This window comes from Brachypodium distachyon, chromosome 3, assembly GCF_000005505.3.
Source record: "Brachypodium distachyon strain Bd21 chromosome 3, Brachypodium_distachyon_v3.0, whole genome shotgun sequence".
Taxonomy (NCBI): domain Eukaryota; kingdom Viridiplantae; phylum Streptophyta; class Magnoliopsida; order Poales; family Poaceae; genus Brachypodium; species Brachypodium distachyon.
In genome coordinates this window covers 45,607,436-45,672,217 of record NC_016133.3, presented here as the reverse complement: position 1 = coordinate 45,672,217, position 64,782 = coordinate 45,607,436, and the positions used below count along the sequence as shown (strand labels likewise).

Below are 64,782 nucleotides of genomic sequence, written 5' to 3'. Positions count from 1 at the left end.
AGCGAAGTTAGTTAAACTATCTTGCTGAAGCTCAGGAGTATCTGTAGGGCAGCCAAGCTTCTCTGTATTTACATGATCATGGCTGGCATTGCACAATGACCGGTCATTGCCTAGTTCGTTGTTGCCATTCTGCTGCACTGGGAATGGTGGGACCATAGATAGGATCTCTGGGTCCACTTCTCTGAGCTGAACATAAAACAAGTAGCTTAATGATATGTGAAGAGGAGTCCTTTCCATTTTTAGTTTGAAATAACTTCTTAACATACCAACTCAAAAGAAGTTTTTGGTAATGCTGGTATCTTGATACATATAAACTTTTGGATATCTTGACTAAAAGGTGCAAGCATACCATTCTCCAAGCTTCCTGAGCTACCAACCTGCAAATGTAACATTCATGTAAAGCAAACCTCAATAATATCTGGGCATCAGGAAAGGCCTTATCATAACTAATTTGCAGCATGTATTAGCTTGAAAAAGTTTAACTAAAATGGATGATGGTTCTTCAACCAAGTTATAAGGAGAACCTAACAACAAAGAACTAAAGAAGCACCAAAAGGGTGAAAACCATTACAAATATGACATCACTGCTGTGAAGTGATGCTGACATCGCATCATAGATATATAACTTGCTGAAATATATACATTGACAAGGTAATGTCCTTTGGCAAGCTTTGAGTTGAGACAAAATTGATATATCAAGTTTCCTATCACACAAATGCATGAGCTCAAATAACAAAATGGTCTATCCAAGAGACAACAAAAAACTACAACGTTGGATCCATTAACGACTCATCAAGTAGAAGCCGATTTAAGCAGAAGGTCTCCACAGAGATCACAACAGATTAAAAGGTGGCATGCTTGGCTGCGAACAAAAGCCCACAACTATTTGATCGAATACCAGCAATGGTTTGCATGGTAGAATTTAGGCTGTCCCCATATATTTTAAGCCCTTAATAAACACATGTTATTACATACAACAAACAATATGCAAAGTCTCGCTAGACACAAGCACTTAACTGAATAAATGAAAACAAAATTCCACAGCCAATAAAAAACATAAATAAATAAAAAGAACCATCAATGGGATCATTTGCTGTGTAGTGGAGCCTGTCATCTCCAAAATTTAACTGCAATGGCTACACTTTGGGCATTGGAAGAATCAAACCTGAACAAGAGTATGATTTTGCGTTCTTAAAGTAATGAATTAAGATTATGCCACCATCTGCTCAACAAGACAACAACTAAACCTAACTAGCGAAATACTGGGAAGCAAAGGCAGAAAGGGCTGTTCTATATTGCACTGCTTGTGTTTCATGCTCAGCTCGCAGAAAGATGACTGTGTATTTTAGCACATAAGGTATCACAAAGGAATTACACTGATACTACAACATTTGAAAGTGTATTATTCTTATGGAAAGGTGTGAACGAGGTAGTAATTTCAAATTCAATCATGATTCACAGTTATAATGCAATCTGAACGTATCACGGCAAAATTCTAAGTTTCGTTCTTCATTAAAGGGACATGTCTAGTTAACATGAGCATAAAGGTTACAGTTTCTATCTCGGAATGCAAATTGTATAAACTTTCCTAATTTGTTTTTCTCTGTCTTCTTTCAACTCATAGTGATAAAGACATTATGTGGCAAGACAAGCTTGCAATGGCCTACCCTATCTAGATTCCATGAATAGGAGGAGAACTTTGATCCAAAGAGTCGACCCCCAAAATTAATACCTCGGAGTTTAAGCATGTCGTTTTACTGTCTCACCGATGGTTCTACAGATTTGATGGTTCTAAAAGTTACTAACCGTCTAAACCAGTAAGCCTACAGGCTACAGAAATTCATTTGCATCCAACATGGAAACCAGATATAGCTACTGGTGACAGGTATACTTTTCTACGTGAACAAAACCTCCGGTACACCGGTACACAAATACTATTTCAGTGACCAAAGGCAAATCAGAAATCTGAAGTTCTGAACAATCAGAATGTACGTAGTACCTGTCCAATTAACTCAAGCAGCAATTCCTCGCAAGAGCGGGTGTCATCCACCCTAAGTATCCTCCTCGCCACCGCCACCGCGACCTCGCCCTCGCCCTCGCCCTCGGTGGCGACGGATACGACCTCCTGCAGGCACCGGAGTGAAACCCGCTCCCGCGTGACCTCCGGTGCGCCCGCAAGGGACTCCGGCGAGACGCCCACCAGCGCTGCGGAGGACAAATAACCCTAGGTGAGATAAGATGGTGTCGAGGCGAGCGGAATACGCAAAGGATCCGCTTAGGGTGTGATATTTACCTTTGATGACAGAGAAGTCGAGGGCCTCGTCGCCGGCGAGGGCGTCGGCGACCCAGTGGGCCGCGAAGCGGGAGGCGGAGGCGGAGGGGGGCGGCATTGAGAGACCCTGAGGAGTTCGAGGGGGAAACTGCAGAAATGCTCGCGGGAGACGCTTCGTATCGTATGGGAGAGGGGGGAGGGCTCCGTGCAGGAGAAGATTCAGGGATGCCCACGTCCATCGGGCCCCCACGTCCATCAGGCCTGGGCCCAACGAAAGCCCGACAGCCCGGCGGGCCAGGCCCGTCACATTCTTAAATCGGGCAGGACCGGCCCGTGGCCCAGCCGGTGCTGCACCTGGGACTCATCATCAAGATGGCACAGCCCGGTTATCTTTTTTTTTTTAAAGATTTCTTCATTTGGTTCATCAACTCTCCAAATCTGGCCTAAGCCCGTCCCCTTTATAACCAGGTCAGAGATCGAGATGTTGACTAGATGGGGTGAATAGATAACTACAAATTTTTCAATTAATTTTGCAATTTAGGTGGAGTGTAAATCTAGGGTTCCTCTCGCTTTGTCCTCAAAGAATCGGGGTGATTTGAGCAAGGGAAGTGGAGGGATTTGAGCTTCTGGAACAATGGCTATGGTGAGAGAAAGGCTCATCTCAATGTGGACGAAGTGGGTGAACCGTTGGGGAAAAAGGTTGCTATCTCTAAATTCCATTTTCATGATTCTCGCCATAACCGCATAGGTATGGATCCAAAAAAATATTGAAAACATGTTGCTATCCCTAAATTCCATTTTCATGATTAGTTTTCTTTCCGGATTTTTCTACCCATGGTGTGGATTTTCCTCTCTTTTTTGAACGAAAACTGTAAGGAAGACCCATATAGTATAAACAAGAGCATCTCCACTCGCTTCCCCCATAAATCGTCCGGCATATGACTATATGGGGGGACGCCGGCGCACACTCTTTGTTTGAGGCCCAGCCGCGACCCAGCCGCACACCCCAAACGTTGGCCCCCAAAATTTGGTTTGTCTCACCGACAGTGGTGGCCCGCACTGCTTTTCAGCTTCAACCGGCGCCCCCGCTAGCCCTCCTGTGAGTAGGGAGCGTCCTTGGGGCGCCGGCTATTTTTTGGATTTAGGAGAGTGTGCTGGGTGGGGTTTTTAGAGCCGGCGCCCCCATTTTGTGTTTGGGGGGCCTTTAGGGTGGCCGGCTGGAGATGATCTAAGAACCTAAATTCGCAACCGCGAGAACATAAACCCAAGTGTTGGATTGTACATCCACTTCCCCAACGAAGCTCACTTCCTGGTGTCAATTTTCCTTGCTAGACATTGCCGCCCAAGTCACGGGGCAATGCTAATTGTACTGGCCACACGAGTTTTTTCTAGAATGCAACCTAACGGGTGCATCATCGATTGAAGAAGAAGAGCCAGAAGGCTAGTACAACGCCGCAACGGCAAGAACAACGCTAACAAGTGGCAAAAAAGAAACCAAACCACACCACCGAGCCTAGCTAATTTGAACCAAAACCTAGTCGCAACCACTGCAGGAGCCCTGCACAACAACAAGCCTACGAGACTACGAAGGCACATAGGACCTCAACAACCGCTTCCCGCCCGCCGCCAAACTTCTCGAAGAAAGACCGCCACATCAGGACCGCCCTCGACAAACTCACCATCACGCCAAGAGAGAGATTGGCAAGTGGGGTAGCAGCAGGCCGGAACTGAGGCTCTAAAGAGAGGAAACGACGTTGAGGGTCGACAATGCCAGGTCTGTCGACTAGACCAAGGGTTTTCCGCGGTGCCAAAGGAGGAGGAAGTCGCGATCAAGCCACAACGACGCCTCCAAGAAGGTTACAGCGGCCGCAACCGTCATCGTCGTTGGCAAAGCCAGTGTAACGCCCCAGCGTCACTCATGGCAGCTATCTAGGCTTCAAGACTGGCCCCACAGACTAACACATGTCTTTCCAGCACACTTTGTGCTCACTCATGTGCTCCCGGGAGAAACTTCCCGGTCGGTCACCCATCCTCAAATTGCTCTCAGCCAAGAACGCTTAACTTTGAGGTTCTTTTCGGATGGGCTCTCGAAAAAAAGGTATACCTTGTTGATATGAGTATTCTATCCATCCTATTAAGCCGTAGGCCAGTGTGTCACAGCTAGGCAGAGATTTCTCCCTGGCCAATGACCCCGAACTTTGAGCCCATCAACGAGCTGCCAAGGGGATTACGCTGGCGAGTCCATTGCCGGAGGGAGGGCAAACCATCGAGCTCCGACATCGGTTCCGGCCCGTGTCAGCCCGATCCGAACCACCGTGACCACACAACAGCGCCCAAGATAGCACAAATCGGCCGCAAGGGAAAGCTGCCGCCTTTGCACGCCTCCAATGCAGCCAAGGCCTGCCAACACAACGCAGGGCCACCGCGAAGCCGCATGGCGCCGCTCGCCCCGGGCCCGGCGCCACCGCCGGCAGATCTGGCCCCGCCGGCCGCTGAGCTGCCACAACGCCGCAGCACCCCACGCCGGTGCAAGCCAATAGGGCCACCACGCCCGCCGAGGAGTGAGAGGAGCAGCCGAGCGCGCCGCCACCACGCCATGCCGCCAATGCGTCGCTCCCACGTGCCGCCGCCACTCCAGGTCGCCACCACGCGAGATCCACACGAGCTTCGCTCGGCCGCAGCCAAGAAGGCCCCGCCGCCACCGATGCCACCCGAGCTTCGCCCGGTGGCGCCCACTGGCGGCGGCGGGGGGAGGAGGAGAGGATTGGGGCGGCTGGGTTGGGTCGCTAGGGTTCCGCCCGTGTCGCCCCTTGGGAGCGACGCGGGGGGCTCCTACTGGCCACACGAGTAACTTGTTGACCACAACCATGTGGAGTCGGTGTCGCACCGTTCTGCTGCACCGCCAGTCATGCCCCAAACTGTCCCAAGGTACCGTTCAGAGCCGACGAGGGCATGTCAGTATGTCACCATGGGTGAGCCCACGTCGCTGCCATGCACGAACCGCCATGGGCATGCCGCCGGGTAGATATCGAGATATAAATTTCGCTTGCACCCCACAGGTGATTTGGTCGTGCCTCGATCGACAGAATATGTCTTCCTTGGAAAAGAACTGTCAAACATTTACTTCATGTTAGATTTCTTGGGTATATTTGTTTTCGTTATCTTGATTGGGACATGAATGCTTGCGTGGGTGCGTGTTTGCGATGAGCGTGTCGGGTTGTGGTTGCGCCGCGGATACATACTTACGTTTTAAGCTTTGGATTGGATTCCAAAGTTTATTTTCAATTCTAGAATGATCTACACGCACGCAGCAAGTTTACCTGCACGTTTGCATACGCCGCTAGCTAGACGCTAAGCTATCAACTCTGGAACAGATGAACCTCTGTTCTCGGTGGCATGCATGCATGCATTTCGCCGTGCTTCTTCGGATCGATCGAGTTGTCCACACGGCCCCGGCCGTATGAGCCTCCCCGGGCAGAAGACACACTGCGCCCGAATACGTACTCCCCGACTATAGGAGTATACTACTCTACATACAACGTGCCTTCCCTTGCCACGAACCACTCTTCTACGGGGTACCAAGTCATGCGCGTGCTTATCTTCGTCGGTCCACGCTCGCGTCACTTAAAAATGGACACACCCGGCCCGTGCAGGTGCACCTAGCTAGCGCTTACGTACGTACGTCCTTCTCCTCATTCCCGCCGCTTATATTTAGTCACAAGAAGAGAAGAAGAAGCTCCCAACGCAGCCCTCTCCCTCGTTTTGCGCATGCGCATCCTTGGTTTCCTTCGATCTTGGTCCATCCATCTCCGGCCGCGCGCGAGAGACCAGGACCAGCTGAGGCGCTCGCTCAACTTCCCCGGCCCCCTTTTAAATCTGAACCTCTGACCTCTCGTGTGTTCCTTGATTCTCCTTCCTCTCGTTCGATCGATCGGCCACCTGCCGATGCCTCCGCCTTCGCCTATTGCCGTCCACCAAGAGCCATGAACTGCAACAACACCAGGAGCGCCCACTCTCTCTTCGCCCCAAAAGCCACCAAGGACATGTCTCGCCTCCACCAAGGCTACGACCGCGGCTAGATCTCTCTTCTGCCAAGCTTACAGCTTCCTTCTTGCGCTAGCTTGCCGTCTTTCAGTTGTAGTTTCAGTCGTCTCTGATCATCAGCCATGAAGGAAGCTGCAGCTGGAGGGGAGAGGAAGAGCAGCAGCAGCAACATCCTGGCCAAGACGCTCCAGAAGTGCCGCTCCCTGGGGGGCGGCGGCCACCACCGGCGGCATCATCCGTCGTCAAGCTCTGGCACTGGCAGCAGCGCCCCGCCATCGCCGTCGCCTCACCATCGCCCTATGGCGTGCTCGGTGCCGGCGGGGTGCTTCGCGGTGCTGGTGGGCCCGGAGAAGGAGCGGTTCGCGGTGCGGGCCCGGTGCGCCAACCACCCGTTGTTCCGGGCGCTGCTGGATGAGGCCGAGACGGAGTACGGCTTCGCGGGATGCGACGGGCCCCTGGAGCTGCCCTGCGCCGTCGACGACTTCATGGAGGTCATGTGGGAGATGGAGCAGCAGGGGGGCCACGGCGGATCCGCATCCCCCAGCTGCGCGCGCTTCGCCGGCGCCAGGCACCACCACCACCACCAGCACCACCAGCAGCAGGGGTACCACATGATGAGCCCCGGCTCGTCGTTCCTCGTCGCCGGCCGCTCCTGAAGAATGATGTTTATCCATGCGTGTACTGCTTCTTCTCCGATCTTCTTCGCCGACGACGATCTAAGTCGAACGCCGGCCTTTTATCAGTTTCCTGTGTTGTAATCTTTTTTTCCCCCTTCTTCTTAGTGGGCGCTTATTATGTTGTTGTTGGAGCATGCAGAGGTTAATTTGTTCCCGGCCCGCATGCATCCTTGCTTGATTGTTAGTAGCTTTAAGTCCGCGGGTACGTTGATCGATGTCAAGTTGCAACTGTTTCCTGCCGTTTCCCATGGTTTGTGGATGGCCTATTTTGTTCTCACATATGCATGTCTCCGTGTTAATCAAGACATGTATACGGTGTTCACTGTTATCTGTGAATAAGAAGATGCATGGTGCTCCCTCCCTTTCATAAAGGTTGGCACGATAGTACAAAGTAATTTTCAAATGCATATTTTGTTCATGAGTAGGAATTTCGTTTCCATTGGAACTCAAATTCATCGTGGTGTCAATAACCCGGCAGTGAAGTTTCTAGGTTCGTGTATGAACGCATGCTAGAAGGAGAAGGAATTTCAAAGGATTTTTAGAGCATTTCAAACCTTGTCATTTTTATTTTTACTTTCATTTGAAGTTAGAATGCATAGCAAATTTCTGCAGATTCCTTAACACTAGTAGATCTACATATAGGATCTAACCTTTTGGAAATATTACTTCATTTTTCATACAAACAACTAAAACATTATTCTGAATTATATGTTTTGTGCTATCGAAGAGTTCCTTAAAGGTTTGTTTCCGCATCTTCTTCCGGTAACTGTCTGGTGAACCTACCGTAGGCTAAGGTTAATTTGGACTCGACGGCACATTGCTTTTCTTTAGTCCAAACGCACGAACTCTCAAAGCGAAGATAATTTCTTCAGCCGTTTGCGCCAACAAGCAACAGTAATAGGCCATTCATGAACAGGTCAAAACCACGCCAAATGTGATCTACGGCAACTTGATTACATGCCCAAACAACCACCCGTCGAGGCAATTGAGCTTTCGCTCGTTGGGCAAACAATTTTCTGACCTGCCACTTGCAGGCCAACAGGTGCTCTGAACTTGTGATGTCAACACACAATTATTGTCACTATAGTAATACAATACCGATATAAACAAGACCATAGGCCTTCTCTATCCTTTCAAAATGTCAGAAATATCGTCATCCCACCTATAGCAAACAGTCGTCACAGAGGAAGGACAAGTTTGACAAAGCTTCTATAAAATTACAATAATGGCAGGTATCTAGGGCTCGCAGAAGTAGCCAAACATTCAGAATAAGCCTCGGGGCAAGCTGCTGCTGAGGTAGGATTGCGCACCAACTTGAACAAATCCAAACCCCACCAGCCCACCGCTCGAATTTCCAAGTCTACAACAATGATAACAAACAAATACAGTATGACATCTGCGTGCCGGCTCTTAACACGTGTGCCGGTGCTCCTGTTATCTGTAGGCCATAATGAACACCAAAATTTAAATTAAGATAAACAGACATATCATTCTCATTGTATATAAGACTACAAGGATTGCAAGCCTGCATAACGTGGAAGGCAGCAAAACATGCATATACTAGTTCTATCGATGCAGCTATTCCTGTACATTCTTTGCGCCTCTAATCAATGTAAGTTGGTGCTATAAACCAGGGATTAACTATACTATGTTAAGTTGCTAACTGGGTTAGCTACAGGTATCACCTGACTTCCAGAATCCATTGGACACAATCCTGAAGCAGCTCGAACTTTTGACTGACTGCAACTTTTAGGAAAACCCGCATCTTGCTAAGGAAATATGACGACTCTTCCTTGCACCGGAATGAGCCTCCACAGGAGCACTGCTCGGATACATGGGCTGCTTTCACTTGCCTGCAGCGGAGGCACACTAAATCCTGCAAGTGGTAAAGCCTCTCCCGCTGCCGGACAACCTGCAGAAGTGCATTTTCCATCTGCTCACGGTGGTACGGCTGTCCACATTGCGGTACCGCGCACCTCCACTCATGACCTTGGAGTGCTGAATCACGGCAGAGATCAAGATCCCGGCAATCATTGCAATAGCTGCCAACATGATCTTACTTTGTGAGACTTGGTAACACTAACATTAAGGGGAAATAAACGTACGTGCATGGTTTGGACACCTAATTTCCAAAAGTCAGCTTTAGACAGCTTACTGCCAAAGGTTTTCTACAATTAAGTTTGAAGGTAGAATACCTGCAGATCACGTTTGGGAGAGTGAACGAGGCACAGGGATCTTGGAATTGTGCTTCTGGAGCAAATTCCTTCACACGGACCAACTTTAACAAGTTCTTCCTCATTCTCTGTCATAGATATATTGGACATGATGAGAGGAATAATAACACAATTATGAGTGAGACAAAAGCTAACTCCATAATATAATATTTGAAATAAAAGGGGTTGATTTTCATGTCAGGAAGCAGAACAATACTCTTGAATTTGTAATGAGTAATTCAAAATCAGGACAGGACAAGTATTATATTTAAGAGGTTGAACTGAATTATTCAGGAAACATGTCAATCCAAAAAGAAAGACATGCCATGCAATTAGAATGCCTTTCACTTTATAATTAATCTGTGATAAGCAACAGAACAAGTAGAACACAGAGCCTCATTTACCAAGTTAATGAAATAACAAATAATCTCCTGATTTAAGTTGCTACAGAAAAAAAAATGTAACTATTGGTTCAGTATGGGTTCAATAGGAGATTTACCAGAATATCATGCTGAACGTTCTGATCGAGAGCAAGAACAGCGCATATATGTTTAATGAACTCCAATGCAGCATCGCCTTTTTGTGTGTGAGGATCAGGTTCTCTACTTGCAGATTCAACTGATTCAGATTTGCCTTTTCCTTTGAAATGGTGAAGTATATCATCCACAATTGTAAGAAGCTTGCTTGCAAAGTAACCGCTGACCTGCCAAATCAAATACAAGATTCAGATTAGAGGAGGTTGTGTTTGGGACATGTCAGTTCCAGCAAGGGATAAAAGAATGGTGATAAATGTCCGGTTACCTGCCCACGGAGGTAAGCTATGACCTGGCCCTCAAGATTCTCAGCGGCCATGATTGTTATAGATGGAGTGCATGAAGTATCATCCCTTGTAGCTGCTCGTTTAGCTACTTCTTCTTTCATGTATTTCCATGGAATATATAGGAACTCCGATACGATCAAGACAAAGTGATCCTGGATTTTTAGAAAAGGTTATGTCAAATATTCTACTAAACAATTGCAGAATAGTTACTGAACATTTGGTGCACAGTGGAGAACGTCCCAGTCATCAAAGAGAGAAAACAAATTTAGGTGGCTTTGACTTGATAAAATGCCTGACCTGTGTAGCTTTGGGTAAGTATTCTGCTATGTTCCAGCTTGACACAATGTCGATATCATTATCACCATCTGATTCGTCCTCAGATGTTAGATTTTGTGTTTTAGCCTGAATCCCACCATAGTTATACTGAACCATAGAACAAAACATGAAACATTAAAGGTCAAATCATGTTTGAAGAAACACAATTAACTAATTAACAAATTCATCTTGGGTAACACAATGGAAAGTACAAACCTGGTCCATGAACAGTAAGGAATGCCAATAGTGCAAAGGTTCCAGCTCTATCCACTCAAAAAGATCCCTAAACACAGATGCTCTTAGTTTCACTTAAGTCATAACCCTCTCATATTTGCAGTGGGATGTTAAATAGTACCTTGTCTGTAAGGTTTTCAGCAGGCTATCACAGTATGCACGTGCTGACGGCAAGTCTGCTTTTCCAGTATCTATGATTATCTTAGAAAAGTTTGCAAAGATAACATTAGCTCCAAGCTTTCGAAATTCAGCCACTAATAGAGCAAAGACCTTCTTCATGACCTGAGAAGGTATAACCATCCATAAGAAAGACAGGGTAAGTAAGTTACAGGCAGAGAAACAAATGTCCAGAGGGTATCAAGTGACACATTTGAAAGGAACACTCACCATCAGGAAATAAATTATTAAAATCGCAAATGTACTGGCAAATAACAGGGGACTTGTAACTCTGCTAGCAATAAAAGAAGTCCCAAATATCTGTCGTGTGAAATAAAAAGAGCGACAGAAATGTTGAGTAATTTAGCTTACATTATGAAGGAGACGGTGGAGAGCTGGATCATGAAGTTTCGACCGTGGGCTGAAAAATATAGACATGACAATGTGGGAAGAGCACATTACAATTAGAAGGGAAACAAAATACTAGAGGTTCAAGTGGAAACATATCAATTAGTACCTGCAAAGCCAACGGTAGAGATGTTGCAAAATTGCATCAGCAAATACATTTCCAGAAGATACTGCGTCTGAGATGCATCTTTGAATGAGTTGCTTCAGCACTTGGAAAGCAGGTAGACATAAGCTAGCGTCATTACAGTCAGTTTCAGTGGCATGTAGACCAGGAGGAATGTCATTTTCAAAGCTGCCGATGGATCCTCCTTCCATTTCATCCACTTGACTGCTCTTAAGGAGAGAATTTACTGCCAAGTGATGAATCTGAAGAAGAAATATGTGTAAATGCAAATAAATTACCAGCTGAAATGAAATGAGCATATTACGTTTATGACGTCAAAGCAAATGCCTTTGAGGCCCTACCTTAAGCTCAACGGCAACTCTTCTATATGCACCAGGATAAGTTAGCGAAGGCTGAATGACCTGTAAAATGAAGTTTATACTTAATTCAAGCAGAGGAAATAGTGCAAATGGTAAAACACGAGGCAGTCTTAAGAGAACAAAAGAAGGCTACTCACTTCATCAGCAAAACATGTATCTCCTTCATATGTGCCTCCTAAATCAGGAATGCCATCATCAGATATCCAGAGTACCTAGCAAATACAACAAGTCAGGGATTGCATGTTCAACACACACCATACTAGATTTAGAGAAAGAACAAATGCAAGAGCCAAATAACTTTAGCACATAAGAAATCAGTCCGACCAAGATAGTGTGATAAAAAATCAGAGACTGATGACGTTCCAGCTTCATTCACCAAGGCAGAATGTCTTCAACAAGTACAAGATGGTTTTCCCTTAAGTCCACACACAGAAACTATCACAAAAGTGTGGATAAGCCTCATGACTACAAAATTGCTCAATTTAAATTATTCCTGCTGCATTGACCACGTGCCCTGCATCTGATGCTACCAGCACAACACCGGCCTTGTTGGCCACCACCATGCCCATGTGGAGCTCGATGTGCCAGGTGCGATGTCCACATCAGAGCTGCAGAGGAAGAGGGAAATAATACAGGGAAGTTGATGGGGAGCCAGTTGAAGGATCACTTCAGTAAGAGTAGCATTGTCAAGTGGGATTTGGGGTCTGAAAATTGGGCAAGACAGGGGTTTGCCCTTACCAGATGTGGACAAGACGATGAAGAGAGGAATTTTATTTTTTTGCTAAATCATATCCATATCAACTAGAATCAAGTGACGAGGCAAAGAAAGTGGCAAAATCATGCTGATCTGTATCAACATAACCAAAACCACCCTTAGAAACTGCCTCAAGGGGTAGTGGGAATGAGTTTTCCCGAACGAAGATGAACTTGCCAGAAAGCAGTTGGTTCCATGCAAAATGGTCCAACCATCCAAGTTGCTGAGTTCATGATGGCCAGTCTATTCCTGATTGTTTTATCCTCCATGGGCAAATCATATGCCGTTTACATTATCTCAGGCCAAATAAAAATCAAGGAACAATTTTGACTATGATGAAGCTGGCTAATATTCCTAGTTTTGCTATAAAGCTGCATGTCATTTACTAAGCTGGAAATATTCTGGTGCAAAAGTCGACATAACATCAATATGAGGAGCTCACCACATTTATAACAAACAGCCTAATTTTTTTTTTTGAAAGAAACTGTACGAGAGGCTCCGACAGTAATATATTAAAAAAGAAATATATATATACAGTATAACAAGGGGGAAGAGCCCCAAGACACAATACACAAGACACAGCACAACAAACAAACAGCCTAATTGCATCAACTCAAGACAAAACAAACCTGCTGTTGATCATGCAATGCCCTTGAAAAGAACACATCGGCAGTAAAAAGAAGCCAATCAAGTTCAAAGTTTCCCAATGGCACCTGTTTTAATAAGAATTAATGTTCAACTCAATTTCACACGAACTGGAATAATTCACTGGAATACAGACAGCCCTTACATGTGCATATCTAGCGAGTGCAATTCTTTCATTGAACCATTGAGTTGATGCAGCACAACGCTGCATGCTTGTTCTACCAGCTGTAGCTTGCCAACCAAGAGCCTGGAAAGATAGGCGTAAAGAAAATAACAAGAGAAAGAACCAAAAATAAAAGGACAATGAAACTACTGTTGCATCAGTACATACCTGGTAGTTGTTGTCCCGTGCATTGCAAGGAATGGTTACACATGGGAAATCATCAAGTGCCCGTACAGCTTCCCTTATAACTCTGAGTTTAGGGCATTCTATGATGCATATGACAGGTCCAGGATGTTGTTGTCTACAAAATAAGTCACTTAGTTTATCACAAGAAAACATCTGAAACAGCAGTCATTTATTTGCTAGTTTTCTGTTGTTGAGAGCTTCTTAGCGAGTAATGCTGCCAAGCACACACGCTGTAGAGAAAAATATTTCTCAACTTAATACCATTTGATTAATGCCCCCTTCACTCCTAAAAATGTAAGAAGTCCTAAGCTTGTCCTAAGTCAAAAAATTTAAACTTTGACCAATCTTATAAAAAAAAAAACCAACATCTACGACTCTAAATAGTTTATTAAATCCATCATGATATATATTTTCATAGTATACTTATTTGATATTCTAGATGTTGATATATTTTTCTATAAACTTGGTCAAACTTTAAGAAGTTTGACTTAGGACAAAACTAGGACTTTTTACATTTAGGAACGGATGTAGTATAAGGTTGAACTCCATTCTTGACATGTGTACACATTTACAATTGGCATTATGCATCAAGTGCGCGTACAGCTTGCCTTATAACTGAGTTTAGGGCATTCTATGATGCATATGCCAAGAATGACAGGTCCAGGATGTTGTTGTCTACAAAATATGTAACTTAGCTTATCACAAGAAAACATAAGAAACAACAGCCATTTATTGGCTAGTTTTTTTGTTGAAAGCTTCTTGGCTAGTACTACTGCCAAGCACACAAGCTGTTGAGAAAAATATTCCTCAACTTAATACCATTTGAGTAATATAAGAATTGAACTCCATTATTGATATGTATACATACTTACAATGACACGATGCATCACACTTTTACCCCAGATTTGTTTTAAGAAAAAACAATATTAAATACACAGAGTTATTTTTAATTCAGAATTTCAGATAATTTGCTTAAACATGATTGGTCAGTCTGGTAATCAGTAAGTTGCCACCAAAACTAGGGTAATTTAAATATGCATGCTTGTACTTGTAGGGCTTCAGCTTTCTGAAGAAGTTACTTAGTGTGCGCATCTCACTCGAATGAACCAGTGAAATACAATTGATACTTGAATTAAACGGAAAATTGCATACCTGTACTCAAGTAACGTTCTTTCCACGTATTTGCTACCTGTATCAATTGATGTGTGGTAGTCCACCTAAAATACACATATCAAACAATCAGAATTAGCATGCTAAGCAGCAAGACTGAATTTATGTTTAGCTTATCACTTTTTCCCTCTTACATGGAAAGTGAGATTTTCATGCAAAGGTCCAGAAGCTTGGCAAGCATCCCGAAATTGTTTTTCAAGAAATGCCGGAGATAATTCTTTGTTGCGGAAAGGATTGACAACCACTGCATGTATTCTGAAAGATGTAGGAAAGTACATGACATATACAGCCCTTCCTTCAGACAAGCTGGAAATAAGATAATCGAGATATCAGTCTCAAATTAAAACCAACATGTATCTTAAATAGTACAATGGCTTACCATAGAACTTTTTTTAGATAATGTTATCATAGAGCTGATAATAAAGCCCTAAGTCAATTTAGATCACCATTGTAGGTTTTATTATAGCTATCATCAGGCCTACCTGTGGTATAGATAGAAAAATGAAACTGTTTGTTCCAGGTATGAGCACTCCGCTGTTGTTTTCATTTGCAACTCAGCAAGATCCCATCCGTCTTGGATACTTCTTTTTTTTGCAGACTTGTCCACTTTGCAGACACAACCAATTTGCAGAACAGCATTAAGCTCCAGTGGAATTTTTGTCTCATATATTCCCTAAATGCAATTCCAATGTTTATAAGCAGGATAAAAGAAAAAACATACAAACCATGTTCACAAGTTGGCAAATACTCACTTCAACATCTGGCTCTGCAAGATGAGCAGCAAGTTTTTTCCCTTCAGCTCTAAACTGTTCTTCACTAGTTACAACCTGAATGCCATAGCCATTAGTATGTTATATTAGAAAAGAAACCCAATCCCTAGTTGCTTCGCAGCTAATATCCACAATTTTCACCTCAATGAGATTGAAACATGGTCTTCCATGAGGAAGAATCTTCTTTACACGCCTTCCTGGAAACTCTTCTGTGACAGGAGCTTTAGAGTTTAGGTAAAAAACTCTAGGCACATTGATAGGAATCTTGAACATGATCCCGTCAGCAACAACCCATGCAAAAAAGCGGCCAGGCAATGTACTTGGAGCAAGCTGGATTATCTGATGTGGAAAATATGTATGGAGACATCACTCATCAATACAAAGAACAGCATTGATTAACGCACTTAATACATGATAACGCAAATACCATTGAACATAATTAAGACATTAGAAGTTACATGCCTGCCAATGGGATCTAAAGAGGGACAATTCTTGTTTCTGGAAAAATGTAGATCGATTTCTACCATTGCCACGTAACTGGCTGACGTTTCTTGCAGAAAACAAACCATTAGTGGGACCCTCAGAAGAAGCAGCAGAACCCAACCTGATAGAAGGAAGCACAAGGGAACATGAGCATTCATTTTCATCAGTATTTTCACTTGGTTTAGTCTCAATTGCACTAATAACTCCAGCAAAAAGAAGAAAAATAGATTAGCTCAAAGAACAAAAGCTATACATCCAATCCCTATAAGACAAGCATAGATGTTTACTGCTTGAAACAATATATTATTACAAAAACAAAATCAGTGACGCCTAGAACACTGGAATCTGGTGCACCTTTCATAGCACCACAGTAAGGACAAAAGCTACTTTATACTATGTCCTGATTTCCTAGGCACTAGCAAGAACTAGCAAGAAATAATGGCCGTGTGGGGCTGCTTAGGCCAGTATCGCCTACGCTCGGCATATTCTTGAGAGGTCAAGAAAAGGCTTTGAAGAGTCTAAGACAGAGCCCAGCCAGGAAAAACCCTGCCACCCGCAAGCACCAGGCCTATCTCTCCTTGGCTATGGAAATGATGCATACCGTCAACTTCGTACATCCAATTTAGCGATTTCCACACAAAATTTCATGTGTTCAAAACTTTGAAACTTTTCTTATTTTAATTGATGGGCAGCAGAAGTCTGCGAGATTCTGGGCATTATCTTGACAGTGCAGCTCTCAAGTTCTTCTAGTGCTTATAGCTTGCACCTTTTTTTTATCATGTAGACTATGTTTGTTATCGTGGAGAATTCTCGTGATCCCGTTTGCCTCCGCTTTTGCCTATATTATTGTTTGGCTGACCAGCCTTTTTCTGCTTCCCTGGTGTGTGTTTTCACAGTAGATTATAAAATAAGTTCAGTGCAGTACAGTTCAACAACCGCAAACTGAGCCATAGTCCATGGAAATTGATTTCAATAAATATAAGGTCTTCCGATCTAACTAGCCTGTTGCTTCTAATCAGTGATTACACTGACTTTGTGGATCCTTGCATTTATGTTTGTTTCTTGGTTTTCATTGCACATAGATTCAATAAATTCTTACAATCAAGGGCCATCACAGCAGCTAATGGTGACATCACCACGTACTGCCAGGGTTCAGTCTATGTCTGCTTCATTGTCAAGCTCGTAACTGTTTACAGTCGGCCTAGTACGGGTTGAGAAACTATATAATAGCAATAGATTGATTTGCTAGAGGCTATCACAATTAGATACATTAAATTACTCCAAGTTATAGAGCGATCGGGCTATGAACATGCAACCCTACAACCATCGTCAATGAGTTTTTCTTGTGGGCAAGTATTAGGATCAATTTTGTGCAGTAATTCAGTCTTCTGATAATGGGATGGATGCAGGAAAACCAGGTATCTGATTTTGTGTTCAACAAACCTTCGGAATATTCATCGGAAAAGCTAAGGCTGACCTGCACACTTGCTGTTACCTTAGATTCCGCTCAATAGGACTAACATGTTTGGAAGCCACGACTAGCCGTCATAAAACGCTAAGCTCCCAACATTAGACTAAAGAGTTTGGATCTATCAGAATCAGTTACCAGCATAAAATGATTTAACTATTGTGTATATATTACCTTCGACGTTTTTTCTGTTCACGGACATTTTTCCATTTTCTCTTCCTCGCATCAAGCCATCCTTGATAATCAGTACTTCTGTCAACTCGTTCATCAGCAGAGTCATCTCGGAGTGGCTCATTTGACCTGGTTACAGATTTTTGCTGGTTCTTGCTACGATGTGAACCAGCTTCTTCTGATGGTGGCCCATTTCTACGATTTTCTTTGCCAATGTTAAAACCATGGGATGCAGCAGCTTTTCTTAAACCATTGTTTGGTGTTAAAAAATCTTCCATGTCTCCAGTCCCATTCAAGTTCTGCATCCCCCTGTCTTTATCCAAGGGACTAAACATATCATGTAGTTTCCGCTGGCGAAATCGATCATCCTTCTCTCTGACCTTTTTATGCAACCAATCAGGATGAAGAACTCGGGGTACAGGATTTGATATCTGTAGGGGTTAAATATCTCAGAAAATAGCACAGATAATTAACAGGAAAAAGACAGAACTATATATTACCTTTTGCATTGCTGCAGGAATAGTTATGATCTTCTGAATAGCTGAGCTTAAGCGTTGCTTGTAGTAAGACCAATCAAGAATGAATCGGATGTTTGCTTCAGTGGAAACTTTGCACCATTTTCTTAAATAAAACTTTGCAATTTCTGTATAATATGAAGATACCAAGAGATTGTAAGTAGAACCGAACAGTTTGGTTGATACAAAAGCAGTGATTTGCATGAAAAATGGTACCATCATCTGTCTCAAAAATAGCTACTGGAACAGCACGCTCACTCACTGGTGTGCCCTACATGATTTGGGAAAGACGAACATTATTATGGACAAGTTCTATATAACAATGTAAGTCATTCAAAATTATAGGAGTAAACTATTGCCATGAAATGAATGAGGCAATGTTTGCCCAGATGCTTAAAGGATCACATGACAGATGCCAGAGTGGAAAATAGCAGGAAGAACATAGTATTGGCAACTATAAGAACTTAATGCTATGGGTTGCTGCAAAATGTTAATTGTTTAACACCTCAGTACTTACTTGTGGCTCCCGGGCAACTATATATTGGCAGTGTAGTCCTTTGTCTTTAACCATTGAATCTCCAAGGAATTCAGCAAGTCTTTTCGCTGTCGTTACAGCACATGACTTTTGTTCTCCATAGTCAACAAGAGATTTACTCATTGTGCTTGACTCCGATATGAAGCCAAGCAACTCACTATCAGAAATATCAATTCCTTGATTCTGCAATCGACAAATATCATTAGATAATTCTGCATGGATTTAATAATGCCACTGGATTGTTTGGAATTAAAAGGCATATATCACTGTCAACTTTCGAAACCACTTACATCCAGTAGGTCTAACCAACGGTTAGCTACAGAGGCAACAGCTGCATAACATTCTTCTAAAGTAGAACCGTGGAGAAATTTATCAAATACCTCTGCCTACAAGCAAAAATAGAAAACTAAGAAATTAAACTGGGCATTAACTGATGTGTACTCCATGTATTCCTACTTAGAACATGTAAACTTAGAAACTGATGCAGAAATGGAGCACATACCTGAAACACTTTGATGAGCTTCAGCTCACCTCGACGCTTAATCTCAAAACCTTTCAGTTCAGCCAGGGTGCCATCTTCATTGAAGACAGCATACCTCTTCTTTATCAGAATCCCTTCCTCTTTAGAGGCAGGTAGAATCATAGCCTATAATTTTAGCAACCAATGTGACATATGCAAAAATGAGTAAGAACAGTTTTACTTGGATCAGAGAGTAGAAAATTTTGCAAGAGTAGAAGGAAAACAGTAATCCCAATAAATCAGTTCACCTTGTAAGGTCCATCCACCTCAAATTCGATGGAACATTCACTGTTTGTTGTATATAGCTTATTTACTGGATCTTTCAGTGTCTAGTAAGAAAACAAGCAATTAATAGCATTCCAACTGTGAATGAACCAAATAATTTGAAGCACAACTTGCAGAATAACAACTCTTACCTGATATTGATCATTGGTGTTATTTCGTGCAACATCAACATTAAGCATAACACAAGGATAAGATATTGTGAGCTTCTTCCCAGATCTGAAATACCAACAAGTGTTAGCATACAAAACTGAGTGTAAGGATATAACATCAGGATGTTTATTCTGATAAACACCATAGGCAAATCACTTTTCTGGATAGAAAGTTACCCCCTCCATCCCAAAATAAGTGACGTGGATTCGTATAGATTCTTATACAAATCCACGTCACTTATTTTAGGACGGAGGGAGTACTTTATACTATCTCCAATTTAAAATAAGGGTCGTTATGATTCATAAAGTCAATAACTTAACATTCTCCAATTTTGCTCACTCACATATTAAGACAGATAACACGTATTGTAGCCCAAATTGTGGCTTGGAGAATGCATGAGTCAGATCGATTACTTCAGCTCTTTGATACACCGAAAGTTTTGGAGTTACGTTGGTTTTGCATTCAGTATCTATTTTAACTTATTGTTTGAATATAGAAAGAGCTATTCATATTGACAAGAGAAAAGATCACTTATAATCAGGCAAGCACGATACTCAACAGACAGATAGTCATGAACTGACAATGACAGCAATATGAAAGTTTCATACATATGACGTTTCAAGAACTTTTGAAGAAAACCAAATAATAGTGTTCTCACGTTGTCTTGAATGTAAAGTTCTCTGGAAAAGAACCAGGCAAAACACACCAAATGCCATCAGTGTCCAGTTCCAGTGGTCTTCCAATTTTGTCTACAAGTAGTCGAGCATTTTGGATGATCTTCGCACCAGTATATGTTACAACACCAGCCATTTCCATAGAGTACCATCTTGCACCCCTAAATCAGAAAAGACATATTATTATTACATAGGATTATTATTTTGAGTTAGTTGTTACATACCTGATCACAATACATGAAGACAAAGGAAAATTATACCATCTGTATAAATTTCACTTACTTGCGCATAACATATCCATAAAAAGAATTCAATATGCACTTGTGAGCAAGCTGCAAAGAATCAAATAGCACAACCATGTCCTGCAAAATGCAAGTAGAGAAGCACCAAAGAAAGCTCAAAATGACTGAAACATATACAGTAATAACTAATAAGTATCTAAATAGGGATTACTGAACCTGTGCTTCTTGAATTTTGATAGAATTTCCACTTGCTTTTGCTTCTGCCAGTTTTCCTTTCCATGTTTTGTTCAGGCCTTTGTATTCATACCTTCTATCACGAAAGCTGCAATATCAAATAAAGGGGACATTTTAGAGCAACTACACGAAAATTATTAGCAGATACTATAGTGATATCAACAAAAATATGCAGTTCCCTTCACCATGAATTATCATGTAAGGGAAAATAGACTTAAAAAGGAACAAAAATATAATAAATATGTCTGACTGACCTTCGCACTGTATCTACATAGAAAGAATTTTCACGCATGCATATTCCAGCTTCTCTCACTTCTGTGATTGGCTTGTCAACCACTCTCCTATACGCCTGCATTGTGCCACATGGTATAGTCAGTGAAGGCCCGCCAAAAGAGTTAACCCACGAATTCGAATATAGTACCTTCTGGCAGTACTTCTTTAAACGATCCTTAAGTTTTAGTAAATGTTCTGGTTTTGAGAGGTCAAGAAAAGGCTTTGAAGATGTAGTCCCACCAGCTTGAATCATCTCTGACTCAATTTGCCTCTTGATATGATGATAGTCACTGCAAAATAGAGTAACCTTAGATTGGAAAACTCAACATACTTATATAAATTTGTAAATTATACCTCTTTTTCGCCATGTAAGTCTCTCCTCGCCACACCCATTCAAGTGTTCTAAGGCAATTCTTTCCAGGGCGATTGAAATCGCATGCTGTGCAGTCCACATCTGTAACTATGGATGGTGGCTGCCATCAACAAGTAGGAAAAGAGAAGACTTGGTTTAATTGTTATAATCATGTAAATACCTTGTACAACAGTACACTGACATAATAAAGCTGAACCACATTGGTTAAATCTTCCGTAACATATGGTGACTTAAACAAAGAGGCCTTAGTTAACAGCCTGTGTAGTACTGTCGTCAGCAGACATAAATGTATAATTTAAACATCACTTAAATGCTTGCCGAAACATGTGTAGCTAATAGTTTAGTTTGCATTACACACCTTTCCATAAGGACTATAACAGCTAAGCTTTTACGTCAATTGGTTTGCGCAAGAAACTATGCTATGAAAGCAGAAAACAGTAAGCTCAAGACTACCTATGTTCAGTTTATTAAAATTATTGTGGTGTCTGCACGGTGTCACTATACTGAGCCTGCACTTGTGCCCCCAGCTCAAGAATGTGTGAATTACACATGTTTTGGGTGAGACAATCAATGCTGAAACACAATGGTGCCATAATTGAATTTTGGCAATGCCACAGTTCAAATTTCCTGCCCCTGTATTTTCTATAAACCCCAGAATGATGATTAAGCAAATGATGCCCAAAGAGATTCTACATCTCAACCAGACAATCCTCATAAATTAAGCTGTACCTCACCAGATCAAGATCTCCTTAACTTGTTATGCAGACAAAATTTATATAGATCACTCATGGTCATGAAAGTATCCATGGTGTTCATAACAGCAGTGCGACATTGAAATATTGAAATACTTGATTAAAGTGTACAAGAATACCTGGAGCCTATTTGTCAAAATGATATTTGGATACATTGCAGCAACATCCAGATGATATATAAGAGGGCATTCTTCACGAGTTGGGTGGTCTCGCAACGAAATAAGCTGTGAATTCAACATGACAAAGGACAATCAAGCTTGGAGCTGGCAAGTCACAACAGTTTAACTATGCCAGTTATGCTGCTATTATGTTCAGCAAGATAATTATATAAGTAAATAATAACTGTCCTTGGTATATTAACAATTGCAATTTATTCCAGGGCCTCACAGCATAGCACAGTGAACTAACAAGCTTGCCTGGTTTGGGGACTACGTTTGCCAAGCCAAATTTTGCCAAGCTAAGAAATAAATATTTGGCCTTCACTTGGTTTGGTCCCGAAGTTTGCCAATTGCCCATGTTTCTCCTCACATTGGCTTGTGAACAATTTGGCATCAATTGGCTAGCCTTCATTTTGGCTTTAAAAACTTAGTTACCAGACCAGGAAGGCCCAAGCCACCCAACATTTTGCCAAAAAAAAAACTCAAAAGGTGGATAAGTTTCTCAGGAAACAACACAAAAATATGAGCTACAGTGGTAGAATACATTTGTTTTTCACGTTGGCCTTTAACACACTGAAAAGAGAGTCAAGATCAAAGACTGCAGCTGCATGAGATACAATACCTTTTGCTTTATGGCATCCTTGACTTCATCATAATTTGTGACAGAATTGATATCTAACTTTCCTTCTACGGAAATGGAATATTGCAGATCACGGTCAAGATTTTCAATCAATTGCTGGAAGACCAAATATGTGTTAAGTTAATGTACTAAAAATATGAACGCAAATTATTGTATAATACCATATCATTGTGCAGCAAATTATTAATCCAGTCAGCAATGAAAATGGTTACAAAAATTATGTTTTTCCAATCTAAATTAACACTTCCATAATATTAGAACTCAACTTACCTCATAGGCTGAGGGTTCAAGCTGAAACTTTGTAGGAAGATCAGATCTAAACACACCAGTTTCAAGACACTCAACATGACCACCAATGTATGTTTCGCTTTCTACGAGACGGTTATTGTAGAACTTCTCCAGGTCAGCTTGGTGCTTGTTAGGACAAATGATATTAGCCTTGAATGCCTGTACATCAGAAGAAACTGATTTCAGCAGGCATCAGAAAAAACTAGAAGCAGTTTAGTAAGCGGTACTTCTATGTTGTGGGGACTTGGGAGTCTCGAGTGCCCGGAGTGGGTTCAAATGGCCAACACAGGAGCAAAAAGACTCATTCAAGAATATGTTGAAAAGGAAGTATCTATGCAGAACTGTGCATCTTGTTAAATTATAGATGACAAGCGTTATGTATCACATATAGTTGTCCACAGGCCACAATTCAGCTATAAAAATAACAAGAACTCTCATGAGGCATAAGAAAACATAAACTTCAGCAAGAATGATAAGCATGCCATAATGATGCACATATCACCAATTTGCCATCATGAAAAAATATGGCAGCAAAGTTCATTTAACACACCTGGACCATTAGCAGCATTTCACATAGTGTCCCGCTTCCTTTCCTCAATACCTCATCAGGTGACATAGGTATTATGGTTGCAAGGGAGAAGATAAATGGATGGACATAAGTCATGTATAAGTAATATGTTGCAACAGCATCTGATACAGAATAAGAAGCCATTGTCTGAAAATAAGAGAAAATGCAAGAAAAATGAATACCAGTGTCATTTTAGGTTAAGTGGGTACATTTACAACCAAAGCAATGACAAAGACAAGCAGCAATGTTCACTATTAGTTGTCACATAATCATTTGCATTTAAACTAGCCTTCTCAATGATAAAGTTATCTCGTCACCAAGACAGAGATAAGACATACCTGTGGCTGCTCCATTGCAAAGCGAACCATATCTTCTGGATTAACCTCCAAAGGATCATAACCAAGCTTGGCTTTTGTAACAGCCTGCAAGTGTCAAAAAGGAAAACAACTATGTAAGGACAAAAGAAACAAATTCAGAATAATAAGCAAGATAAGAAGCCAATAATGCCATCTTCAATGGCGAGAAGCTGGGTGTCACTGTCTCCTGGATATCATCGAGTGTGGAGCAGGGGTGTGGGCGACAACCAGGGTAAAGGACTACAAACGGTTCTATCGGCTATATTAGTTTAGTATGTCCGTGTTTGTACGGTTGAGTTGACCTTCCATACATAACTTTATCTTCCTAACTATGCATCGAGACAAGGCTTTTGCATTTTCTCAAGAAAAAAAAGCAAATAGTGCAAAAAAAAACTCTAGCAACAAGAAAAAAATTCATGGCTAATGACAATGATGCATCTAGCTGGATTTTTTATAATAGAATGTAGTTATGAAAAAAATGTATGTTTAAAAGTATGAAACTCAAGTTTGATAAATCATCTAATCCTAAAAGCATAGGGATCTTCAATTTATAGCATCTTTCTTTCAGTAAGTAAAGTATCACCTTTAGACCCTGGCTTCCCTGTGGAAGGTAACTATCTCGCTTCACCCAGGCAAAGCAATCAAGATGACAAGAGAATTTAGCTCGACATTCCCCTTGATTATCGTCACATTGGAATCCAATCTCCTGTAAAAATGAAATGGAAATAGCACAAGAATGACATAGTTTGTCCTTTAAACTATGTTCTTCCCAATCTCTGAGGAACCTAGACCAATAACAAATGTATAACATATGTGCATAATATCCCTAGACATATTATGGAGGACAGTACCATGCTACTGAACGATACCCCAGTCACGTGTCCTTTTTTTTTGTTAGCTTACAGATGGCCAGTTTTACATAACTTTATTTGCATGCAACTGTTTGGCCAGGATTGTCTGCATCTTATTACACAGCTAATTTACTCATCATATCCTACTACATGAGTCATATCAAAAGAAACAAATGTCAGCTAAAACTAAGGAAATTAAACCATACCTCATTCATTTTTATTCCATGGTGAGCAGCTCTCTTCTCCAAAAATGGCCAGTCAAAAAAGTCACCGTTGTATGTAACATAAATACCGGGCTTAACCTCTTGCATGTGAGAAAACCAAGCTTTAAGTAGATCCACCTACACAAATAGAACATAAAGGGAATAAGCAAATTTGTTAGGATGCTTAAAATTCATATGATACTTAACAAAACATGTTAAAGTTGCTCATACCTCGTTTGCAACATTCTTAACTCTGAAGTAACCCTCAAATTCTGGTTTAGGTGTGTACTCCAGATCTTCAATATCTTCCCCTACACACTACAAATGAAAAAAATTACACATTGTCCAAACCCTTTTTCTTAAATGCCTCTTCCAATAACAATCAAGAAAAGTAGGCTCAGCTAATTTAATGGCTTAACTGTTACTCCCTCCGTCCCATATTAACTGACTCAAATTTGACCAAATATGAATGTATCTATGCCTAAAAACGTCTAGATACATGTAATAGAAAGCCACTTAATATGGGACGGAGGGAGTACATGTTTGTAGAAGTTAATTCTGAAGTATGCATCTGGTGAACAATGCACAAGACAGAACTTCGGTTTCCCCTTGGCCAGTACCATCTTTTTTAACACAAAATATCATTTTTGAAAAGAATTTTTTGCCAGACTAAGGACAGTTGCATGCTTCAAAAGAACATAAGGAAAACAGCATATAGACATGTCAAGTAAAACAGGCTACCGAAAGAAAGGCAGCAGGGTTCAAAATGCAGAAAAGAAGATGTCCAAGAAATAAACTGGACAATTATAGATATAACTAAAGCGAAAGCAAGACAACTCGTACCTCTCGGTTGATTATCAAGTACCCTTGCCCATCAATCATGTAGGAGATCATCATTACACTGTCGTATTCGGCATCTGGGAACTTCAGGGGCAGCTTTGTGGTCTCAATATCAAATGCACATACATGAACTTCTGCACGCTGAAGCAGATCTTCCCTTCTCTGAAGCAAAACATCAGAACCAGATACACCAACATTGTACCATTGTCCAGATCTCACATCTGCAAATAAGTAGAAAAATTAGCTTCGGTGCCTCGTTATCACATGAAAGAAAACAGGCAAACTTAAGACTCACCATTATCTGTGGCAAAACGAACATGATAGGGGACATCATATTCCCGTAAATCAATGATGCAATTGATGTAATCCTGTGGCCTTTCTACCCTGTCATAATGCACAAGATCAACAGATCTTAGGTTCACGAATAAAAGATAAGCATAACATGGAAAATTAGCCAGACTAAAACATTATATCACCTAGTACAAACAAAACATAACTAGGGGGAAAAGGCAAAACAAGGGCTGTTTTGCATAGGAATCATAGAAGCATGTCTACAGCCACGAGTGAAATTAAGATGGATACTACTGTAGGGTACCTTTTTACACCATAAATTGATTCAAATGCATCAACAGCATCTCGTTCTTCTTCATTCTTTTCGACAACATGCAATAGGTCATTCCTTACACGCATTAATTGCTGCACAGTGTCAAACTGAATCTTCAAATATTTTCTCTTCAAACCAGAAAGGTGGTTTTTCTGCAAGAGAAAGATGATGTGTTACAATTGTCCGCTACATTTGGCCAAGAAAAATCTAGATGGCACAAAAAAAACATGCATGAGAACAACAGCACCTTTATGTAGTCACAACATGGAAGTCGGACAGCGTAACAAAACAATAACAAGTCAGCTTAACATATTGCAACTAACTTGTGCATTGATTCAGTTTAAGTTAAATCACATGGAACACTTAGCACGTGAACCTCACACTACTGTAGCAAGGAACTTAAGTTAAGAAAGGGACACTAGTGGAAACTGAATACAAAAATATTAAACATAAGGAGATGAACATTCCCTGCAGAGAATATCTTAGATCTGCACATAGGACTCATTTCATCGCAATAATAGCACTTTATGATGCAGGCAAAATGGCATACTGAATTAAACATTTGAATTAAGGCACATACAAGATCAAGATCCTCTTTCTCAATTATTTCTATGTCCGAAATTTCCCCTTCATAACGTCGCCGGAGATACGCCTCAACTTCCAACTCCATCTTCTCCTGCAACATTTCAATACACCAAAATAGAATATTAGTAATGGAAAAGTCAGCATCAGGAAAGTTAACAGACTTTCTGTGACCCATATTATTTGATGGGATAAGAGAGCAGGGTCCCTCCGACAAGAACCTTAAGCTCACCTTAGTTGCAGCATAAAAATAAGGTGGGAACTTGTACTTCACTTTAAATGTAGAACCATCCTGTGAGGGAGCATAAACGATTAGACGTAGCAGGTCGGGTGGTGTCTTATTGTAGTTGCACTCTGTTTACCTGGGACACGAAGTATAGGTCAACACAGCTGTAGATTTTCCCTGTGTCCTCATCCTCCCACGATGACTGCAGGTGTTATTGAGGTGTAAGAAACTGACATAAGTAGGGGTGTCTAGGATAACCGTTTCTTCATTAGATTTTGCAAATTGCCTAAGGCGATGGCTCTTGACCTTGAACTTAAGCTTCTCTAATTGTTTACTGCCAGTTCTTTGATTCATCCCCGATGTAGATTCAAATGATTTTAACCAGGGTGGATGGTTTCAGCAAATTTCCTGGTACAACTCTATATGGCAGCAGAATTCCTCGTGTTCTTAAGAGATTTTTATCAGTTAGTTCACTTATATAGCGCACAGCTTTTCACTATTGAAAAAAGTTGCACATCCACAAAGAATCCTGAAAAATCTATACCTTGAAGTACTTTCACTGTAGCTACCAGTTGCAATCGAGACGATATTTCACTAAACCCGTACTAGCAGTAAAGTCACCACTCAACACTATCGATTTCAAGCAAGCAATTCCTTGTGTGATTTCAAGCCAGCATTATCTCCCTGGTCTGTATAACCAATGGATCTGTCAATTTCTAGAATAATTGCACTTCATGTCAGAAGTATGTCGCAGCATCTACATAATTCTACTGCTGATTGCACAACATGGTCGGCCCCAACTCAAGCTAGAGCAATTGCAAGGAAAGAACAAGGGCGAGATAGAGAGGGAACTCACGGGGGAGAAGGTGAGGAGCCAGCCAAGCCGGCGCTCTCCTTCGGTGTAGGGAGCGAAGCCGAGACGGCTCTCGAGAAGCTCTTCCGCCCCCAGCCGCAGCCGCTGCTCCTTCGCCGCCGACGATCCAGACCTCCGCCCGCCCCAGCCACCGCCGCCTCCACCTCCACCTCCTCCGGCCGACGGCCTCCGTCGCCTACTATCACCGCCACTCATGCTCGGCTAGTCGGCTGCGCCGTACGCTGGGCTGAGGGGGATCGGTTGGCCGCTTTTGCTTGTCTTCTTACTGAGGGAAAACCTAGATTTTAGTTTTGGATCGGCGAAATGGGCGCCAAGTCTGAGGAGGCGGGGTGTTTTCCCGCGCCTTGTGCTAACCCACTCGTGGGTCGTGGCCCATCGCATTTTAGGACCTTGTATGTTGTATCGCATTTTAATTCGGAAACCTCGCCCAAAACATTTTCGTTCCAGGGGGGATTCGGCCCATTACTCCCTCCGCCCCATGTTACTCCCTCCTATTCTAAATTTTGTCGAAATATTATATGTATTTAGACATTTTTTTAAGAATGAATACATTCATATTTGGACAAATTTGAATCAAGAACTTAAAATCAGAAGGAGTACATATTAGGTGTCGAAATATTAAATGTATCTAAACATATTTTAGTATATAGATATGTTCATATTTAGACAAATTTGAATCACTTATGGGACAGAGGAAGTACAATTTTTGCAGGTTCACAGCAACAGCGGTACAGTACTGCCATGAAAAAAAATGGAAAGAACATCACAGTATTAGAGATATGATTGGCTCGACTATGACGTGTTCCGGCCTTTTGGTACCTTTTATGGCGGATTAAATATGCATGATGTGTAGATGGCGGCGCCCTCTCTGATGAAAGAGCAAGCATCACCAGCGGTCAAAAAAAAGGAGCAATCATCACCGACTAAGGGGAAATCACCTGCAACGAAGGATCAATCATTGGCGACAAAGCCCTCGACTTAATTAGCTAGGTTGTACAAAATGTTAGGTTATAGTTAATTTCTATTTCGTCTCATGGTATAACTTGCGTTACATAGTGATGAGGGACAGTAGAGAAAAACAAAATAAAATAAAAGTAGAAATCAGATGTCTCGAGGCCTCTACACACTTTTATTATATTCTAAGTAACTTGTCTTTTAGTCATAGGTGTTGTGTTAGTTTCTAGAGTGTTCTACTATAAGTTGTAACTAGGATATTTTCCTAACTTTGAGTAGTGTTCCCTAGAAGTTTATAGTTATAAGTAGAGATAAGTAGTGCAAACTCTTGAGACTTATAAATAGAGGTCCACACCTCTATCTTGGGGAGACTATGAACCAATACTTATCAATAAAGAGCACTTTATGTTTTTTGTCTTAAATCTTGGATTAGATCTTGTGTGTTAAGAGTTTGGATTAAACTCTTGGCGGTTTCCCGCCCCTAGAGCGATATCTAGCGCAGCACGTTGAAGTGGTTCCTTCAACATTTGTGATGTCTATATTGTAGTAGCAAGGTGGAGTTGTTCCTCCACAACTTTGTGCTGCATCAGGTGGTATCAGAGCCGTGCTGATCCGTTCTAGTTGCTGGTTTCCTCATTGAGAGGGAGCTACAGCAAGCAATGGAGGATTTGAGAAAGAGAGTAGATGCTGCAGAACAACAAATCCAAGCGTTACGTGAGAATCTTAACCGGAGATTCGATTAGTTGGTTGAGATGATAAGGAAAGGTGTTCCTCCTGCTACCCATAAATAAGATACATCTAAGGAGGAAGGAGATCTTCGGTGGCGAAGGAAGGAAGCTCATCTTCGAACCCAAGTACCACAACGACATGCACATCAGTGTACTTCAAGGAGGCCCAACTTATGATGAAACTTCTGAAGGTGAAGAGTCTGATGAGGGCCTTGAAGAACCTGACCTCTATGCATATCCGAGAGTAACCAATGCTACAAATGCGAGAGATGCACACAAGGTGAAAGCTGAAATCCCCAATTTCAATGGAAATGTCGATATTGAAGGGTGCCTTGATTGGTTTTATGAAGTGGAGACTTTCTTTGTGGTCATGAATATTCCAGAAGATTGTAAAGTTTCTTTGGTCGCATACAAGCTAAAAGGAGGAGCTGGTGCATGGTGGCATCGCCTTCAAGAAGACCACAAACTAAGAGGAGAACCTCGTGTGAGATCTTGGAGACAAATGAAGAATCTTTTGAAAGGGAGATTTTTGACTGCTGATTATGATCAGATCCTATTTATTCAGTTCCAGAATTGTGTTCAAGGAAATAGAACCGTTTCAGAATACAACGAAGAGTTTCTAAGGCTACAAGTGAGGTGCAACCTTGCTGAAACTGAAGATCAACAAGTTGCAAGATACATCAACGGTCTCAGTGACACTATAAAGGATCGTTTGATGATGCAACAGGTTTGGTCCATTGACCAAGCACAAGCTCTAGCCTTAAAGGCCGAGAGGTTGGTGAAGACAAGAAAGGCAAGTAAGGCTCCATATTCACATACGGAAGGCCTGTCTTGGAGTTACTCGCATAGAGTGGAAGAGAAGAACACCCAACCAAAGGCAAAGCAACCTACCCCGAAGCAAGTTGGAGGCAAGAGTAGGGCAAAGCCTGTGGTAAAATGCTATAAATGTGGGGAAGAGGGACATGTATCTAGCAACTGCCCATTGAGGAAATTCGTCAACACAACAATCCGTGATGACGAAGATGACGAGGAATATGAATCTGAAGATGTTGAAGGGCAAGGTGTTTGTGAAGAAGAGGGTGAAGAGAGGTGGTATGCGTGATTCAACGTCTCTTGTGCTCAACGCACAGGCCGACAACACACAGTGGAAGAAAATATTTGAGAGCAAATGCACGATGAATGGCGAGGTATGCAAATTAGTGATTGATATATAGTTGCAGTTGTGAGAATCTTATCTCACAGAATTTGGTGAACCATTTAAAGCTTGAGACACATGATCACCCAAATCCCTACACCATCGGATGGATCAAGAAAGGGGTGAATATGAGGGTCACCAAACAATGCAACTTGCCACTCTCTTTGGGAAAGTACTACCGCTCAAATGTGTTATGTGATGTTGTCGATATGGATGCCAGCCATGTTGTTCTTGGGAGACCTTGGCAGTTTGATGTGGATACTACACACAAAGGGAAGGAAAATTCTTACTCTTTCACTTGGAACAAGAGAAAGATCATCATCCTACCTAACCTATCAAATGGTAATACCTCTAAGGAGGAGGGGAAAAATATGTTAACCATTTCCCACACCTCTAATGAGTTTACGGAAGACTTGAAGGAGGCAAATATGTGTGCTGCACTTATTGTTAAAGGTGAAGAGAAACCGGTGGTTGAAATTCCAGCAAAGGTACATGGCGTACTAGCTGAGTTTCAACGCATACTTGGAGAACCACAAGGCCTACCACCCATGAGAGGAATTCAACATCGAATTGACTTAATTCCGGGAGCAAGTCTTCCTAATCGTCCACACTACCGGATGAGCCCAAAAGAGCATGATATATTAAAGGAAAAGGTGGAGGAATTGCTGCAGAAAGGGCACATTCGAGAGAGTATTAGTCCATGCGCCGTGCTAGCTTTGATCACGCCAAAGAAGGATGAATCTTGGCGCATGTGTACGGATAGTAGAGCGATCAACAAAATCACCATACGGTATAGATTTCCTATTCCCCGTTTGGATGATATGTTAGATCAACTTAGTGGTGCAAGAGTGTTCACAAAGCTAGACTTAAAGAGTGGATATCATCAAATTCGCATTAGACCCGGGGATGAATGGAAAACAGCTTTCAAGACAAAGGAAGAGTTGTTTGAGTGGTTGGTCATGCCATTTGGACTTTTAAATGCACCAAGTACCTTTATGCACTTGATGAACCAGGTACTTCGACCCTTCTTATCCCACTTTGTTGTGGTTTATTTTGATGACATCCTCATATACAACAAGGATGAAGATGAACACTTGGATCACATTCGCAAGGTGCTATGGGTACTTAAGGAAAATGAACTCTATGTCAACTTGAAGAAATGTGTTTTCCTTCAAACACGACTTTTTTTCTTGGGGTTTGTCATAACAAGTGAGGGCATTCATGTTGATGACTCTAAAGTTGAAGCAGTCAGAGAATGGCCAACTCACAAGACTATCTCAGAAGTAAGAAGTTTTCATGGTCTTGCAACTTTCTACAGGCAGTTTGTGAAAAATTTCAGTACCATCATGGCACCGATCACTGAATGCCTAAAGAAAGGAAAGTTTCAGTGGAATGAATCTGCTGAAGCTAGTTTCAAAGAGATAAAGGCAAAGCTCTCACAAGCTCCTATCTTGGCACTACCTGATTTTACTAAGACTTTTGAGTTAGAGTGCGATGCAAGTGGAGTAGGCATTGGTGCAGTTCTATCTCAAGAACGAAAACCCATTGCTTTCTTTAGTGAGAAGCTAAGCGAGGCAAGACAGAAGTCGAGTACCTATCAGCAAGAATTGTATGCTATTTTCAGGGCTTTAAAGACTCGGAAAGTCTATTTGTTGCCTAAGGAATTCATTGTTTTCACTGACCATCAATCCTTGAAGCATTTTAGAAATCAAAAGCATGTGGATCGCATGTTAGCAAGATGGGCAGCATACCTGGAAAGGTTTAACTACCTCATTGTGCATAAGTCTGGAACAACCAACAAAGTAGCCGATGCTTTGAGTCGGCGTGCATGCCTTTTGACTTCCTTCGAGGCTGAACTTCCAGGCATGGATCAAATAAAAGAGTTGTACGAAGAGGACGAAGACTTTGGCCATGTTTGGGTAAAACCCCTGAGAGGACAGCCATTAGATGATGCTTATTTGGTACAAGATGGCTATCTCTTCAAGAATGATCGTTTGTGCATCCCAAGAAGTTCTCTACGTGACAAGTTAATCAGAGAACCCCATTCAAGTGATCTCAGTGGTCATGTTGGACGTGAAAAACTATCGCTAACCTGGAGGCTCGATACTTTTGGCCACAACTAAAAAGAGATGCAGGCAAGTTTGTTCAGCGGTGCCCCATATGTCAAACCTTCAAGGGTCAAGTCCAAAACACAGGGTTATACATGCCCTTGCCTGCCCTGATGCCCCGTGGGAGGATATCTCTATGGACTTTGTCTTGGGTTTACCAAGAACAAGACGCGGGAACGATGCGGTATTTGTGGTTGTGGACAGGTTCTCTAAAATGGCCCATTTCATTCCGTGTCGCAAGACAACTGATGCTCATCATGTGGCAAATCTATTCTTTCAAGAAGTGGTCAGGCTTCATGGAGTTCCAAGGTCCATCGTCTCAGACCGTGATAGCAAGTTTCTTGCTGCCTTTTGGCTAACTTTGTGGAAGCAATTCAACACCGAGTTAAAATTTTCTAGTACAGCCCATCCACAAACAGATGGTCAGACGGAAGTGGTGAACAAGTTTTTGGGTAATCTGGTCTATAGCATTTGTGGAGATAGGAAGGGACAATTGGATTTGGCTTTATCACTTGCTGAATTCTCATATAACAACTCCAAGCATAGATCAACCGGAAAGAGTCCTTTTTCTATTGCCTACACTAAAGTTCCAACACATGTGGTGGATCTGGTGAAGCTACCAACGAAGGGGAACTCAAAATCAGCATTGTCCTTTGTTGATAACTACACTGAATTATTTGAAGAAATTTAAAGTGTCTTAGAGGCACAAAATTAGAAGTACAAACAATTGGCTGATTGCAAACGAAGGCTAAAATCATTCCAAGTTGGTGATAAGGTCATGGTATACCTCCAAAAATCAGTCCTATTTCCTAGAGCGATATCTAGAGCAGCACGTTGAAGTGGTTCTTTCAACATTTGTGCTATCTATATTGTAGCAGCAAGGTGGAGTTGTTCCTCCACAGTCTTTGTGCTGCATCACATAGTACCTTCGTTCCTTAAACTAGGGTAGGTGTACATTATTTTCTTTGACATAGCCTTTGACACACACATTGTGGAATAAAGTTGATATCATTGAATTTTGTTTCAAAAGTACCTGCTTAGTTATGATATGTATCATGTAAGTCACACGTTTCATGAAGTAATCCTTGGTCAAAAGTTTGGTCAAAGAAAACAATATACAACCTAATTTAAGAAACGTGGGAATACATAACTTGTCATCAATGGAAATATAACTTTTTGTACATCGAAATGTTTTACGCATGTCATGATCGAATGTAGTGTAACATGTATGGATAGATATTATGAATGTGTATGCAAGGAAAATTATGTAAAGTGTAGAATAATGCCGGAATTTTGGCAGTTCGAGCTGCAGGTTACCACTGACGGGCCAAGACGACCTAGCCCATGAGTGCGGACAATTTCTATGCTCAACGTAAAAGTTACCACAAACAAATCGTCATGTAAACCCGTCGTGGTGATTTTTAAATCGACTTTAAAATCATCACCACCGAATGGGCCTGGGCCAAAGCCTCGTCAAAGTTGACTCCTGTGGAATGCTCCTGCATTGGAGAAGTCACCTCTGATGGATCTTTCTTGCCAGTCCCGTCGACGATGATTTGTCACCACCTGTCGGGTCGGTATAACATGGCTTAGTCACCACCGATGATAGGTTACCAACAGATCACTCTAAGACCCATCAATATTACTCCCTCCGACCGGTATTGCTTGTCTCAAATTTGCTCAAATACGAATGTATCTATGTGTAAAAGACGTCTAGATACATGTAATATTTCGGCAAGTAATTCCGGCCGGAGCGAGTACATTATTCTATAGTATGACGGAGAAATAAACAGGGTCTGCTTGATCTAGAGTTCCTTACCGGATGCACATGGAAGCGAGGGGAATGCTGAATATCTTTGGGAGGATCTTACTCGGGTGAAGATAAGTCATGTATTCACAGTGTTGCTTCGGTACTTTGAGGAGAGGCTAAAGAAGATGATATATGGTCCTCAATGAAAGCCCATCTTTTTTATGATTTTATTTTCAAATTTTCTGGGAAATTTGAATCGTAATCTTTGAAAATAATCGTGATCATGTAATCAGGAGGAAAGGCTAGTAATCGCCTTGTATCGTACCGGGGTCATCTGCCTAACACCGTTTGGTTTGTAATCCACGCCCCTGATTAGCAGTCCAAAGAGGTGTCCCACACTTCGTCCGGCTTAGAAGGATGGTAACCTGCGGACCACAACGCGGCTCCTCGACCCAGACGTCCCGTGTTCATTGCATATTGTCGGAACCAAATTGGCTCCTCGACCCAGATGTTTAGCGATAAGTGAACGTGACAGATCTGCTGTTGGAGGCATCATACTTTGTACAATTGTTTTGTTGGAAGCAGATTCAGATGCAAGGAAGGTGTACAAGTGATCGATTTATAGCAATTACTAATCTTTACCCCTATGAAAGGGCGAAGAAGTCCCCCGTTGTCCCGATCGGCCATGTCGCCTTTTAATCTTTCCTCGTTCTGTTCTATGTGGGCTTTCGTGGGCCGTCGCGTATGTGGGCCGTTCGTGCCTGGTGGCCTTTTTGTCCGTCCTTCGGGTGTCTTTGCGAAGCTTCATGCCCGGGCGATTGGGTGGGGTGCGGACCGAGCGGTTCAGTCGGGAGGTTCTCGCCGGGTGTTTGCTGGTGCTGCGCCATCTCCGGCCTTTTCCTCTTGGCGGCGGTGGGGATTCGTCGGGGTGGAGGCGCCGTTGAGTTCTGCTGTTATGGCGCCGCGTCCGGTCGGTTGTTCGTGGTGGAGGTGGATGCGCTGGTGGTCTGTTCGTCGGGGATTTCTTCGCGGTTCCAGGTTCGTCGAAACCTCTGGTTTTTTCCTTTTTGTTTGGGCTGGTGTGTTCTTGCTGGATGGACGCCTAATTTTTTGTTTTGATTGTGTTGTCTTCTCTGCGCAGGTCCTGCTCTGTCGCTGGATCATTGGGCTCTCCGTTGGATGGTCTGGTTTTCTTCATGTGATTTCTTCTTTCGGTGAGCCCGTTGCGTTGTTCTGTCGGTGGTGGCCTGTCTATTTTTTTCTAGGGTTTTGTTTGTTAGGAGTTGCTTGATTGCTTGCTGTTCAATTCGGTGTCTGTGCTGTTGTTGGTCTGGAAGGTTGATGTGCGTGTGTGCTTGGTGTTGTGGCCCTTGGTTTCTTGTTTGTTCTGCAGGTGTGGCTTAACCGGCAGAGATGAGGCGCTCGGCGGTTGGACTCGCGCGGCCGCAGATGAGGTGCTCGGTGGTTAGACTCACGCGCCCTGACTATGAGGAGACGGCGGCTGGACTAGCGACGACCTGGCAACGAGGAGATGGCGGCTGGACGCGTGGCTGTTGGATGGCCGATCTCCTTCCCCTTGTTTGCCCTGGTATTTGAACCGAGATTTGTTCCAGGTAATGGACTGGGAAGAACTTGCTGCAAGCCAAGAAACAAGATTATTTTCCCTTTCTCCCTCCTCCTTGCTAACTGTGACTAGAGTGTGGATTCCAGAGTGTATAGAGGTCGAATGTAGACTATACATTGTGACATTGAAGATGCAGAAATGAGAGTCTTTTTTCTGATAATTTCGAATAGACATTTTAATTGCTTTATTCTCCATTCCTAATATGCACCATCTGTGAGGATGACATAAGTAAAATTGTGCACCCACCTTCTGGTCTTACATTTGGGCAGAATATGCTGCAGTTGGAAGAAATTCATGTCTGAGTGCTACGAGTTTAATCATAAAAACAACGATTGCTTTTAATAAGTCTTATGCAAGATTGTTGTTTTATTGATTTTCACATCAGATTTGTGTTAAAGGGGCCGGCAAAATGTCTCAAGCAAGCAGAAAATAAATGTGGAAGTGAAGCAATATTACCGTTTCTTTTCTTATACATCTGTGGTTTGGAGTGGGAATGGAGAGGTCATGGTTGTTATCCTGGCCATGAAATCAGTTTCTAATTTCTCTTAAGTTTTAGTACAGATTGGGCAGCTTTCACACAATTATTAATCTTCATGCAGATGCGTCATTTCTGAAAGGTCCTACTCCTATGTTATGTTGGTAATCAGGTTTGTCCCTTTCTTTCTTTGATGCAACTAAAAAGTTATTCTATTCTTACCTCTCTGTTTGTGTAATTAAGCAGTCCATAAGAATTTTAGTTAGACAAGATATCCCTACAAACTCCCTTTGGCGCACAGTGTATACTTGATTTATACTTGAGCTGAAACCATAGATTTATGCTATATATCTTTACTAGCAAAATTTGTTGTTACATAAATAAATAGAAAACAGCATGTTGTGGATTTTTAATGTTTATGTTGGGAACACTTTTATTAGTTTTATTTTCTTTTCACTGTCATCTCTCATTTTGGATGTGGCCTTATCAGATGTAATCTAGAATGGACTCAAAGGGCGATAATGCATTTTGACAATAGGGTTTCACTATGACCATTATTTGCTACTCACAGTTCGGCTTTCATCTGTCGATTCATTATATCTTTAGTTGTCATTTGTTTTCTATATGCTAAATTTTGTCATCAGTTCATACTTAACTCATTACGCAATGTACAGACCCAAATTGAAGTTTGGTATTGTCCATCTTTTGTGCCGATGACGCTGAAGATGAAGCCATTGCCTGCAAAGAAGGCTTGCGTTTAGCCACGCCGCATGTGAATCAACCCTTCAAGTTTGAAATTGATTATTGCTATCCAAGATCTCCAATTAGACAAACCTGGTTCATTGTTATTGCTGAATCCAAGAAGCTCATGTCGCAATGTCGCAATGCTATCTTTCGGATATCTTGAAGATCGATCGAAAGGGAATGTTGCAGCCCATGTTTTATAGCCCAGTTCGGTAGGAAAACACAGAGTATGTAATAGTGGTTCCATGCTTCATTCTGCTCCTCCCGCGGTGCTTCATGTAAGTCCTCTGCAACGAAATGGGTATGCTATTAAAGGAAAACAAAGTTGCTTGACGATTTTCTTTTGTACAGATATATAAATTTAAATTGTCTATATTTGATTTGATCCCACAAACAACGGCGCAGCGGAGCGGAGCGCGCTGGCCCATCTAGTAACAAGTGCTAGCTTCTGCATCCATTCCTCGACAAAGTTTTCTCACAACTCATCACAAACTCGCCCGATATTGCAACTCTGCACCTCTCAGTCAGGCGGCAGGCTCACCTTTCGTCCGATTCGTAGCATCTGCTGCCACCTCTTGATCCTCTTGATTAAGCGCTAGCAGTGGGCCTGTGAGCTGAGGAGCGGGAAGTCGAAGGGCGTCATCCAGGCGTACTTGAACCGCACGGGCGCGCCGGCGGGGATCCTTCGGCCGCCGCGGAGCACGCAGCGCTCGGCGTCGAGCGGGCGGATGGCCAGCGGGTCGACGGCCTCGACGCTGCTGAGGCCGTAGCAGCGGAGCAGCACCATGGACTGCGCGCACCGGCACCGGTTCCTCACCTCCACCGCGTACTCCGGCTTCCCCTCCACCACCCGCCCCGTCGCCCACTGCCTCACTACCAGCTCCGCCGCCCCGCACGGCGCCCCTGCTGCAGCATCTCCCAGATCCTCGCCTGCATATTGCTGCCAATGTCAATGTTGTCGATGTTAACGACGCGCGGCAAGATTTTGAGTGTTGTGTTACCTTGGCTCGCGGGGCAGAGTAGCAGCAGTAGTGTGACGATGAGGTGCACGAAGATGGCTTGTTTCGCCATGAAGACGAAGTCTCGGCTTGCAGCTAATGTCGTTGGTTTGTTTGTGGCTTGCGAGGTTGTTTGTGCCTTATTGGTGGTGGTATATATGTATGGATTGATTAAATTGGATAAGGTTTCTAGCATGCAGCCCAGCATGGCGTCGAGACAGGGGCATGAGTGCGGAGGGAGGGGTTGTCGCGTGGGAAGAGGGCCAAACATGTGCCAGAGTGCCAGACCAGGGGATGAGATCGAGCAGTCGTCCAGCGTTCATGTGATCAGGCTTACCGTTGCATATACGGGCTTCGTCCCATGTCTTGACATTGCAGCAAAGCTTTTGGCTACAGCGAACGGCTAGCTAAGCTAGGGTCATGCATGGAGGGAGGACATGGCGGTCTGGTGGGTGACGACGAGATGTACTTCCGATCGCGCACGTGGGTTGCTCCAGACATGATTAGCATCCAGCCATGTGAAGATCGGGCAAAACAATAAAATTGATATTCCGTTGAAACTTTAACACAAAATGAGCTGCATTCAAAATTTAAACAAAATTTAACTCTTCTGCAAACATCACACAGCGTGACGTTTCGCTTGGTGAAGAAATGCATCAATGCATGTACACCCTGACTCGGTCAGTTGTCGTCGACTGAGATGACATGACCCACTGGAGATAAGTGTGCTGGAATATTAGGCGATTACATGATTAATTCTGGAGTTTAAACATGACAAGGGCAATATTTATCACTTCCATACAAATTTAGTTAGTGCATCTGCGTATCCCTTTTAGCTGAATGGTTGCTATCTCAAGACACTTGCTTTGTTTGGATGTAAACATTGGGACGCTTGGTATTGCATTGGTTCCAACGCCAATATCACATGATATTGATATTGAGAATGAATGTTCATATTTTGGTTTGAATGTTTAGATATTCAGAACCTAGTTTTGATATTGAGGTTGAATACAAAATCTTGTTTGGATGGTCCAAGTGATGAATTGAAGTTGTATGACGATCATACTATTCTATACCGCTATTATACTGTTATGTACACATTATTACATATAGTCTCATACGGAATGCAACTTCAGATCAGCATGTCTTTCAACGAGTATATATTGTAGCCCCCTTGTAGATCAGGGTGCAAACTTCAGATCCAGTACTACCCAACTTGTAGATCAGGGTGCAGGTCCCGTGTCGTTTTCCTAATCTCGCAGAGAGAGAGAGAGAGAGGGGTCGGATGAAGAGGTGAGGAAGCGGGCAGGGTATGCATCGTCCTGTACCTGCGCCGGTCGGAGGAGGGAGTGGATCAGAGGAGTCAATGCCTCTGTACCTACGTCGTCTGGACTGGAGGAAGGCACTGCAAGCGCTGCAGCCTCTTACACGTGCGTCGGCCGGAGGAGGGGAAGGGAGGCGCCGCTACGAGGAGGCGGGAAGGTGCCGCCGGCCGCCGGATCTGGAGCACAAACAGACGAGAGAGAGAGGAGAGGGGACAGCGAGGTCGTCGGGAGAGAACTGCGGCCGGGTAGGACAGGAGGGCAACGACGCTAGGGGAGGAGGAAGAGGGAGGGAGGGCGCCGCTGGCTTGGATCCGCGCCGCTGCAAGCTATCAGGAGGAAGGAGGCAGCGATGACTGAGGAGGGGAATCGGGGAAAATGGAAAATATTTCGTTTCTGCTGCATCGAGCGTGATTCGAACACAGGTATCGGTCGAAGTGCTATTCGTTTACCGATTACCAGGGCCGGACCAAATTTGTCCTTCGGAACTCAATATTCAGTCTCAATATCACGGGATAATGTCGAGAGTGGCCAAACGGTCTAAATTTCGGTATTCACGACTGACTCAATACCAATGTCTAATATCAGGCTTCAATGTCTACATTCAAAACAAGCTAAGCAATATCGAGATAAATAAGCTACTCCCAAGTGCACGCAATGAAAAAGGAAAAAGAAACCCCAGTAATGCGTGCAGGTTATTAAGCAGCTCAGCACCGGCCTCTAAAACATGTTCACACCCCAAGCAAGTGAACAAAGAAACAAAACATACACATCTCTTCTTGGCAAAGCACCAAATAGAGGGCAGAAACAAAAATATACTCCGTAGCTAAAGAGCAAAACGGCCAACATGCAGTAGAAGCACAAACAGTGAACTGAAACTCTGAAGACCCACGAGAAAATGAAGGCATAATCAGAAAACACTACGACTTAACCATACGGTGGTACAACATGCCAGACAGTAATATGATCGTTTGACAGGCATTAGACAACTCAAGGAAATAAGAGTACCAAAAGATACAAGTTCTCTTAATAGCAGGATAAAACAGCACCAAAATTCTTAGAGCTTGTCCTCAAATTCAGATAGAGGAGTCATTTGTTCCTTGAGCCCCTTCCTCTTGCGGATCTCCGTGACAAGGGTGGCAGACTGGGTGCCGGCCTCCAAGGGATCGGAAGACATGATATCCCAGTGGTCAAACACACACTGAGGGAATGCCTGACCGGATGTTGCAGCCCTTAGTGTGCTTGAAAACCCAAAGGACTCGATAACAGGGAGGTAAGCCTTGATGTTGTAAAGTGGGGTACCAGGCCTCTGCATCTCCTCGAACACATGCCCTCTCTTCTGATTCAGAACACCATAAATACCACCAAGTGCGTTCTCCGGGGCCTGGATCTCCACCAGGTAGACAGGCTCCAGCAGCCTTGGCTTAGCAGTGAGCTGAGAAGCATAAATGACCCTCCTGGCCGTAGGGATAACCTGCCCACCGCCTCTGTGAATGGCATCAGTGTGGAGCACAACATCACAGACCTCAAAGCAAATTCCTCGCATGTTCTCCTCAGCCAATGCACCTTCTTTTGATGCCCACTGGAAGCCAGCCACAACAGAGTCCTTGATTTCATTAAGATACTGTACTCCCTTACACATATCAACAACCATGTTCGGGCCAGTGGTCTCAGGTCCAAAGCACCAAATCTTCTTGGCAAGATCCTTGTCCCAACCAAACTCCTCGGATAGGATCTTGGAGCGCACCTTAGGATCATCACGTGGGCCTATGCGGCCATCATCAATGGCCTCAGCTAGTCCCTCTTCCAACGGCCGAGCTTCCATGTAAAGACGGTTATGTTTATTGGGGGACTTGCTCATAACAGTACGGCTGGACTTCTCAAGAACAGTCTCACGGAAGGAGACAACAGGAGGGGAAACAATGATTTCAGCACCACCCATGAAGTCATCCTGCAGATCCTTCAAGCAAATTTCAAGATGAAGCTCTCCAGCTCCAGCAATGATATGCTCGCCAGACTCTTCAATGGTACAGAGAACCATAGGATCAGACTTGGCCAGACGCTTCAAACCTTCAACAAGCTTAGGAAGATCAGAGGCCACCTTGCACTGAACAGCAACACGCACAACAGGAGACACAGAGAACTTCATTGCTCTGATTGGGCAAGCATCAGTTTCCTTCTCATTTGTGAGGGTCGCATTCTTTGTGATGAACTGGTCAAGACCAACCAAAGCAACAGTGTTACCGCATGGAACATCCTCAACAGACTCTTGTTTCTTTCCCATCCAGATAACAGTACGCTGGACACTCTTCACATACAGATCCTTCTTCTGACCAGGAACATAGTTGGGACCCATGATACGGACCTTCATGCCAGTTGCAACCCTCCCGGCGAAGACACGACCAAAGGCAAAGAATCTTCCCTTGTCAGATGCTGGAATCATCTTAGAAACATACAGCATAAGAGGACCTTCGGGGTCACAGTTTCTAATAGCGGTTGCATATACATCATCAAGAGGTCCCTCATACAAGTTCTCCACACGATACCTCTGTGCCTTTGAGGGGGAGGGAAGATGAAACACCATCATCTCAAGCAGAGCACGACTGGCTGGCAGCCAAGTTTGCATGACACGCTTCATGAGAGCCTTGCCCATTAGGTCCTTCTCATCATTCTTCATGGTCACACCAAGCTTCTTCAACATAGGCCACAACTTGTCCTTCTGATCATTCATGCAGGTGTTGATGATTTGCTTGATTGGCTCATAGCAGAACTGAACAAAACCTCTCTTACAAGTAGCCGAGCCAGTGTTCTTGGTGGTCCATTTCTTTGTGGTTGGGTCAAAGAAGTTCTCACCCCACAGCCTCTCCATCATCTTTGATTCATCAACTCCAAACTTGGAGGCATACATCTTAGCAAAATTTGTGAGAGTGAAAGCCCAGCCATGCAAACCAGCTGAGAAAGCCACGGTCCCCTTTTCTGGGTACACTTGGACATCACCAAGGAGCTTGTCTTCATACGTTGCCATGATGACATTGGCATTTTCAATGACACGGGAGAAAGTCTGATAGGCTTCCTCACCTTCAACTTGAAGCTCAAGGAAGCACCTGTCCATCTTGTTCACAGTAAGGACAGGTCTAATCCTCTCACCAAGAGCTTGGCGGAGCACAGTTTCAGTCTGCACACAGACACCCTCAATACAGTCAACCACCACCAAAGCACCATCAGTGATACGAAGGGCGGCTGTGACCTCCGAAGAAAAATCAACGTGTCCAGGTGAATCAATAAGGTTGATCAGGTATTCATTCCCATCCCTCTCACCCTTGTACATCTGGAGTGACTCATCAGTCATCTCGTAGAAAAGAGAGATACCAGTGGATTTGATCGTAATACCACGCTCTGCTTCATCTGCACGGGTATCAGTCATGCGAACATCACCAGCAACTTCCTGGGCAATAATCCCAGCAGCTGCCACAAGGGAATCCGTAAGCGTAGATTTGCCTGGAAATAATACATAACAAGTTAGAACAGCAAGGCTTGAGCATTGAACAAAATACAAAGTAACAGATTTAAACTCAATTTTATAGGCAACAATAACAGAATTAGTATATAGGCATCAATAACTGAAAATATCAGCATGTCAAACAGATAGGAGCAAATAGTACTGCATCTTAAGGACTAAGTAGAGGACAATGACAAGTTGAAAATAACATAAGTCTGATACATGTAGATAACGAAATAAAGAATTGAGGAAAGCATTGAATCTACTGGGACAAAATATCAGAATTTCACATGTACAACCATGTTAATATGAAGTTATAAAAATATAATCACAACAAATAACATCAGTGAAAAAAGAGGCTAGATATTGACCACTAGAATTATTGGTCCTCTGAATAGAACAAAAAAGCATAAACTGCAATTTACTTTATCAAAACAAACATCAAACATAATATAAGATGTAGCAATCAAATCCATATCACCCAATCAGAACGATTGCTCTTTGTAGAGATGAATCCAATCATTACAAAACAATAGTGCATGGACAATGTTGCAAAAACCAAATTAACCAAACTAACGAAAAAGAAACAATTTTCAGAATTAACAGTGTAGCATTATTATTATGTACAAGTTAAACAACATCAATGGTCAAAGAGATCACTGTTCTGGGACGTACCATGGTCCACATGAGCAATAACAGACATGTTGCGGATGTTGTTCTTCTTGTCCATAATCCGGCGAAGCTCTTCTGCTGTAAACTTCACCATCTTGACTGTTTCTGAATATCAGGCAACAAAGAGAAGTTCCTGTACGGAGAAAAGCAACCAGGTTACAATGCAACCAAAAAACAACTGTGAAGAACTAAACAGAAAAATATCACTATAAGCATAGAAGTTTAAACCCAGCATGTCCAATAACACACTAATTTTCATAATACCCCACCATGAAATTGAGTAAAAAGGAAATATGATGTGTAAATTATAAACAGTACAAAGTAAGAACTACTAAAATCATGCGCAGGAAACTTGTTATCTCAGATGGACAAAGAGGGCAGCCACAGCAATATTCAAGGCACTTCATAAACTAAAAGACAAGAGAAAGAAAAATTAATTAGGTTTTCCCGATAGTCTACATAAGATTACGTTAATAGAAACTAACTTAATATAATTAGCCCGCTACCTGGCCAAGCAAGGATGTATGGTTGACCAAGTAAGGTGTTTTATTCATCCAAGTTTATTCACCTACAGCAAACAAACTAAGTAGCACAACTAGGTTCGAAATGTTAAATATTAATCACACATGCAACAAAAAACCTTTTGCAAAGTTGCATGAATAAATGGCAAAATTGTGTGTAGGTGAAGCATGAGCCTGGAAACGGGCAAGGTTAATTTAAGGCATTTAGGCGACGGTGTGCAGAACAGCATTCCATTTGGTAGAAAAACAAAGGTACGTCAATTCGTATTATATATAACGATATGGAAGCTAAGAGGATAACTCAGGAAGAGATTATTCTGAAACGAGAATCTGGACAGTCCTGCAGCACTCACTTCGATGTGTAAAAAAAAGAAAGCGATCAGAAGGACCAAGCTAAAATCGTCTATAAATTCACAAATATACTTGAAGTATTCCATAAAATGAATATGTGGAGGAAACATTAAGGCAAGCAAGCAGACACTACACGTTGACCATTCTAGTGAACCACATACCTCTGGAGGAATATAACATCTACCTCAAAAGAGTAAAAAAAGGAACATGTCTATCTAGCGAATTTAGTCATATCCATTCCAGATGCACTAACGAGCGAAATTTCACGGCCAAAAAGTAGACAACCGAACTGGAGAAGACAAGTCTACGCTTAAACAGCTTATTCTGAAACGAGAACCTTAACAGTCCTGCAGCAATCACTTCTATGTCTAAAAAAAGAAGGCGATCAGAAGGACTAAACAAAAATCGTCTATAAATTCACAAATATACGTCAAGTATTCCATAAAATGAATATGTGGAAGCTTGGCAAAATCTTCCACCCGAATTTAGTTACACGCGCAAATATGTGGATACGAAATAAACTCTCGTTAAGAAAAACGGAGGTCAGGTGGGGTGTTTTGTTTTACGGTTGGATCGGCCGAAACGACAGAAAACTGCCTGCCCAATACGACCATCCAATCGGTGTTTTCAGCGAGGACGGATTTACACCGGTTTTGCCCAAATAACAGGCTTCCAATCAGGGCCTAAGGCAAGCAAGCAGACACTAACAGGACCATACACGTTGACCATTCTAGTGAACCAGATACCTCTGGAGGAATATAACATCTACCTCAAAAGAGTAAAAAAAAAAAGGAACATGTCTATCAAACGAATTTAGTCATATCCATTCCAGATGCACTAACGAGCGAAATTTCACGGCCAAAAAGTAGACAACCGAACTGGAGAAGACAAGTCTACGCTTAAACAGCTTATTACGAACGGAGAAACAATAGATCTACGTCGCAAACGAGTAAACAGTGTAAGGGAGAGTACATCCCGTCCACCAAATGGAATCATATAGCTTGAACTAACGAAAACGATGAACGAGCATCTGAAACACTTCAAGCGAATCAGGCCAGTGTTCTAACCGCATCAACACAAACCGTAAAACTGAACACACAAGAACAGATTCCAACACAAACCATAAACAAGTCAACCGAGCAATTCCCCACGATAGGAAGAAATAGAACCAGCACGCATCTAGATCGACGAGTTCCAGGAAGCAAACAAAGCGAGGAAGGAGGATGAGAGGGAAGGGCGGGCGGGTCTCACCTAGGGGTCTCGCTTCCACCTCCCGATCCGAGAGGGTTGAGAGGAATGAGATGAGATGAGGAAGCGGCGGCGCAGGAGGGGAGGAGCGCTGCCCGCTGCCTTATAAACCCTAGCCACTACTTTCGAGGGTTGTATAAACGGGCTTGGCCCACCAAGCCGCCAGGGACGCCAATATCTCGCTTGTAGATGGACGAATATTCGAAACGGGTGCTGCAGACGTACTGGGTTTTCTGTGGGCTATGGATGCAAATGGGATGGGCCGTAGCCCGTAGGCGCGCAAAAAATCTTTATCTTTATCTTTATTTTTATCTTTATCTCTACTCTTTCTTTTCTTTATCTTTACTATATTCCTTAAGCCTCAGTTGTCCGTACGTCGCCTGCATTGGTACGTCGTCCTTCCGACCCCGCCCGCAGACCCCCTCTGTGCCGATTCCCTAAAAAAAACTTACCGTCTCTATGACCCCCAGTCCCCACACACGATCCCTCCCCCATCCCCGATCGGCCGATCCCATCATCAAGCCGCCGTCAGTCCCATCGTGCCCGCCGCCAATGACGGACCCAGGTTTTGAATTTGGAGTGAGGGCAAACACTGTGTTTTTAATATTGGATGGGGCAAATACATAGTAGTTCTATTTTATTCTCATTTTTTCTGATAGTTTTTATTGGCAAAAAATGACTTCTAAAATTAGTGGGTGGGGCAAACCCCAACTGGGTCCGCCCCTGCCCGCAGCCCCTGCTCTCCTCCGCCCCCGCCTCCCCTCTGCCCTCCATATCTGGCTCTCTCCGCGCGAGGTCGCCACCGGACGCTGTGGCCCCTGCAAGTTGATGCCCGAGCTCTCCTCGGCAGCACCGTCGACCTCCTCCTTTCCTCGCGCCACCCTCCTCCCCGCCTCAGTTCTGCGGCGGCAGGGTGCGGGCTAGGTGGAATCCCCGTCGGCGTTCGACCTAGAGCCGGCGCCGCCCGTCCTCGTCTCCGCCGACCGCCGTCCTGCCGGCTGCTGCTCCGTCGCCCGCCTCCCACCGGCCGGTGCTCCGCTGAATCGTCCCGAGGCTCTGTCGGCCTCTTATTCAACTGGAATAAATTGGTATGTTCGGAAAGGAAATTGACGAAGGTATTTCGTATTTGGGAACAGAGCAATGGGATTGTATGCAAGCTTTTGTATATATTTTGTGGCTGTAAAATAGTACTGCACCTTTTCTTCAGTAATTTTAAATTATCTTGCTTAAGCTCGGTTCAGTTAGATGCAAGGTGATTGTGATATTTACTACAGGAGGTTGATTAAAATTGGCTTCAGTTTTGATTATAGAAGGCGGAGAGGTGAATATAACTGAATTATCTTTGAAAGCTTTTCTCCCGTCAGATTGGTGACCATTACTTCAAATGAAGGCTGAAGGTCCTATTAGTCAATTGTTTATACAGTAAAGCATCAGGTATATTTCTGTTGGTTCAGAAGTGCTCCCAAAATTAGAGTTTGTGTTGTTTCATTTCCGTCGAAAATCTAATTATTTGTCAAGCAGGCAGTTTTAGAAAACTCATCTTGTACCTTCCTATGAAGACACAAAACTCTACACAATGTACCTGTTGTGCTTCTTCTTGTTTACTGGTTACAATCGTAGCTTAAGGCCCTGTTTGTTTGGTCTTTTGCTTCAGTTTTTGGTGCTTCTAGCTCTCTAAAAAGAAGCACCTTCGGACGTGCTTCTCAGCTTCCTGTGTAAACGGAAGAAGTGATTTTTAGAGAGCTAGAAGCACCAAAAGTTAAAGCAGAAGACCAAACAAACAGGGCCTAAAATGGTTGTTCATACCTGAAACCTGCAGGTTTACATAAGTCTAAAGAATACTTATTGAGTAAGAAGGATCCATAAAGATCCAAGATTCCTACAGATGCAATTTTTTTTTGCTATTATTGAGTTACAATGTAAATTACACAAATTTTCTACAGATTTTGCCTCCATTGGTATTCCCTACGAGGAGTCAGAACCATGGTTTGAGGGAGACCCTCGAGACCTACAGCAATTCGCCAACTTCCTGAGCGGAATTTGTGGGCTGGAGTTAATTTGGTAGCATGAACGGCTGACTCTGACTGCAGATATTCCACAAGGAACCATTTTTCTATGGCCATGATCAACTTGTTAAGATTGCGAAGTTAAATGCCCTCCATATTTTCTCTTTTTTTTTTTGCCTTTTGAACTCTCAACGCAGAAAGGTTCTTTATTATTTTTCTCAACATCGATGGATATGCCGGATGGCTTCAGTAGCCATAGCAACACCTGTGTTTGCTTGAGGTGAATCAATATTACATGGTGATTTACACTGATTGCTCTGTTTCAATCTTTTGTAGGTAGCTATGCTGGCTACCAGTAGCCTGATGGCGGCATGTTTTTATCTTCAAGCTGACATATCGATCATTTCTAGATTTCCCTATCCAAAATCTTAAGCCGTGTTTCATTTGGTAGTTGTGTTGGTATGGCTACTGAAGCCCCCAGTAGCAAAATAATATATCTCAGTTAGCAAACACTAAAACAACAACTCTCTGATGCAAGACAACATGACTTACCAGGCATACCCAAATCTGTATAGGAATTCATCAAACACTTTTATGTGTAGTATAGAGTTTGTTCACCAGTGATCAGTTGTTAGTAGTGTGCTTTTGATTTCCGGAAAACAGTCAAGTAGTAGCACACACACTAGACGCAATACTGATTGTTCCCTTAATGTAAGTTCAAGATTGAGCAGAATTGAGCACCGTTTTTATTACCTTTCAAGTTTTCTATCAAGTCCTGCCATTGTAAACACAAAAGTATTTTACTTTGTCAAGACTGAGCAAACTTTAATTTCACTGGCATGCACCACTTCATCGATACACTGGGCAAACTCTATTTCAAATTCTTTCTTTACCTGAATGTTGCAGACTGGTAAGCCTGTTTCACTGTATTCTCTCCATTAACGTTTGGTAGTTGTTCTTTCAGATTCATTTCAATGAAGTTGTTAGCTTAATCAAACAAGCTGCTGCTGATGATTAGTACTCTTGAAACCCCATAATTAATGTTGATGTTGTAGGGACAGTGCACTGATGATCTGCGTGCTCAGAAGCACAAGTAGGATGATCTTTTAATTAGTTTGGAATTTTACTACTTGCTCTTTATCTACTTAATCTTGCTGGTGTTTTCATTCATCGAGGGTTATGGTGGTTCCATCTATACAGAAAATTTACTCGTGACTTAGTAGCATGGTCAATACATGCTCTGTAGCTTCAAAACTTCAGTTTCACATAGGAGATTTCCTATGTTTCAAAAATATTGTTTGTAATTTCTGCTCATATATTAATTGAATCCTAGAAGCAATTTTTTTTGTTTATATTTATGTAACACATGCTATATATCCTACGTATATATCAAGTTTATATCCTTACAAGGTCATTTTTTTTTATCTCAATCTATATTCTTCTTACCCCTTTGGGCATGACGACTACGTGTAATATTTATCGTAGTTTTTCATTATTTTGGTATTGTCGATCTTATTTACTTTATTAATTGGGTACGGCGGTGATATGTATTCTGTTGCGAAGCAGGAACATCTTATTTTCAGTATTTTGATATCCCTGATCTTTGTTTCCTTATAAGTTGGACATCAAGATATGTGTGTCGTCGCGAAGCAGGGGCACCTTACTAGTACAAATAACGCATGCGTGCCCCTATTCTTGTTACCCAGTTAATTTAAGACCAATTGGGATATTTGAAGTTTTTTTTGTGACAGAGGCTAATGTTGGAACATTGTATTTTTACTTTAGTGAGAAAGACGTTGTCGGTGTAGAAGAGAGGATACACAACAGATGGGATGCCGTTGAGACATGATACAGTTGCGCCACCATCGCTCATGAGAACTGTGATGTGACAAACCCTACTATTTCTCGTTTGAGGCATTGCTGGGCATGATGTGTAAGGACGTATGATGCGTCGCTGGCTATGTAAGGAAGAGAAATAGAGAGAGATTGGTGAGGGCACATCGAGAGATAAATTACAAGGGGAAAGTGAAGGGCATGTAGTCCCCGCCAAGCCGACCTAATTGTGGCAACGCTTAAGTGCAAGGGAGTGATTTCGCTCTTTCTTACTCCACTCTTATTTTCATGGGGTGACGCTTACTCATCATGTGATAGAACAAGCAAAACCAACATATTATACATTGCAGACAGCGATGGGTCCACCAGTATGGCAAGGTACAACAGCCGCCATACCTAAAATTTGCCTCGAAACAAACTATTTGTAGTATATAGTCTATATAACTTATGTCAATACTTTAATTTTTTGATCTTTACTTTACTTTCAGAACACAAATCAACATGTATGAAGTATTATAATGATGTTGCATCGTACATGGTTTACTCCTTATATAAGGCCTAATAATTTTCCAGTATCCACTACTGACTATAGATATACCTTGTTGATACATGATTTTGCTAAAAAAAACTGCAAAACTGTACAAGCCATAAAAAGTGTGAAGAGTAAAAATGGCCCCTACAACATTGGTGAATTTCAGCAAAAAGAATATAAATGACATGTGCAACAGGCTGCTAAGAAAGCATGGTATGTGATAAATTTTGTAGTCGCTTGTGACAAAGTGTGACTATGAAACAAAAATGTTCTGTATACCATCTTTGTCAAAGTGCAGAAAAAGGCTTCCAAAGTCCCAATCCACAAGGGCCTTTTTTTGTTGTTGGAGGCAAGCCACGAGGATTCGTTATGTTACTAAAACAAGATTAAAATGAGTTAAAACTACATAATTTATTTTGGTCGATCCTGATTGTAACGTAGAATATCTGATGTTATAGTTGTGTGGAAGAAACTTTTTATTTCAAATTATATACAAGCGAGTGTTATTCACAGTAAAAAGTACATATTATAAGCGGGGTTTTGGATGCAAGGTGTTTCTCGAAGGAGTTTTCGTCTTCAATTCCCTAAAAAAATAAAACATTGTTCCAAATTATAGAAATGAATCGTAATGCCCAGCCATTGCGCAGGATTTGCGCTAGTATTGTTTGATCTGTTTCACCATGCTTAAGTTGCAACTGTACGGTCTTGCCCGTGGCAGTTATTCTGTCTTGATGCCGGGACTCTAGAGAGTCGAAGGGTACAACTGTCTCACTCCGATTGCACAGCGATCCTCTGGGCGAGCGAGCGTCCCCCATTCGTCGTGTTATAGAGCTGGTAGCATATCCAGTTGAGGACCTCAAGGGCAATGCAAGCAATCAGCTCCATTGGCCGGTGAAATATCGGTATGGTCGACTAGAGGGGGGGGGGGGGCGAATAGGCGACTAACAAACTTTAACTTTTTCTTTTCTTGAAAGATACAAACACTTAATCCTAAGGCGTGCGAAATTCTCTAAAGTGAATGCAACCCTAGTATGAAGTGCAATAACCGAAACAACAAGATATACAATATAACTTGCAAGAATGTAAAGGGGGAAAAGTGATACCACACGGGAGACGAAGATTTGACCGGAGTTTCACCTTTTGGGGTAGGTGTATGTCTCCGTTTGGAGGAGTGCTGTACCACAAAGGTAGAGGCGCCACAAAGCCTCACTCTATTCTCCTCTCACAACACCACAAAGGTCAGGTGAGCTCCACAAATGGCTTTCTTGAGGGTGAAGTCGGGACCCTTACAAAGTTGACCGGGGCACCACTCCACAACTCAATTGGAAGCTTCCAATCTAATCCTCGAGCTCTTCAACTCTAAGGATGAGCACGGGGCGACCGCTTCCGTCTAGGGTTCCCAATGACCCAAGAGAAACGAAATCCACAAAGAAAACAAGGGGAATCAACCTTTTGACTTGGTGAAACCCTAGATCTCAATCTTCTCTTCCTATTCTCAATGTATTGACCTTGGAAATCAACTAGGGAGAGAGATCAAGGGAGATGAAGTTCTTGTGTTCTTGAGAGAGGAAATGGTGTTCTTGGCTTGAAGCTCGGACAGGGAGATCGTTGGGGACGAACGGGTATATAAATAGGGTCCACAAAATCGAGCCGTTATGCAGTGGTCTGTCTCAGGCCAGAACTTCCAGGAAATTGCCAGAACTTCTGTCTGACCGGAAGTTCCGCATATTCCGAAGGGGCTTACAGAGAGCACCCGGAAGTTGGGCCGGAAGTTCCACTTCCGCCACCTGGGAACCTGGAAACTCAGAACTGAATTTTTGTAGCGTGGTTTCTTCTCTCTCAAAATGGGTAGGCTTTTTAGTGGGTGCAATATATGTGTTTGTGCACGTGAAAGTGATTCACCAAATACCTTCCCTTGTGGATTCCCTGTTAATAGTACGGATGTCCTATGAATCAAATCAAACCGAAAAAGCCGCTAACACCGCTACGCTTCTTTCCATCTTGAGGTCCACTCATCGTCTTGTGCCAAATTCTTTAAAAAATATATAATGCTTACCACACGATTAGATTACACATGACAAAATGTTTTCGTCACCACCAAAACCACTTAGGAGAGAAATGCCCTTTCAATCTCCCCCTTTTTGGTGATCGATTACAACGCAAAGATTTGCATACAGATAAACAATTAAAATCGATGCAAAGGAATATAAAATATAAACGGGCTCCTCCTAGGTGTATGCACCAAATGAATTTGCTTGAAATGCAAAGTGCACATACACTAGGATCAACACACTCCTAGATTTTATAAACCGACAACTCAATCGCAAAGAATTAGTGTCGCACCAGTGGCACCCGGGGTACCACCGCTGCGCGACGCATGGGCCCCATTCCCGAGTTCCCGGGAAGATTTCATCCCGGGCAGCGTCTATGAGCAGCCCAGCAAGCTACCAACCCGGAAGGGGCTAGCGGGGCTTCGGGAAACATTCTCGCTTGGGCACCTCTTGGGAAGCTGCTTCCCGGGTGCGTTGGGCCCGGGTGCTTCCCGGGACAGGGGGTTCCCGGGCACCTGCCCCCGCCTCAGGCGTGGGGCCCAGTGGCCAGATCAACAGCGCCACGTGAGGCCGCGTGGCGGGCGTGGGATGCACGGTCCCACCAGGGCAAGGAGTAAGGCGCACAGCTCAGTAAACGAGCCGACCGACGGGTCGTTACCCATCCGATCAAAGGAACAGTGGCTGTCCAATCCTACTCTAGGGTTTTAGACCCCTAGCAGCGGAGGTGGCATCCATGCACGTCACCAGCTCACCGGGGGGAGTTGTATGCCTCCTGAAGCGATCCCCCCCCTTCACCAAGGGTTCGATCTCTGTGCTTACTGTGCTAGTCCCTGGATCGACTCACTAGCACACACAGTTTCATGATGAAATATACAGAAGCAAAGGTCAAAGTACTTTATTACATCGCATCATCTAGAATTTAATAGTACTTACAACCTCGCATGACCTCTGGGGCCAGCATAAAACAAATATTGTTTCAACATCATAAAACAATGTTTCAAAATACTGCAGCGGAAAAGGGTAGAACATAAGGGCCACACTACTCCAAGGTGAGAGCATGTTGGAATGTAAGCACATGACCCATGACAAAACGACGAACCTCACTCAACGTTGGATCCACCTGCATTGTTAATTGCAGCCACTACGTGGTCAATACATTTGAATGTATTGGCAAGCTCACTAGAGTTATAAAGGACCTACCAAGTACATGCATAGTTTGGCTAGGTGGGGTTTGGCTATTTTGCATAAAAGCATCATTATTCAAATCCTATCATTTTTAGACAAATAGTTTTGAATTCTATTGGACACGGGGTAGAAACACCCATGCTCCTGTTAACCTAGGCACATTGAGTAGAAACATCAATGCTCCTACCCAGTTCAAACCATTCATTTTATTAGGAAATTTGAATGAGTGAGACTTTCCTTACAGCTTCAATATCCAGTTGCTCATAATCGTCCGTAACCGGGGACACGGCTAAGTACTTAGTTTGACACTCTCGAGAGGTGGTACACTTTACCCACAAGAAATCGACGTGTTAATCCCTTGCTGTCCTCCAGATGGAGTAGCAACGGCATCGATTACAGGAATTTTCAGAACATATTTCCCCAAACCACCTGAGGGACGCGTTCCAACCTACACTGCTACATACCGATGTCACCTCGGATCCAGGTTCATATTTCTTACATCCATCCTGGCAGAGCCCATAATACCATGTGGTTGTACTGGAAGCTACTAAACAGGAAACTAGTCCAGTCTCTGGTTATCCCGGGTGGCATCCCACATTGTGACGCAGGCGCTCCCCGAATCGCACGGGGAGACGACCATGGACGCTCCCGAATCACACGGAGAGACGACTCAGCGGGCCCCATAGAAATGGACCTAACGTCACGACATCCGAAAACTCAAAGCAGCCCACGCAGGACGGTTCATTGAATTACTTGTTTTGCCATACACTAGGAAAACTATATTTGTAATTCAATAGTATCACATTGTAATAATACCACCCTCGTATATTATCATAGCATAGCATTTTACTACTACGATGGCAATTGGTGGTGAAGTCATGGCAAAGGTATCCTATACTAGTAGGATAGATCATAGCTAGCATAGATACAATAATAATCCTGACAATGCAACTAATAAAATCTAGTGCATAATAAGATAATAGGGTAGATGATCAAAGTGTACTTGCCTTGATAGTAGTTGGAGTTCAAACACTCGTCACAATCGCAAGGTTCGCTCTCCGAGAATACTATACAATCAACAAACATATACACACACATAAACACACAATTCAAACATGACAAAAGAATATGTATGCCATGATGTGATGCAAAACATGTGACATGAGTGGGTTGGTTTTATTTGGGTGATCTACTGGTCCAAGGCGTTGATAATTAAGCACATGCAATTAGGGTTTTTAAAATAAATTGCAATGGCTAGGGTTTAAACTCTAAAATGAGGTTTTATTGGCATCAGCCAGATAGATTAGTTCAAAATATTTGTCCCTCTGTCCCATTGGACAGAGGACAATAAAACAAAATTTTGGGCACTTGTTTCATTCAAAAAGGACTTCTAGATAATTAGTTATGATTTAAAAGGCATAAAACACTAATCTGTAATTTGAATGTGATTCAATTATTCAAATTTGAAATTGGACAGTGCCAAAAGATTCTAAATTTCCTAAGGATTCCAAAAAGGTGTGGATCACTAAATTTGGCCAAACAGATTTAAAGTTATGATCATTTGAAGTTACAGGGGCCTATCTGCAAAAGTGCCTTTTAATAATTCCGGGGGATTAAAATTACATTTTTATTTTATAAAAATCGGGTGACACGTGGCAGCTTCTGATAGGCGCGTACCGGTTCACTTAAGGGAATTAACCCGATCTAATCCGAGCCGTTGATCAAAGATCGGACGGACGGGGGTGCTCGAGGCTTACCGGCGGCGGGCTAGGTTTCCGGCGAGGATTCCGGCGACGCGGGGCGCGGCGGCTGGCTCTTCCGGCGAGGTCTCGGGTCGGGGAGGAGATGGGCGTGCGCGGCGAGTTGAGGCAGAGACGCTGGTGGCGGCGGCGCTCCTCGGGGACGTCGGAGTCCACGCCTAGGTCGACGGGGACACGACGGCAGGTGGCGGACGGCGGCAGCAATGGCGCGGCGGCGGCGCAAAATTTGGGCAGCCTGGGGGCGAATCGGGCGAGCTGGGTTGGGGGAAAAGGAGAGGAGGGCAGGGGCTTTAAGAGGACGTGCTCGGGCAACTTTGGGAAGGCCGAAATCGGCGGGCGCGGGTGTCACGGCGGCGACGGCGCGGCGCGGGTCGGCGGCGGAGATCGCGCGGGGTTTCCTTCGGGAAGACGAAGGCCTGACAGGTGGGCCCCACCTGTCAGCGGGTGCGGGCGCTGGGCTGGCTGGGCTGCGGGTGCGCATGAAGAGTTGGGCCGGTTCGGCCCAATTCGGTCGGGCCGGTCCGTTTACCCTCTTTTTTTTTTCTTGTAGACCTTTTCTTTTTCTGTTTTTTTTCCCATTTCTTTGATATCTTTTGAGTTTGAACTCCAAATTGGTCCAAATAAATTCCAGAAAATTTGTAAAATCATGTTCTACCATGATACAACTTTTGGGAGTAGTTTCTCTTCAAAATAAAATATGTAAAAATACATTTGCCCTATAAATGCTTTAGGGCCATATAACTATTTAAGTAAAAATACTTTTTTTTTTCAACTCCAAATAATTAACCAAAAATTATGGGATAGCTTATATATGCATTAAACCCTTTTTATACATCAACCCTATTGGTTTGAAAATCCAAAGGTTACAGGGATGTAAACAAAATCTCTTAAAGTCTTTTGTGATTCAAAATATGAATTCAAACATGCAATTGTGGCATGATGCTCATGGATGCAATGCACATGTAAAGGTTTGAAATTTTGGGATGTTACACCTCCCCGCTGGACACTTGTAGCTCATGCACCATGGCACCTGTGGCATTCCCTTGAATATAAAAGAAGGACCCATGCCAACGGTTAGGGGGTTCGGCGTGAGTTGAGTTCGGTTCAGAGAGTTAGAGTCTGGGTTCCGCGCGAGTTGAGTTAGCTTGGAGCCCTAGCAAAGAGTAGTAAGGAAAGCCCGGGACTTGTCCGGCAACTTGTAAACGCTTGATCCACAATCAATACCAGCCTAGACAAGCAGGACGTAGGGTTTTACACCTCCGGGTGGCCCGAACCTGAGTAAAAAACGTGCGTGTGTATGTTCTTGGATTAGCGCGCACTTTCTAGTACCTCACTTCGCCGGCCCCGCCGGGCCTCATCGGCCGTGCCGGCGATCGCCGGGGCTCTGCCCCAACGCCCCTACTGAACCTAAAAGGGGCCCGTGACCGCACACCCCCGGTGTCGGAGCACCGTGCGACGACAATTAGAGATTTAACAATTTGCTTTCTAAAGGATATGTAGATTCATTCATTCAAAGTTTAGAGCAATACCTCTCAAGGCATAACACATATGAATGAACCTATAAGGATTTATCCACAGCAATACAATGCAATGCTTCCATGAAGCATATATATGGTTAGATAAATCCCAAAAGTTGAAATTACCTTTTGCAATGAGATCGAGTGTAGGAACATATGCTACAAGGGCAAAAATATGAATATCTCCGCACACGATTAGTAAGACAAGATATATAACAAAAAAGTATTAAACCATAGCTAGAGCAAATAATCCAACACACATAGAGCTAGCTATTACATCACAACCACAAATAGTTATCAATTCTTACAAACCACGAATAAAAGTAGCTCACAATAGAAAAAACTAGATAACTTCACAAGCATTATAAGAACAACAAATTAACAACGAGCTTGTGAGTAAGAACCCATGCAAATCCTGAGGCTCCTAAACTCTCCCTCACAACTACACTCTCCCCCTTTGGCATCAACACACCAAAAAGGGAAGAATCATCCCAAGAGAAAAGCAAAACAAATCAGTCGGAGGTCTCGTCTTCATCATCATCATCGTCGGATGCATCTTGAGTAGAGCATTGTTGAAAGGGCATTTCTCTCCTAAGTGGTTTTGGTGGTGATGACAACGTGTTATCTTATCTAATAGTATGCTAAGCATTTCAGATTCCATAAAGTACTTGGCACAAGACGATTCGTGGACCCTCTAAAAGGAAAGAAGTGTAATGGTGTTTAACGGCTTTTTCGGTTGTTTTGAGTCGTAGGACATCCGTACTATTAAGAGGGAATCCACAAGGGAAGGTAACGGGTGAATCAATTTCACCTACACATCTACACAAAATTGCACCCACTAAAAGGCCTACCCAAATAGGTGAGAGAAGAACCCAATTTCAAAATCCTAGTTCTGGCATTCCAGGTTCCAGGTGCCGAAAGTTCCGAGTGAACTTTCGCCCAAACTTCCGGGTGCTCTCGGTTAGGGCATCCGGAATATGCGGACCTTCCAGTGATTATTTTGAACTTCCGGCGGAACCCCGGAAGTTCCGGCCCGTCCCGCGTCTGTGCCTAACGGCTCGATTTTTTGGGGACCCCATTTATATAAACTTCGTCCCGAACGAGTCTTAGTCCCAAGCAAACAGCTAAGAACACCATTTCTCTCCCAAGAACAGAAAAGCTTCAATCTCCAAGATCTCCCTCCCTAGCCAACTTCCAACTCATTCCAACTCTTGATTCTTTGAGGATTGGAGGAGAAGATCTTGATCTAGGGTTTCACCAAGTCAAAAAGTTGATTCCCCTTATTTTGTTTGTGGATTTCATTTCTCTTGGGTATTTGGGAAGCCTAGACAGAAGCGGTTGCCTTGAGCTCTTGGTGAAGCAACCCTACAATGAGTATCTTGTGGCCCAGTTTTACGCCATGGTTCACCAAGAAGAGTTAGTTGAGCAGAATATTCGCATAGTTTCATGGATGTCAAGGAGTCACTTTTGCACTGCCACGTGGGCTGAGTTTGCCTCCCTCGTTGGTTATGAGAATGCTGGACAATCCATCCCTTCAGGCTTTCGCCCTCATGAAAAGGATGCCTCCGTCAAAAAGGTGTTGAAGCCACTTTATATGGAAGGAAGAGCTACACTTGGAGGGACCAAGTTTCTGAAGCTCACTTATGACATCATGCAACGCATCTACAGGGAGACCATTGAATGCAAGACGGGTGTCGTACCAGTGGCCCACGGGGTCCCACTGATACGGGACGCGTGGGTCGCCAGTGACGAAGTCCCGTCAGGAAGTCCTCTCGGGAAGCGATGAGTCCGGGAAGCCTGCCTCGAGGAGACCCCTTGGTGAAGGTGAAGCTAAGGGCTGAGTACAAGAAGCCCCCTGGAACCCCGGTCCCGGGAAGCTAGGTGGGCGTGCAGAAAACTTCAAGTGACCGCCGGCGTCATCGTCTTCAACACCGGCTTCATCGTCTAGACATCTTCAACGACTAGCTCGCGATGCCGCCCAAGAGGGCAGACGAGCCTTGGGTTGACTTGCGCGACACCCTCGACATGCGCACTCGATCCCATGACGCCATGCGCGCGTCGCAATCACAAGGGGACCATGGGTCCCCTCCACGGCAGCAGCTGTCGCAGCTGCCACCTCCGCCTCCTCGGCCGTCGACGGACAACCGGCTGAAGGGTCCTGCAGCGCCTAGCGCCGGAGCCAGCCGCGCAAGCAACCGCAACGTCGCCCGTGCCAGCCAGCGAGTCCACTCGCGGGCTGAAGACGCATAGCGACAACCGCGCCACGACCACAGCGCGTCGTGTGCAACGGAGTCTCGCCCCACACATCCGAGGGCACCGGGTGACAGGGCGGATGGCAGCCGGTCAGAGAATCGGCAGCCTCCCGCCCAGACCCCGGCGAAAGCCATCATAGCTGCGCGTGTCATGGTGCGTTACGAGCCACCGCAAGGCACACCGGCGCATGAAGCGTGGAGTGCGGAGCTGGACGCACTCCCTATGCTCGCTGCCCAGCAGCCGCAAGGCGAGGGCGGCCCGGCCGCTTCAGGCCGAGGATAGAACCCGGGACGCGAAGACGCGCCCCGCGTCTCAAGGCACGGAGAAAACCCTCCCCTGCCATGAGGGCACGGAGGCGAGGATCCCGTGGGGTCCTCGGACTCGTCACCGACCGTTATGCGGGGTGACGCGCGGGGCGTCCTGAACGCTCGCCAGCAGGAAGACCTCCGCCAGTGCTTGGAGCACCGGCGCCGACGTGAGGCAGAATGCCAGCGCCCAGAGGAGCAGGAAGATGCTCCCATGGGCACCGAGGACGGCTGCGCCGCGTTTACTCGCGAGCTGCGCCGGGTGACGTGGCCCCGCAAGTTCCGAGCATGCTCGGGACGTACGACGGGATAGTGAATCCCAAGGATTTCCTCCTGACCTACACGTTGGGCATGCACGCCATTGGTGCCGACGACAAGGTCAGGGCCAACTGGTTCCCGATGGTCCTCAAAAGATCAGCGAGGACTTGGTTGCTCAACCTGCCCTCCGGATCCATAGCTTCCTGGGCTGACCTGGAACCATGGCGGAACTGCACACGGTAGTGCAGAAGCCGGGGGAGACGTTGCGGGACTTCACCAACAGGTTCTCCAACCTCTACTACTCCATCCCTGAGGCGGAGGCGGCCGCCATCATCAACACGTACGCCATCAACATCCGCGACCCGAAGATGCGTGAGAAGTTGAACACGCACTGGATCCGGACAACAAGGGACCTCTATGCTCTCGCGCACAAGTGCGCGATGGCCGAGGAAGGGCGCCTGGCGCCCAAGCTTGCCGCCAAAGCGGTGGCAAACCCACCGGAGGGCTCCGGGAAGAAGGGCTCCCGGAAACGCGGCGGCAAGCAAGTGCTTGCCGCAGAGCCGGGGGTTCCCCAGGGGCACATCAAGAAGGTGGCATCGGCGGGGGCATCGGGTAGCAAGCCGGCAGCGGACGCGCGCTGCCCCATCGACACCAACGCCACCCACGACGCGCAGGACTGTCGCACTCTCCAGACCATCAAGGAGATGCGCGAGCAGCGCCACGAGGAGCGCCGCACTGCTGGGGCTTGCTTCAACTGCGGGGACATCGGGCACCTCTCCCGGGACTGCCGAACAACCCCCGCGCCGGCGCAGGCCGAGGTGCGGCCGGCGGTGACAAAGGAGAACCAGCTGGGGGTCGCGGTCAAGCCCGCGGCGGCGAGGACCAGCCTACCCGGGGACGCGACAAGCCTCGCGCCGAACAACGCGAGGATGAGGCGTGAAGCGGCTTACGCATGAGGTCTGTGCCCTCCTCCCCAGCGTGGAGGCGCAGCAGTCGTTGAGGTGGTCGCACGTGCCGATCACCTTGAACTCGGACGATCACCCGATCCGTCCCTTGGGGTCAGGGGTACTCCCCCTCGTGGTGTCGCCGATCATAAACAATGTGACGGTGACCAAGGTACTGGTGGACAGCGGGGCAGGCCTCAACCTGCTGTCCGCCAAGCTGGTGAAAAAACTTCAGCTGCCCCTGGAGCAGATGAAGCCCACCGACCCGTTCCAGGAGATCAACCCCGGAGTGGTGCAGCCCATGGGGCGAATCACGCTCCCGGTGACCTTCGGTTCCTGGGAAGCGTTTTGGACTGAGCACATCATTTTTGATGTGGCTCACACCCCGTTGCCATACAACGGGATCATTGGTCGGCCAGCGCTGATCAAGTTCATGGCGGCAATCCATTGCGCCTACGACGTGATGATGATGCCGTCAACATACGGCGTTCTCTCCAGCAAGTGCGACCTGAAGGACGCTGCTTGGTGTGTGGGCGAGGTCGTGAAGACCTCAGCAGTGGCGGATCCCGGTGACTACGATGTTGCCGGGAGCGAGGATCCACTTGCAGGTGAACAACCCGCATAGAAAAAGGCGCGAGCCGCTCCCGGACAGGATGCCGGGCGCAGCTCCAGCTCCGGCCCACGCGTAAGCAAGGGCACGAAGCTGAAGGAGGAGGGCACCAAGGTAAAGAAGGTGCCCCTACATGCAAGCAACGAGGCACGCACCGTCTCTATCGGTGCGAGCCTCGGCGACAAATAGGAAAGCGCCCTCGTCGCCTTCCTCCGGGAGAAATCTGACGTGTTCGCTTTGGAGCCGTCAGATCTTCCCGAAGTCCCTAGGGAGGTGATCGAGCATTGGCTGGCGGTGCGGCCGGACGCGCGGCCCGTCAAGCAGAAAGTTCGCAGGCAAGCACAAGAACGCAAAGACTTCATCCAGTAGGAAGTGGAGAAGCTCAAGAACGCCGGGGCAATTAGGGAAGTGTTGTACCCTACTTGGTTAGCGAACCCTGTTGTAGTCCCAAAGTCTGGAAATAAATTGCGCATGTGTGTAGATTTTACTGATCTTAATCGTGCATGCCCTAAGGACCCCTTCCCTGTACCCCGAATCGATCAAATAGTAGATTTTACAGCAGGTTGTGAGTCTTTGTGCTTGTTAGATGTCTTCTCCGGCTACCATCAGATTAAGATGGTAGTCGAAGATGAGGAGAAAACAACGTTTATAACCCTGGTTAGCTGCTACTGTTACACGTGCTTGTGTTTCGGGCTGAAGAACGCGGGCTCGACATTGCAGCGTGCCTTGCGCGAATGTCTGGGACCCCAGGTAGGCCGAAACATCGAGGCCTACATGGACGATATCGTCGTCAAGTCGTGGCATAGGGACTCGTTCGTCGGCGACCTGCAGGAGACGTTCAACAACCTCCGCAGGATCAAGCTCAAGCTTAGCCCCGAGAAGTGCACGTTCGGTGTGGACTCGGGGCACTTGCTGGGCTTCTTGGTCTCTCACAGGGGAATTGAAGCCAACCCACAGAAGATCGACGCGATCAAGAAGATGGAGGTACCCCGCAAGGTCAGGGACGTCCAGCGCCGCAACGCACCCGTTGCGGCGCTTGGGCGTTTCATATCAAGGCTGGGCAAGCGAGCCCTGCCTTTCTTCAAGGTGATGAAGAAGAAGGGTCCAATCCATTGGACCCCCGAGGCGGAAGCGGCGTTCCAGGACTTGAAGAGGTACTTGAAGTCGCCGCCGGTCCTCGTCGCCCCCAAGCCGAGCGAGCCGTTGCTGCTGTACCTAGCAGCGACGGACCAGGTAGTGAGCTCCGTGCTCGTTGCCGAGAGGGAAGAGCAAGTCCCGGGGGCTGAGAAGGAAGGGCCGGGGGCTCCCGGCGAGCTGAAGGAACCCCCGGCCGGAACCCCCGGCTACCTCCTGCGCCCCTGAATCCGAGGGACGGCCCATGCAGGCTGCCCCCTCGCAAGCGGCTAGTGCAACATCCCGTGTACTTCGTCAGCACGGTGCTGCGTGATGCCCGGGTACGGTACCCGCAGGTCCATAAGCTTTTTCTCGGGATCCTGCTCGCTTCGAGAAAGCTGCGCCATTACTTTCAGGCGCACAGCATCACGGTGGTGTCAGGGTTCTGCCTGGAGAGGGCCCTCACTAATCGTGAAGCCTTCGGAAGGGTGGCCGAGTGTAGGATGGAGTTAGCGGAGTTCGGGCTGCGTTTCGCAAACACCAAGAGCATAAGAGCACCGCTCTCACTGACTTCGTTGTGGAGTGGACATCGACAAGCATAGAGGAAGAAGAGCCGGAAGCGAGCCTTCCCGACAGATTGGACGAAGGGTACTGGGTCATGTACTTCGACAGCGCCTTCTGCTTCCAGGGCGCCGGTGCCGGAGTGGTGATCGAGTCGCCCACTGGAGACCAGCTCAAGTTCGTAATACAGCTCGACTTTGCCAACTCCACCAACAACACAGCAGAGTACGAGGGACTACTTGCCGGGCTGCGCGCAGCAATCGCCCTCGACATCAAGCGCTTGGTTGTTCGTGGGAACTCCCAACTCGTGATCAACCAGGTAAACAAGGACTACGACTGCCCTCAGATGGCAGCTTACATGAAGGAAGTGCGAAAATTGGAGTCCAAGTTCAAAGAACTTTGATTTGAGCACGTAAAGCGCAAGGACAATTTTGTTGCGGATGAATTGTCCAAGTGGGCAGCGGAACGCAGCAAGGTGCCTCCTGGGGTGTTCGTGCAGAGGCAGTCAAAGCCCTCTGTCGACCCCAAGACAGTTGCCGGGGAAGCCCGTCCGGTAACTCAAGGCGACCCTGCAGCTGCGGAGGACCATGCCGCCAAGTTGGTGGTTTACACTAGCCGGGAGCCACCACCCTAGGGGACGGACATTGTTCGCTATCTCAAGGATGGGACCCTCCTGGAGGAAGAAATTGCCGCGGAGCGAGTAGCCCGGCAAGCCAAGATGTACACCCTGGTGGACGGAGAACTCTACCGGAGGCGTCCTAATGGAGTCATGCTTATCTGCGTGTCCCAGGAGGAAGAGCGCACGTTGTTGGAGGATATACATCGAGGCACATGCTCGCACCATGTGGCCTCCAGGTCACTAGCTGGGTAAGTGTTCCGGCACGTCTTCTACTGGCCGACAGCACTAGCCGATGCCGAGCAATTAGTCAAGACCCGTGAAGCGTGCCAGTTCCATGCCAAGAAGAGCAACCAACCAGCGCAAGCCTTGCAAGTCATCCCGTCCTCACGGCCATCAAGTTTTTCAAGGGCATTGTGTGACTGTTTGGTGTTCCTAACGGCATAATCACCGACAACGGCACGCAATTCACTAGTCCGGTGTTCCAAGCTTACTGCGAGGATGTGCGCACTAAGATTCACTTTGCCTCTGTTGCTCATCCAAGGAGCAATGGGCAAGTTGAGCGAGCCAACGCAGAAGTGCTACGGGGGCTCAAAACGAGAACTTTTGACAAGCTCAAGGGCCACGGGAAACACTGGGTTGAAGAACTCTAGCCCGTGCTGTGGTCGTTGTGGACCACACCAAGTCGGGCGACGGGTCAAACTCCGTTTACCCTCGTCTACGGGGCAGAAGCAATGCTGCCCCTCGAGCTCAAGTATGGGTCACCTCGGGTACGCGCGTACGACGACAAGAGCCAACACGCGCAGAGGATTGATGTCCTTACCTTCATCGAGGAGATTCGATGCCGGACTGCGGTGCGAGCTGCAGGCTACCA

General features: G+C 44.6%; 5 protein-coding genes and 2 long non-coding RNA genes across 13 annotated transcripts in view; 3 read left to right on the top strand and 4 right to left on the bottom strand.

Annotated features, from left to right (window-relative positions):
* The window catches only part of LOC100830030, a 5,947-nt gene extending 3,501 nt beyond the window's left edge, over window positions 1–2,446 (bottom strand). The window contains exons 1-4 of one of the 2 annotated variants that reach the window (XM_003572511.4): window positions 2,294–2,446; window positions 2,000–2,205; window positions 267–377; window positions 1–186 (exon numbers count right to left, since the gene is read on the bottom strand). The exon at window positions 1–186 is cut by the window's left edge and continues 2,039 nt beyond it. In XM_003572511.4, coding sequence (XP_003572559.1) covers window positions 1–186; window positions 267–377; window positions 2,000–2,205; window positions 2,294–2,390 — 600 coding nt within the window. In that variant the 5' untranslated portion in view covers window positions 2,391–2,446. Of the gene's footprint in view, window positions 187–266; window positions 378–1,999; window positions 2,206–2,293 lie in introns of those variants that run through there. The other variant, XM_010237161.3, reaches the window with a different exon arrangement.
* A 3,524-nt stretch (window positions 2,447–5,970) lies between these two features.
* LOC100829717 (auxin-responsive protein SAUR32) lies at window positions 5,971–7,364 on the top strand. The gene has a single exon (XM_014900716.2). The coding sequence runs from the start codon at window positions 6,439–6,441 to the stop codon at window positions 6,970–6,972; it is 534 nt and encodes a 177-aa protein (XP_014756202.1). The 5' UTR covers window positions 5,971–6,438; the 3' UTR covers window positions 6,973–7,364.
* A 607-nt stretch (window positions 7,365–7,971) lies between these two features.
* On the bottom strand, window positions 7,972–28,485 carry LOC100829409 (DNA polymerase epsilon catalytic subunit A). The gene is made up of 50 exons (XM_010237160.3): window positions 28,158–28,485; window positions 27,438–27,503; window positions 27,308–27,367; window positions 27,074–27,169; window positions 26,485–26,645; window positions 26,185–26,273; window positions 25,893–26,110; window positions 25,281–25,367; window positions 25,053–25,187; window positions 24,579–24,701; window positions 23,978–24,061; window positions 23,622–23,786; window positions 23,054–23,230; window positions 22,766–22,879; window positions 22,105–22,209; window positions 21,215–21,333; window positions 21,009–21,150; window positions 20,842–20,936; window positions 20,570–20,675; window positions 20,394–20,473; window positions 20,096–20,272; window positions 19,419–19,503; window positions 19,251–19,331; window positions 18,985–19,128; window positions 18,773–18,868; window positions 18,465–18,665; window positions 18,164–18,218; window positions 17,933–18,075; window positions 17,436–17,863; window positions 15,773–15,914; window positions 15,452–15,649; window positions 15,293–15,367; window positions 15,023–15,213; window positions 14,675–14,846; window positions 14,523–14,587; window positions 13,353–13,485; window positions 13,167–13,268; window positions 13,006–13,089; window positions 11,760–11,834; window positions 11,605–11,664; window positions 11,249–11,505; window positions 11,104–11,152; window positions 10,697–10,857; window positions 10,558–10,624; window positions 10,324–10,449; window positions 10,008–10,178; window positions 9,706–9,909; window positions 9,189–9,295; window positions 8,679–9,035; window positions 7,972–8,431 (listed from the first exon to the last, which is right to left on the bottom strand). Exons 1-50 carry the CDS (start codon window positions 28,368–28,370, stop codon window positions 8,428–8,430), a joined length of 6,645 nt encoding a protein of 2,214 aa, XP_010235462.1. The 5' UTR covers window positions 28,371–28,485; the 3' UTR covers window positions 7,972–8,427.
* A 6,822-nt stretch (window positions 28,486–35,307) lies between these two features.
* On the top strand, window positions 35,308–38,126 carry LOC104583768. Of its 5 annotated transcripts, XR_731739.3 has the most exons (4): window positions 35,366–35,948; window positions 36,052–36,523; window positions 37,134–37,181; window positions 37,684–38,126. It is a non-coding gene; the product is annotated as an uncharacterized LOC104583768 (long non-coding RNA). The 5 variants fall into 5 exon arrangements; XR_002965451.1 differs by having other exon boundaries at window positions 35,308–35,948; window positions 36,052–36,124; window positions 36,304–38,091; XR_002965450.1 differs by having other exon boundaries at window positions 35,348–35,948; window positions 36,052–37,181; window positions 37,684–38,091.
* On the bottom strand, window positions 37,513–40,477 carry LOC100828807. Of its 2 annotated transcripts, XR_731742.3 has the most exons (3): window positions 38,755–40,475; window positions 38,295–38,683; window positions 37,513–38,040 (listed from the first exon to the last, which is right to left on the bottom strand). XR_731742.3 is itself a non-coding variant. In XM_003572508.4 (2 exons), the coding sequence occupies exons 1-2, from the start codon at window positions 39,020–39,022 to the stop codon at window positions 38,349–38,351; spliced, it is 603 nt and encodes a 200-aa protein (XP_003572556.2). In that variant the 5' UTR covers window positions 39,023–40,477; the 3' UTR covers window positions 37,594–38,348. The 2 variants fall into 2 exon arrangements, 1 of the variants encoding a protein (XP_003572556.2); XM_003572508.4 differs by having other exon boundaries at window positions 37,594–38,683; window positions 38,755–40,477.
* A 448-nt stretch (window positions 40,478–40,925) lies between these two features.
* LOC106865398 (elongation factor 2) lies at window positions 40,926–46,525 on the bottom strand. The gene is made up of 3 exons (XM_014900912.2): window positions 46,368–46,525; window positions 44,248–44,377; window positions 40,926–43,571 (listed from the first exon to the last, which is right to left on the bottom strand). The coding sequence occupies exons 2-3, from the start codon at window positions 44,336–44,338 to the stop codon at window positions 41,131–41,133; spliced, it is 2,532 nt and encodes an 843-aa protein (XP_014756398.1). The 5' UTR covers window positions 44,339–44,377; window positions 46,368–46,525; the 3' UTR covers window positions 40,926–41,130.
* A 502-nt stretch (window positions 46,526–47,027) lies between these two features.
* Window positions 47,028–49,779, top strand: LOC104583767. The gene is made up of 2 exons (XR_002965524.1): window positions 47,028–47,452; window positions 47,639–49,779. It is a non-coding gene; the product is annotated as an uncharacterized LOC104583767 (long non-coding RNA).
* The last annotated feature ends 15,003 nt before the right edge of the window (window positions 49,780–64,782 follow it).

Bases quoted from the DNA above. Each gene is read 5' to 3' on its own strand.
- LOC100829409 (XM_010237160.3), bottom strand. From the start codon at position 28,370: ATGAGTGGCGGTGATAGTAGGCGACGGAGGCCGTCGGCCGGAGGAGGT. The intron at 27,504-28,157 runs GTGAGTTCCCTC...TAACACCTGCAG, and splicing joins GGCTCCTCACCTTCTCCCCC to TCATCGTGGGAGGATGAGGA. The intron at 23,231-23,621 runs GTGTGTTAAATG...TCTGATGTACAG, and splicing joins AAATGCTGCTAATGGTCCAG to GCATTCAAGGCTAATATCAT.
- LOC100828807 (XM_003572508.4), bottom strand. From the start codon at position 39,022: ATGTTTGGCCCTCTTCCCACGCGACAACCCCTCCCTCCGCACTCATGC. The intron at 38,684-38,754 runs GTAACACAACAC...AGCAATATGCAG, and splicing joins ACTCTGCCCCGCGAGCCAAG to GCGAGGATCTGGGAGATGCT.
- LOC106865398 (XM_014900912.2), bottom strand. From the start codon at position 44,338: ATGGTGAAGTTTACAGCAGAAGAGCTTCGCCGGATTATGGACAAGAAG. The intron at 43,572-44,247 runs GTACGTCCCAGA...TATTATTTCCAG, and splicing joins TATTGCTCATGTGGACCATG to GCAAATCTACGCTTACGGAT.
- LOC100829717 (XM_014900716.2), top strand. From the start codon at position 6,439: ATGAAGGAAGCTGCAGCTGGAGGGGAGAGGAAGAGCAGCAGCAGCAAC.